The 72,089-nt window shown below is 34.2% G+C and overlaps 3 protein-coding genes across 3 annotated transcripts in view; 2 read left to right on the top strand and 1 right to left on the bottom strand.

Annotated features, from left to right (window-relative positions):
- Positions 1–650, top strand: part of LOC140443691 (importin subunit alpha-4-like) — a 25,277-nt gene extending 24,627 nt beyond the window's left edge. Inside the window, exon 7 of the mRNA XM_072535071.1 lies at positions 1–650. This exon is cut by the window's left edge and continues 4,318 nt beyond it. The gene's annotated coding sequence lies outside the window, so the exon portion shown is untranslated.
- A 6,827-nt stretch (positions 651–7,477) lies between these two features.
- On the bottom strand, positions 7,478–14,777 carry Caf1-55 (chromatin assembly factor 1 p55 subunit). The gene is made up of 2 exons (XM_072535070.1): positions 14,324–14,777; positions 7,478–8,521 (listed from the first exon to the last, which is right to left on the bottom strand). Exons 1-2 carry the CDS (start codon positions 14,664–14,666, stop codon positions 7,578–7,580), a joined length of 1,287 nt encoding a protein of 428 aa, XP_072391171.1. The 5' UTR covers positions 14,667–14,777; the 3' UTR covers positions 7,478–7,577.
- Positions 14,778–31,777: 17,000 nt separating this feature from the next.
- On the top strand, positions 31,778–62,627 carry Arr1 (arrestin 1). Its single transcript, XM_072535069.1, has 7 exons — positions 31,778–31,936; positions 37,658–37,930; positions 43,778–44,001; positions 44,054–44,211; positions 48,354–48,497; positions 51,962–52,091; positions 60,545–62,627. Exons 1-7 carry the CDS (start codon positions 31,828–31,830, stop codon positions 60,647–60,649), a joined length of 1,143 nt encoding a protein of 380 aa, XP_072391170.1. The 5' UTR covers positions 31,778–31,827; the 3' UTR covers positions 60,650–62,627.
- The last annotated feature ends 9,462 nt before the right edge of the window (positions 62,628–72,089 follow it).

Here is a 72,089-nt window from a genome sequence, read left to right as displayed (position 1 = left end):
ATTATGATGTAGAGTTTGAAGGAAATGCTGAAATGCAAAACAAACCATTTAAAATGACCGTACATAGTCAAAAGGATCTGAGCATGATAACTCGTAGATAATTTATTATTTTTTTAAGAAACGGAAATGTGATGTATTAAACCATATAATTTATTGAATAGAATTGTGATGCAATAAAAAGTCATGCGCAGATTTTGTTAGATTTTATCCTATTGTATTTATGATAATGATATTAACTTAATATTCTTTTGTTTCCACGGACAGTCTTCAGACTTGTTTATAAATATTATGATACACGATTTGTTTATTAATTGATGGTTTTACTTTTTAGAACAGTCTTGAAACATAATATTTAAGCCAGTCTATTAAAATTGAAGTGAATTTTTAGTAATTATAGTTATGTATTATTTTATTTAAAATTACGTTAAATAAACTATAAAGAAGTCTGAAGAATTCGTAATGTTGTAAGGTAAAATTTTTTAGGAGGTAAAAATTGACTGTTTGCCCGTTGTTTATATATTGTTTTTATTTATGAAAAAGGGACATACATTTTACAACTTTCGGACTTTATAATAGTATGCTCGGTTTGATTTTTTATTCTAATTTTGGAAATAAATCTGAAGAAATGTAAATAAACATTTTCCGTCTTGCTTTATATTTAATTCAGTGGAATTGACAAACACTTTCCTGTCCTTAATGTTTTACTAATTAGAAAATATCTTCAGTTGTACATTATTTATAGTAAACATTAAGAGAATCTAATGAGTTGTTTTTTAATAACCTCATGTTGTGTCACATCTACATCATGCTGAAGCGAAGTGGTACATATATTAATCTACGCCCAAATAAACTATGAATATATGGATGTTTAAAACGGTCTTTTCGGATGCAGAAAATAGGATAACTAAAAAAAAATTGAGCACAGTTAATTAAAAAAAAAGGTTTAGACAACAAACAATCTAAAATGATACTAATGGGATTTTAACGCCAAAATTGAAGACTGAAGATTTTGAAAACAAGATTGGAATCGGCACAAGAGGAGAAAAACTTCTGGAATTCCTGAAAGAAGAATACAGTATGTTATGAACACCTTTTACAAAAAAAAAACAAAAAAGTGGGCATAGATCGCACCTAAAGGAACTACCAAAAATGAAATGGACTATTTTCTCTCAAACAACAAAAGAATATTTGAAGACGTCGCAACAATAAACAACGTAACAACTGGTAGTGACCATTGCATATTTAAAGCGAAAATAAATACAAAAAGGATCTTTAAAAAAACGACGCGGATAGGCGTCTTCAAATGGACAGGAATAGCGAAAGGTCTTAACTGTTAAGTTCAAATCAGATCCTTCACATAATTAAGACCAAATTGATATGAACAAAAACCTCAAAGCCGGACTACAGGTCGCAAAGTAAACAAGAAATAAAGAAGACAAAATAAGCAACGAAACTAAACAACCAATGAAGGAAAGAAGACAACTACTAGCGGAAAACAAACGTCATACTCACGTATTCGTAGAACTTAGTCAAACAATTAGAAAAGACTTAAAATGGAACGAAAACTTAATAGAGCAAGTAATTGAAAACAACAGGTTTGAGGCTTAAAAAGACCAACACTGGGTGTTCAAATGCTGAAAAATGCATGACAATAAGAAAGGGCGCATTTTCAGAGTACAACTGCACGTAGATAATGCTCCAATCGAGCAAGTGAAAACATTCAAATACTTGGGAATGATGGTGAATGACCAATGGGATCCTCAACAAGAAATAAAATGCCGTACCGAACAAGCAAGACAAGCTTTTCTTAAATTTAAACCGCTACTTTGTAACCGCAATCTTTCCTTCAATCTCCGTTACAGAATGGTTAAGTGCTATGTATGGTCCATATTGTTATACGGCATGGAGATATGGACGTTGAAAATATCTTCCATTAACAAGTTGGAAGCCTTCGAAATGTGGACCTTGCGAAGAATGTTCCGCATACCATGGACAGATAGGGTGAGAAACGAGGAAGTCCTAAGAAGAGCAAATACTGAGAGAGAATTGCTCAGCTTGATCAAGGCACGAAAGATTGGATACCTGGGCCACATCCTGAGAGGGGAAAAATACGCAATCCCTCAACTAATTATCCAAGGAAAGATTGAGGGCAAGAGAGGAGTAGGTCGCAAACAAATGTCGTGGCTGCCAAATATAAAGAACTGGACAGGCGTAACTAACACTGGCGAACTTTTGCATGCCGCAAAAGACAGACGTCTGACCTTAAGATAATTCGCCAACGCACTATAGGTACACGGCACCATAAGAAGAAGGGTGTTCAAAAAATTATCAAAATTAAAGACACCAATAATAAGGAAAAGAAGGGCAGATATAAAATAGCAAAGATAGTGGAAGACTTGGAAAACTTGTACAGCTCACAAAGCCAGTCTAATGAATCCAAAAAAGTGAACGTCAAAAGAAAAATAAAAAAACGTGGGATCAGAGTTACTAACAAATATAGAGGGATTCGTAATAGAAAGTGCTAAAAGATAAAGCTCCAGGGCACGACGGTACAATTACCGAGCTATTAAAAACAAGCAAGACAGTAACAATCCCTATACTAACAGCTATCTAACAGATGTTTCCATAATAGCAAAATCCCTAAAGACTGTAACGACAGTCTAGTAATATACTCCAGTCGTCAGAGACGAAAATGCCACTCAAACTCTAAAGATTATACGAACAAGCTGAATTTTCCAATATTAGTTTTGGGACCTCAAAAAAGTTTACCACTTTTACCCCCGGGCTTTCCCCTAGAACCACCTCCTTAGGGGGGTAAAACGCAAAAAAATCGATTTACCAACAATCTGTACGCCGTAGAAAAAAATGTTTCAAATTAAAAATGTAGCTAAGATAATTTTAAACAAAAATGTTTATTAACACTTTGTGTAAAATGAACCATTCTCTCTCACCGACAAAACGCTTGAAGCTACCGTCAATTTTGAATGTCAGTCACGTGCACGAAATCAATGTTCAATAAAATTTGTATCAGCATTATCAAAATTGAAATTTCATGTCATATGTTTTAAAGATTGATATATAAAAATGGAAATTTTACTACGACTCATCAATGAAAGTGATCAATTTTATTGATCTTATGAGAATCATAAAAAATGCCAAAAATCGTGCCACGTTTATTTAACACTTTTATAAAAACTGAGTATTCGCGGCAAAATACAAAAACTGTATACGAAAGCTGCCCTCTTTACCTTTAAAACACATCTTGATTTTTGTCGATAGGACACTTGGAATTTTACCTATTGAACATTGATTTCGCGCATGTGACTGACATTCAGAATCGACGGTCGCTTTAAGCAATATTTGTGAGAGAACGGTTCATTTTACACAAAAAGTGCTAATTATCTCAGCTACATTTTTTATTTAAAACATATTCTACGCCGTACAGATTCTACTAGCGGGAAGCCCAGGGATAAAAGTGGTAAACTTTTTTACATATTTTTTGGGGTCTCAAAATTAATATTCTCAGAATATTAATATAGATAGAGAAGGCAAGTGAATACCAACTACCCGTATTTCTTGTCTTCGGAGATTATGAAAAAGCATTTCATAGTATCGAGATATGGGCCATAGAACAAGGTATTAATAATTGTAGAATAGATTCGAGATATAAGTAACTAACACATAATATATATATATATATATATATATATATATATATATATATATATATATATATATATATATATATATATATATATAAACGCAACTAGACGAAAATACAAATCCCATCCCCATTAAGAGAGGAGTTAGATAAGGCGACGTAATATTGCCAAAGCTTTTTAATTCTAGCCCTAGGAGACTTCTTCAAAACTACAAATTGGTCAACATGACATAAACATTAATGGTAACAATTTAAACCACCTATGATACGCTGACGTCATCGTGATTATAGCGAGTACATTCGAGGAACTCAACAGCTCCTAATACGTCGGCCTAAAAATGAATTTGACAAACAGACGACCCCAGACGTATAACTATAAATGGCAGTGAGATAGAACAAGTCCATGAATATATATACCTAGAAAAAATTCTGAAAGTTGACAAAGAACCAAAGTGTGGAAATCACTAGAAGAGCCAGACTGACATGCGCAGGTTTTGGAAAACTTAGTTGGATAGTTAAGAACCGCAAAATACCTAAATACAGTGCATCCTTCTTATCATGACATATGGATGTCAAATCTGTACACTAACCAAGGCAAATATGAATAAAATAGCCACAACAGAAATCCACGTGTTAAGGCGGACTCTACCTTCACGGCTTTTCCTGCTTGTCACAAAAGGCGACTAAATGGAGCAGCTGCTCGCTATCCATTACTTAACCTAACCTGTCCCTGTGTAATAACAAAAAATCACAACTATCCTATGACACGCACCCCTACCCATCATACACGTCCTGATATCCAAATCTGTACTCGAGGAGAAAACCTCCACTAATACAAAAACCACTGAGAACAAATGGGATATGCATAGGGCAGGCGCCTATACATAGAGGCAAAAGAAAAGAGCAAATGGGAAAACGAGGGCATGGGTGAAACAGTAGAGGAGAATGGCAGTGGAAAAGAAATGGGAGATGAATGGACGACCAATATTAACAGAAGAAAGGAAAGGAAATCGCATGGAGAGAAAGACATAGGAGCTTGTGGAAATAAGAATGAAAGTAAAATCAATAAACAGAGAAAATAATGTCAAAAATGAAGTGATGCATCGACGAGTTAGTGAACCTAACAAAGGCGGTGGCAAATACCAAGAATGAGATGAAACAGAGCCGCAAAGATACGGCAGATTTGGTGCGAAATGGAAAGATAGAGAGTTATCTTATTATTAAATGCAACAATAGGAATGCAAACAAATATAACTGTGGGAACAACTACGAGGTGCGTAGGGACACAGGTAGAAGTAAATGACTAAGAGGACCCCAGAATTACAAAGAAGGATGGAGGAATTACATAAGAAAATGGACACGGCAGAAAGTACCGAGGAAATAATTGGAAGTATTAGACCAAGAATGTGCAGAGGTGGTTTATGATAAGGTAACTATCTGCAAAAATGGAATTTTGAAGGCATCGGACGATGTGGCAATCTTGGTAACATAGTATGCTGCTGACGCAAGAGTGAAGGAGGAATTTAGTGCAAGGTACCCAAACCTCTCCCGATTATACGTAGAAGATGAAAATGGAGGAATTGGGACTATCTCCCAAATAACATAGTAGAGGAAAATGGAAGAGAGAGGATATCAAAAAAATTTATCCAAAAGCTGAAACAAAGGAGAGAAGAACCAATGGCTGTTAAATTTCTGGCAGCAGCCAGATAGGAATAGCAGCACTAGCAGTGGAGAAATCAAGAAAAGTGCTAGAGTGGGACAGAGTTAGAAGTACAGATTTACGACGTAGATGCAAGGTGGAGAACATCAAGGGCTGGGTAAGACATAGAAGAGTAGAAAGGAAAGATCATATAAGCCGAATGACAACAAATAGAGTAGTAAAGACGGCCAGAGACTGTTCTCCAGTAGGAAGACCACGAAAACGATGGAACGACAACTTACTGGAGGTACATTGAAAAACAGACAGTCATGCCTATATAAAAAGAAGACATTGTCTTGACATTGGAAAGATGTAATTAAGGCTTCACTGGAGAGAATGTGTCAGAGGTACTTGATGAATTTGGTCTCGGACTATCTGTCAGAGAGGAAAATTGTCGTAGAAAAAGGACTGGTGGTTGACTTGATGCCTACAATGCCGCAGGGATCGATCCTACGACCCACGCTGTGGAACCTGTCACGGGGTTGTGAACCAACAATATGGACAGGGTGTAACCCCTTTCGCATTTGCGGACGACCTCGCTAGGCTGTAGTGGCGTTGGACAGGGAGGATCTTATCTTCGTTGCACAGCGTATATGCGACCAAGTCGAGGAATGGATGAAATTGCATGGCCTAGAACTGGCTGCGGGTAAGACCGAGGTTATAGTTCTTAAGAGACGGGATAACATTCGAATGTGTAGGAAACAGAGTGGTTCCAAAGAAATGCGTGAGGTATTTAGGTGTGACTCTGAGTCAAAACGGAAGGTGGGGGAGCACATAAAGGCGATGACTCAAAGAGCTGCAGTGAGATGCGCTGCGTTGGGGAGAATCATGCCCAACATCGAAGGAGCCAAAACTGAGAGGAGGAGGGTCCTTCATTCTGTTGTGCAATCGATCGTCCTCTATCTGGGCTACTGCAGTTTTAAGAAAGGCGTACAGAAAGCAGCTCTTCCGAGCAGATTGGAAGAGTCTGTTGAGGGTGGCATGTGCATACAGAACAGTCTTTTCCGAGGCGCTGTGAATTGACCGGGTCTATTCCGATGCACGTGCTAGTGAAGGAAGAGTATAAGAGAGAAGAAATGAAGACATAGCAACAGAATATTTAAACGAAGAAAGGAAGAGGTCCATTATGGTGTGGCAAGAGGAATGAGACGAGATGAGATGGGTGGCGCAGTGGACGAAGTCGCCGATTCCTAATCTGAGAAAATGGATGGACTGCGGACATCGGTGTTTGGATTACTTCCTGATGCAGAGGACAAGGTTGTTTCAGGGCATACCTTTACAGGTTTGGAAAGGCGGAAAATGACAAATGCTTGTACTGTGGAATATCTGACACTGTCTCACACATTCTATTGATATGCGATAGATTGATAGCCTTCTTGAAAGAGAGCTAGGAAGTAGGGTGCAATCAGTCACGAAACTGGTGGAGGATATGAACTGCATGAAAAATAACTATAGATTAATAGAAATTCCCATGTCAAAAAATAACACGATAGAACTGAATATTATTAAGCAAATAGCAGTAAACAATGGCTACAACGAATACACAATAAAATTTTAAATCAAAAACTACATAAAAAAGCCCTGAAATTAGTATTTCTACAACCAGAGAAAAAACCCAGTACCTTCTGCTCGGTTACATATACAGCCAAGATATCAACAAAAATAGCCAAACACATAAAAAAGAAAGGAATAACACCAGCTTTTAGAACAAACAACAACTTAGCAAATATATTAAGAACAACAAGAACCAAAAGAAAAAGCAATTACACAGCAGTGTATATAAACTTAAATGTGGCGACTGTCTTACATCAGTCAAACTGGTAGAACTTTTATCAAACGTATAGCAGAACATAAAAGGGCTTTCAATAATAGAAAAACAGATTCTATGTATGCACTTCACCTTCTAGACCATAATCATCCTTTTAATGATGAATTTCAAATTCTTTATATTCAAAATAAAGGCCTTAAGCTACCTTTATTAGAATATATGGAAATCAACAAATTAAAAAATACAGACATAATTCTGAATGACCAACTTAAGTTCAGAGTCAGTTCTCCCCTCAACTTATTCAGATATAATTAGATTAAACAATAACACAAAAATTTAAAGTCACTGAGATATTTTATAGTTTATTAAAAATTTAAAGTCTAGCATACAAATTTTTTAGTACTATAAGTAAATAAACAATACACAGCTCCAGAACTGTGGTAATATTCTTAACTGGCTGTAGCCTCAATATCAGATGCTTGCTGTTCTGGTTCTTCATCATTATAAATATTCTCAGCCATTTGCCAGACTTGCATAATATTATCTTCAGATACAGAACATATAACCCATGGTTCGTTAGGATTCCAACTAAAATCAGATATTTTTGCAGTATGTCCTCCATGAATAAAGAGGAGCTCTGGTGGACCATCTTCAGAATCTTCAGGACTTTGTTCTTCTCCAATTTTACTTAAATCCCAAACATGAAGTCTTCGATCAGTTCCTGATGATGCCAAAATAGTTTCATTGTGAGGAGACCACTGTACTTGGAAAATTTCATCTTTATGAGATTCAAAACTATGTAATTTAAGTTTTAAGTTTCTTAAATCCCATAATGCTACAGTCTTATCAGCACTACCAGTTGCCAAAATGAATTCTGAATATGGATTAAAGCTTAAACAATTCACTTCAGCCGTGTGAGCATCAACGGTGTGAGATGGTTTGCTAGTATTATTACATCTAGTATCCCAAATCATCAATTTCTGATCATCAGCTACAGAACCAAATAGACTTTCATGTAGTAAATGCCATGCTACATCTTCCACAACAGCAGTATGACCAGTAAAAACAGTTTTGGCATCAATTATGCGATTTTCTTTAGGTGTAGCATTAATATCCCAAAGACATATGGTATGATCATCACTAGCTGATAACAAATAGCCATTTAGATTTGGATTCCATGATAAACCATAACCTTCTTTTTGATGACCTCTTAATCTAAGATCAGGGTGACATTCTCCACTTGGATCAGGCTTACTTGGGTGTTTTGTGTAATCAAAGACAAGCACATCACTTGATGGTGTTTTAGTGGCAATGACACATGGATTTTGAGGCATATATCGAGCTCTATTAACTTCCCCTTCATGGTTGATTTTTATTTCGATTTCAATTTTACCTACAAGAGAATTTGTAATTAGTTTTTATATTACTAGATTTAAAAAATCTGGATAGAATTTATGAAATACATTAGATATTCTATTTAGTTGCAACATCTATCTAGAAATCAATAGGCTATAAATGTAATTCTATAGTTTGATTTCAGACTCATTAATTAATTTTGTTATTTTAAATAATCTCATAACTCTTATAAGAAACTACGATTTCATTTAACAAAAGAAATGCAATGTATAGCAATTTCACTCACATTTTCATTTCACATCTAAAGAAAAAATAATAAATATTTCATCTCCAGTTCTAATTTATAAAGGTTAATTATTGTATTGACATATTTGTATGTTTTGTACCTATATATTGATAAAAATAAATTTGAAATGAATAGTTTCTATAAAATGGATGGTGCATTTTAGATTCATTTAAATAATTTATAAACTAAGAATAAATTGTAGCTGATATTAATCATAAATAAATTGAACTTTGAAGTATTTTCAGAACACGAAAATATTTACGAACATTTGTTTAGTGCGCCAGTTATTAGGTTTTTGTACACACTTCCTAGATTTCAGGTTTATTCAATTGTCAATGCTGCTAAAACATCTTACAATTACGCAGTTATGCGAGCAGCATGAGGAACGAAATAATGATTCACGCAATTCCAAAAAATTTCTTCAACAATTATTGAATGAAGTCCCCATCAGTCATGGATAAAATTTAATCAATGTGAATTCCATTTTAACTACTAGATTTGCAAACATGATCACATGAATCATTTACGAACTTCCTGAAAAAGTAGCAAATTTCTTTTGTGATATGTACTATTTGGATAATACTCCAACTTTCTGCAATTTCAAGTGGCTAGTCTAATTTAAATATTTCTTGTAAATGTATCAACACTAAATGTTCAAATAGTTTAAATTCTATTAATTTTTATTTCCATCACACCCTGTATTTTGTATAACTAACACTGAACATAGTTACCTGCAATAAATTTCTTTAACACAACAAAACCGGCAATAAAAACAAATACTACAAACCATTAAAGCAGAAGTTATATGAGTCACTACATCAATAAAAATTAGGGGAGTATAACATAAAGATATAACACTGTGCCTTAAATCGTAAAATATAGAGTAAATACAACAGATATCTGATTTGAATTAATGACCATCAAATATAGACAAAAGTACTGTTACGATAAATTATGTTTTCATATTTAACCTGTAAACATGTTATTATTGCCTAATTTTTTATTAAAAAAAGTGTGTCTGTACCCTTGTATAGGTCGGTTACATTTATTTGAGAAAAATGCGATAAGCAGCACTATGAACAGTGAAGAACAGGATAGTACTGACCTAAATGAATTATAATATGGTATATTCTATAAGAAATTGGTTCTATAAATTTGTATTGTTATAAACAAAGCTTAATTTTATGTATTGATGATTTTGTGTAAGTTTAAATTACTTTAATCATATTTCTACAATACATTTTCTATAAAATGTTCAAACAATAATTGGTTTGTATACAAAAACTAATTAATAATTGCGCGAACGGTAGGCACTTAAAGATAAAAAATATATATTTAAATAATTTATAAAATCTTGAAGTAAAAATTAAAAGTTTATCTAGTCAACACTTACTTACATTATTATTTTCTCTTAAGAACTGATTTTCAAAGATATATATATATATATATATATATATATATATATATATATATATATATATATATATATATATATATATATATATATATTGCAACAATAAGTGAAGTTTTCATAATAAGGCCACGTTTTTCTTAAAAAATTGAAGCAGTAGTTTGGTGTTGAACATATGTCAATAATCCCTACATCTGATTATGTAAGAAAATATTCCGGATAAGCTCAGTATTGAGAGAAAGTTGTCTTGGTATTACACTTCGTCACTTTCTTCCTCTGAATCACTGTTCTCCACATTGATAATAATTTTATTTAAAACACGAATGTTTTTAAGATATTCTTTTTCGATATTTTTTACGTGCTCTATTGCATTCTGTCAGTTATCCTCAGAGATATTTTTAAATTCAGAATCTATTAGTTTCACGACAGTGTTGTAACATTTTGGACTTACATTTTTTTGTCTCACATTAAATTTCAGTTGAGACCATAACAACTCTATTGGATTTAAAACGCAGTAATATGGTGGCAGTCTTAAAGTTGTATGTCCATTTTTACTTGCTGCATCATCAATAATATATTCCTTTATAAATAATTTTGTATTAAGTACCTCTACTAATTATTGGTCTTTAGTGTACCAATCTTCAAAATATAAATCTTGTGATAATAAAAAATCTTGCAATTCATCCTTTCTAGAGTATTTATTCGGAATTTTTTTAGGTTGTCTAGAATGATATGATGCATTATCTAAAACAATAACACTATTTTCTGTTAAATTTGGTAATAAGTTATTTTTGAAGCACGATTCGAAAAGTTCACCTGTAATATCTTGATGATAGTCCAAACAACTGTCTTTAATGTCTTTTGCACTTAATAGTAAGCCATTGGTTACCCAACCGTCTTCCCCTCCATAATGTAAAATGCATATTTGTTTGCCCCTGGAAGCTGGTACATTAACTTTGCACTTTACATTGTCATTACTCCAACCTTTTCCAATAGTTTCGTTAGTGTCAAACCACGTTTCATCTAAGTAATAAATTTTTCTTCTGCTATTTCTGTACTCGGTTATCTTTTCCAAATATTCATTATGCCATTTTATTAAACGGGCACTTTCCATTATAGTATGTCATTTATTGATTGTTTTATATTTAAAACATTTAATAGTAAAAATTTTCTTAAAGTTGATTTACAACAATTAATAATATTTTTAGATTATAATTCAGCTAAAATTTGGTTAAGTGTGGGTATAATGTTACCTGCAAACATATTATAAATGGTTTCTGAAATGGGAACTATAAGATGTTGCTCAATAAATCGATGTCGTCCAAAGTCGATCCTTTTTTGTCTATTTGTAATGCCCTCCTTTATAATTCAATATACAGTAGCACATGAAACTTTTGTTAAAAGCGCAGTTTTTAAAACACTCGCGTGCCATTCCAATTCTTCACATAATCCATTAAACACATTTAACACAATTTCTTTAGCATCTTTCGATAAACGTTTTTTTTTCTGGCTTTTTAATACTTCCTCTACTTGGTCCAGCTGTGGCTGGGCTGTGACAAGAACCCGACAATCGAGTAAGAGGAGTCATAAACTCATAAACCTTTATTGATAGGTATAAAAAGGGGCTTACATCGGCAAATTTTAGCAGTAGCGTAAATAAAAATATTATTTTGATTAATTAGACCTAACAGTTATAATTATTTAAATATAATATATTTATAATTGTAGCTAATGAAATTATATTTAACAGTAATTATTTTTGCCTTTTTCTGAATACTATCCTGTAACAAGGCAAAATATTAAAGAGGAACTATTAAAACAGATGTCATTTGATTTAAGCACATGGATATATTTTGTTCGGTATCACTAGTACACAAATTGGTCTATCTCTTTAAATTTCTCAATTATCTGTAACCGGCCTATAATACCGTTTGTTATATTGTTTAATAGATTTCTGGAAACCTCTATGTTTCCTTCTTCATGGAAAGAAAGTTATGTTGTTTCTATATTTAAAAACAGTCAGAAAGACAACATTGAAAATTATTGTATATAAAAGCATTTGTATACAATCTGCAATCCCTAAGCTCTTTCATTGTCTTACAGCAAAGCAACTTTCTTGGTTATGTAATGGCTTAATATCTCAATCACAACATGATTTTCATAGCAACAAATGCAATGCAACAAACTTGGTTTGCTATCAATCTGATATAGTATCTCAAATGGAAGACAGTAAACAGGTAGATGCAATATACACAGATTTTTCCAAAGCATTTGATTGTGTAGATCACCAAATACTTTTGGACAAATTTAATTAATGTAGGCTTTCATGTCAGGTTTGTTGAATGGATTAAAAACTCTACATCTGGTAGAAGTCAAAGAGTCAAGATAGGTTGTCATCTGTCTGACAGTATCTCAGTAACATCTGAAGTTTCTCAAGAAAGACATACTTCTCCACTTCTTTTTAAAAGCTTCATTAACAACATCACTTCCTGTTTCCTAAATAGCAAATGTTTAATGTTGGCAGATGACTTAAAATTTTGTAAAAGTTATAGATAGCTTAAAAGATCAAGCCTTGTTGCAAGATGGTTTAAGGTCGATTCAAACACATCAGTCCCGTCACAGTCCCGGCGCCGAACCGGTCCCGTCTGGCCACACAACTATTCGTTCATCTATTCGCACACACCCGAAATGCATCAGTCTTCGGCGACCAATCTGTTGAAAAGATGGAAAGTTTCTCCGATGAAGAATTAGCAAATATTATTATTATTTTCTGCCAAATATTATTTTTAAAATCAATGTCCATGTATTTTACATGCGACAAATCATATAAAACAATACATTTTCTCACACATTCTATTAATTGTTCGTCAATAATTTTATTTTGTTCACTTGTACCGCCCGTCATGTTCCCGACAAAACCAAAAAATTCGTCGCTGAGATTATAAAATCGACCGGGCGATAGACGTGTCAAAACCTGACTGCTGTAAAACTGTTCGTCAACTGATGAATGTGAATGCCGGCGACATATTTCTAATAAAGAATATTTTGTATAACGGATTGTTCGGGTCCGCGCCGGGACTGTGACTGATGTGTTTGAATCAACCTTTAGACAGACTACAAAATTGGTACAATCAGAACAAACTCGACTTAAATTTAAAAAAATGTTATTTTATAAGCTTTTCTCGTAAAGTCTATACAATTGAAACAAGCTATACTATTAATAATCAGCCACTGAATTATGTTTCTTCTATTCAGGATTTGGGTGTAATTTTTGATGAGAAGCTTACTTTCTGTGATCTGTGACCACATAAACTCTATTTCAATAAAGGCATCTAAACTTATTGGTTTTGTTACTAGTAATTGCAAGTATTTTTCCATTAATACAACAAGATTAGTGTATTGTTGCTTAGCTTGAACTATTTTGGAATATTGTTAAGTGATTTCGTCACCCTATTTTATGTAAAACCTTATGTAGCTGTTCCTGATGAAGTTTTGTTCTGTCCATGGCCACCTGAACAACATCAGTTGTAAATGAGAATTACTTAGGATAATTTTAATGGGTCTTGGTCTAGCACCAGATTTACCAACCTTCAGAATTTTTTTGATCTCATTAGATGCTAAAATTAAAGAGAAGTTAGGCTTCTAGAAACAAAGAATTTTTCAGAAGTATGCAGACCTAAATTAATTGAATAGTAATTTGGCAAATATATAGTTTGATCATACATAGGTGAATATTATTGTTTTGAAGCTATTTTCTTGTGGCATTTTAATATTGTTTATTATAGTTAATGGGAATTGACCACAATTTCAGTTTAAAATGTTTATTTTGACGTTTCAATTTCCAGTTCAGAATTTTTTCCCACAATACTGTTTCAAGTAAATAAAAATGTATGTAATCCTTGATGCATTAATTTATAATTAACAGGATATAAGACATAACCAAACAAATCACCCGAATAAAACCAGTCAGAGACGAGGTTGACATGATTATCTTGCAAAATTTGAGTAAAAGAATAAAGTAAAGTAAATGTTTATATTTTATAAGAGACTATGGTTTATCATTCTTTCAAAATCACCAAATCATCTCACTCCAAATATTGTAAATACGAGTGGTAGAAAAGTATTACTGTTCAAATACGTACCAGAAACTGATCCAAAGCCACCGAATTCTCCCTTTTCATTATCATAATGGGAAGCGTCGAATTGTGCATCTTCATTCGGTAATTGAACACTGGCTATTAAAAGATGATTTTGTTCATCGGATGTATGTGTTCCCAAAATAAGTCTGTGAATAGAATGGTCCTTTCCTTCTGGTCTAGTAACGTCTGGTAACCACTGGGCTGTCAAAGAGGGCCACTCTAAAGCATGGGTCATCACTAGATCGTATAGAAAGGGTGTATTTTTTTTCCATATTTTATATTCTTCATTAATTACTCTTTCTTCAACTGCATCATCAAACGTTTCGGCATCCCCTTTATCCCCCATTTTCAGGCTACTATTACGTTTTATACTTCTTAAAAAAGTTTTATAAATTAAAAAAGTTTGCAAACGCTACAATGAAAGGCAAACAACGAGTTATGTCAAATAAGCCGGTTATTACGATGTTGGTAGCACTGATCGCCAACAACAGAGATCATACGTGTTCGTTGACTCTTCGGAGGTCTTCGTACCGTTTTGCAAGAAAGTTTTAACGTAAAAACTGTCACATTTAACAGATGTCAAATCAGTCATTTTGCTAACCATTTGTTTCAGATTTCAACCAATCAAAAGCTTACGTTTTCAGCGCCAAATAATAATAAAACCACTTTCATAGTAAAATTTTTGGTTTAAATGTTGGTTGTACTTAGATATTGATTTTTGAGAAAATTTATATACGGGGGGTACTTGAGAAATTATTTGGAGATTTCTATTTATAAACTGTATATGTACTTAGTTTTACATCATTTTTATTTTATTTATTTATTTATCATTTTACATTTTACGTACCATTTTATTTTAGATATGTCTTACTCATTTTTGTAATAGTAAGCTAAATATGGATGTAATGCAGTGCTCTTAATAAGTGACGGATTATAAGAACATCCCAGGAATTCTATTTCAGATTTTATCTTTAGGATATATTACGGTTAAGTCTTATATTAACGAAAATTACATGCAGTAGTATGATGGAGTGATTTAAATTAATTGTTAACCATTTTTATTAATATACATTAACATTATTAATGTTTAGGTGAAGAGTGTCACAATTATTAATAGTACGTACAATGTTGAGGAATTTTTAATAAATTATGAAATTCACTTAGAATCGTGCTTTCCATTATTATCATAGGTAGTGTTATAAATATATTCTTAATACATATATAATATATTGTACTAATTATTAAACATATTTTCATTTTAAATGTTGATTGTTATTTTTGTGTACACTAAAAAGGTCAACTCTAAAGATAGGTTTGGCAAATACGCTTTTTATAGTACCTACAGAATCCCACTGCAGGATCACTACGTTCATAACGTAGTTCATCAAACTAATATTTTTACATGCATTTAAATTAGTAGAATGCATTGATAATGGATTGCCAGTCAAAAAGTGGCCGTAAGTATTTTTAATTTAATTTATAGTAATTATTGTTCTGAAGCTATTCACCAAGTAACACAACAAAAAATGGTTAATTTATTAATATTTTGTATTTTAAGAACGATTTCCGAAGTAGAAATTGAAACGTCAATATACTTATTTTAAACTAAAATTGTGGCCTTAATTGTATTTCCAATTAAAGTATAGTTAAAGTAATTAGTTTTTGACAAATATTTTATGTTATTCATTTATTTTTTAAATAAAATACGCTGCTCATAACGTATATGCATCTTTTTTTTTTATATCAAATTAAAGCTAATTTTTTTAATAAGAATGCTATACCTAAGTATGCCTGAGAAAAAATGGTCGAAAATTAGGGTAGCCAGCAAAAAAAAACGCAAAGTATCAAAGATAAAGTAAAACAGAGTTAGGGCGCAACGACACTGGTTTTACACGTGGTAATATGTTTTTATTATATATATATATATATATATATATATATATATATATATATATATATATATATATATATATATATATATATATACATATCATATCAGGAAAAATATTAGCTGTAATTTGATAAAAAATATGCAAATAACACATGAGGAGCGTATTTTATTTAAAAAATAAATGAACGAAATAAATATTTTGTCAAAAGTTAATTACTATTAATTGAATTAAAATTACCAACCTATTATTAACGTGTTCTCCTAATTTTAAATTTATGTAAAAATGTGAGTTTGATTAACTACGCAATGAACGTAGTGATCCTGCAGTGGGATCTTAGGTTATTAGCTTTTAGGTTTTAACAACAGGCAGTTGCCATATCATTTTAGAAATCTTCTTATTCTTAAGGTACCCTTTGAGGTACAATGGGTACCCCATTGCTGAAGGTTGGGTATAACTACAGCAAATACTACTGTTCTTAGTATAAAATCTGTGTCCTCTTCTTCCTTCCACTTTCCCTTCCATTATCAGTCGTAGGAAGTTGTATTTTTCTCCTCTGTAAATATGTCCTAGATAACTCTTTTTCTGGTTTTTACAATATTTAGGAGTTCTCTCTCAGTCCCTATTCTTCTCAGCATCTCGTTGTTGGTCACGTGCTCTGTCCAAGAGATCTTCAGCATCCTTCGAAAAACCCACATCTCAAAGGCTTTTACACGTCTCATACTTGTGATTCCGAGAGTCCATGTTTCCACTCCATATAGCAATATGGCAACGATAAGGTAGAGTTTATTAGGAATTTTTTAATTCTTTGAAAAGCGGACCTAGCATACTCTATACGAACATGTATTTCAACTTCGTAGTCAAGATCGTTTGTTATCCAGCAACCAAGATACTGGAATTTTTGTACGGGTTCTATCTGTTTGTTGTAGATACGAATATTAATGTCGGCATTTGGTGCACGTGTAACGGCCATTTCTTTTATTTTATTTATGTTTATATTCAGCCCCAAGCTATCTCCCTCTCTGGTTATGGCATTCAAAAGTCGTTGCAAACCCTCAGCACTGTCCGCAATAATGACGTGTCGTCTGCGTACCTTAAGTTGTTTACATATTCTCCGTTGATTTTTATTCCTTCTTCAATATTTTCGAGGGCATTTTGGAAGATATTTTCGAAATATATATTAAACAATAGTGGAGAAAGTTCGCAGCCCTGGCGAACTCCTCTTTTTAATGACATTTCTGCTGTCATACGATTGCCTATTTTAATCGACGCCATTTGATCCCAATATAGGTATTTAATAAGGGCCACCGTGTTATGGTCTATACCGTATTGTGTTAGGGTTTCTATGAGTTCTGTGTGTTTTACTCGATCAAACACTTTTTCGTAGTCGACAAAACAGAGAAACACGTCTTTTCGTTGATCTCGGCATTTTTGTAGTAATATCTGTAGACCAAATAATGCCTCCCTCGTACCAAGCCTCATACAAAATCCAAATTGATTGTCGCGCAGATTTCTTTCGAATTCTCTGTATATACGTTGATGTACAATTTTGAGTAAAATTTTCAGAAAATGGCTCATCAGGCTAATTAATCTGAACTGTGAGCATCTATTTGCTTTATTTTTCTTGGGTATAGGTATAAATGCCGATCTAAGCCAGTCTTCTGAGAAGTTTCCAGTGGTATATATTTTGTTAAATAGTAGTGTTAAGAGCTGAACATTTTCTTCATTGATAAGTTTTATCATCTCTACATAATATATCTCATCTGGGCCTGCGGTCTTTCGTGGCTTTGCCGTATTGATTGTTTTTGTAACTTCCGATGTTAATATATCAAGTATTGTGTCTTGTACTATATTCATTTGTGGTTCTGTTCTCTCGTCATCAAACAGATCTTCGATGTATTTTTCCTATATATTTCCTACATTTTCTGGGCTAGATACTATTTGGTTGTTATCATCTACTAGAGTTGTTGTAGTGAATTTTTTCTTCATAATTGTAACTTCCTTAATCTTTTTACATCATTACAATAGTTACTTTTACAATCGTTACATCAACATTGTAACGATTTATTTTACTAACTTTTATATATTATTAAAATGTTCTAACAATTTATTTAATATTTATTTACACTTTTATTTTATTTTATACTTTATTTATATACAGTTTAACACTAATTTATTTTTCACTAACAACACAATATGTATTAATTTTTTATACAACAATTTATGTTAGACTTAACAGTATAAGTTTATTATCAAGACTAAACAATAAAATACTGCATTGTCTCGGTGTTCGTTCTTGTGGGTTGGCTTTCTTTGTTTTATGTTTTTGTGTCCTGTTATAGGGTTTTCACCTCTTCAGGACGTGGTTTGTTTTTGTTTGGTTGACTTTCTGGCTGTGTGGTTCCACTGGTGGTAGATTTCGTGACTTGTCAGGGGAGAAGCGTCCTGGACAATCAGAGGTGAAAGGGTTGTTGAGTTAACGGTCCTTTCCAGAATTTTTGTTTGCTAAAAAATATATTTATGAATATGTGAATTTATATGTATACAATTTGATAAATAATAAATGTATTGAATCGCGATTCGCATGAGGGCAGCTGTGGCTGTATCCTCTGCAATAGACAGGTATCATTGTGCAATTGGATTGGAAAACCACAGAAAAGCGATCCCTCCCTGTCTAGGCAAGCTCGAAGTGAGCATTTACTGGTTAATGCAACGGTAGTAGAAGGGAGTTGCCTCCAGGGTGTCAATGTATTCATCAGGGAGCTCGTTGCTGGCAAGGGCCAGTAATATTGTGGGTAGGAAAGGGATTTTGGGTTTAGGTTTTCTTCTGAATATATTGCCGATGGATGAGCAGGTAGTTTTCAGTATGTTTTGGGCTCTGAAGTTTTGGCCTCGGATGGTTTTGATTGTGTAACCCCTGCTCAGAGAGGAGAGCCTTTCATTGATGGGCTGGATATTCGACAGGTGATGAATAAGGGCGGAGGGGTAGTCGCGTCGTTTGTTGTTCACAGCAGTTTTTGTGTGAGGTGGCCGCGCAAAGTCATATCGATGTTGGATCTATACTCGATGATCGGCCTAATAAATGTTTTGTATGTATTGTAGTGAATTTATTAATTATAATTTATTCTATTTTATTTATTAATTCTTTACTAATTTATTATATTGTTCTTATTTTAATTTATTAAAACACACGGTAATTTATATCAGTTTATTAAACTACTGTACAATTTATTTGACCTAAGGCACAGGCCTAATTCCGGAAGGTTCGAATAGAACCAGTTTTTTTTTATTACTTGGAATTTCTGCCAGCTGGTCGAAGGGTCTCGTACAATCTAAAACATATTAGTGAATAAACACATGTTTACAGGTTTTTAATATGACTCATATTTTTACGTAACAGTATGTATGAGTGTACGAGGCTGTGTCCTACCAAACTTTCTACAAAGAACATTGAGTACACCGACTCTGCTTCTAACCTTGTTGCAGGCTATGTCCAGATCAGTCCTCCAGTTTAGACATTACTTACATGACAATTTCTTTTGTAATGGGGTGAAATATTCTCCCCCTTACAAGAGGAAATTGTCATGTAAGAAAATAAGACTGATCCAGCGATACCAAAGTATTCAACTGGATCGAATCTCCAAAAAACAATAAAATCTAAATCGTCTGTATATACATATATACATTTTAGCTCCGTTGTTCTGGAATACCATCAAAGTTTACCGCCTAAACCAGAGACAACGGTCTTTCCATGACGTCACAGTGTTGTTCAAAGGGACTACTCGTTGGCTGGGGCCGTCTACCTGGAATTGACCGCGGGTCATAGATGAGTCAAGAAACGCCACGGCTTGACGTATGTGTTGACGCAACACATGCAACTGGACCCTCTTTTACAAATTCCAGTGACAAGGGACAGTTTTCTCTCAGCTTCAGTAACTATGTGGATTGCAGGAGACTAGTACCTGGACTTCGGTGTCTTTAACCCTTAACGGGCAAAAAAAAATTGATAAATTTTTATACACAGTTGCAAAAAAAAGTATGTATCTTGTGGGATACCTTGCCCATAGTACACATTAAAAATGCTTATAGGGATGATTTTGTTCAGAGGGGTAGGCGAGGGATATTCTATACAGAGAGTTGATAATTGGAAACTAATAATTATGTTAAAAAAATAAAAAAAGCATTTATCCTGAGCCCAGGTTAGATTATTTTTTATAAAAAACCATATAATCGAATGTAGAGGATTCCATGTAAGTAAAAAAGTCGTAAACTATTCCAGAAACTCTTGCTCTTTTTTCTTCTTTAATTTCCCGAAACAAATTATTGTACCGTTAGGTCTAGGAGACAGTTGAGTAACAATATTAAGCTATAACCTAAACGTAATAAACCTTAACAGCAACTACAGAAGTATATACACCTTGAACTTAATTATTGTTCTTGTCTTAGGCTCACTCACTATCAGGTAAGCCTGAACAGTTGAGCCTGTTAGGTATGAGGAGCAGTTACTTTGCAGTAGTGGATTCTCCAGAAAATTTTTTGCTCTTTCTCTCCTTATTTTTTGTGGACTGAGGAATGGTTGCAGAGGAGAAATAAATTTACCCTTATCAATCAAATTGTTAAAAAGAATATTTAGGTTTTGCATATCATCATTGTCACTTACAGACGATGAATTTTAGACCGATGATCTTGGATTATCTTGGTCCTTTATGAAATCAAAATAAGTTTCAAAGGGAATGTTTATGTACATTATCTGCTAATGCGCCAGATTTCATTGAGCAATCAATTTTCCTCTGCTCCTTTTGAACATTGTATCTCAACCGGTTGATTTTTTTAACCAAGGTCTAATTTGCATCAGGCTCTATGTCCTTCAATCTATTTATCAATTTTCTGTATACAGCATTTATCTTGTCTCGATTGTTATAGTCGTTATCTTCTACTTTCCACAAGCAAGGTTCACTTTCATAAATTTCAATGAAATTACAATGAAGAACTTCATTACTTTGATGCGACATTTGTGACGTCCTCTCGTGGGAGTCACTATCCGGGTAGCTTTTAGACAGTCAGAGACAGAGTTCAAAATAAAAATAAAACTTTATTGCCTTCCTTAAATTAAATTGACAAAAATCTTATATACATATTTACAATTTAGTTTAGTCTTCTCAGTACCTGGCCTATTTATTCAAATTAAGCTTGACCTTGTCATATGGAACTGGTCTTATCGGCAAACGATATAACGTTGTATCGATTTAATAACAGCGGACGATAGGTATAAAGAAAGGAAAGGAACTCAACACGTCCCTTAAGTGATTCGGGTTAATAGGACACTCCTCGACAGTCTCAACACGACTGTTTCAGAGTACGGGTAGTGAAAAGCTCAACACGCTTTTCGGGTAAAGACGGTAAAAGAAAAGGAAACAACTTGTGAACTCAACACGTCCGCAAGCCGGGGTAGGGAAGAGAGAACCTTCAGTCAACACCTGTCGATTCTGTCTCTGTGAGGAAATGTTGCCGTTTATATAGCGGAGCTTTGCCCTTTCTACTGTCGATACACTCCTACTTCATGGGTTGGTTCGCGCGCACGCTGGTTTAACGGTGATAGCTTGGACTCATCGTTACACCCCCTCTTCCTGGGGAAAAAAAAATTTTGGAACAAAATTTTTTTTTTATTTTTATTCCTTGCCAGGTACTTGGTTACCCTAAAAAAAAATTTACAATACATCGAAATAAAAAATGTCCGCCCTAAAAAAAAAATATAAATATCGTCTTCTTAAACAAAAAATCGTCTTCCTCTCTCTTTAAAAAAAAAACGTCTTCCTTCGTGGGGCTTCAATTATTGGTTTTTATCCTCAGCACCTGGTTCGGGAGTCTCAGTCTGTATTTTTTTCCTTTATGCTGCGGCGGAACTAGTGAGAGCAGCGGGATTGACACTGGAATTGACTGGACTTTCTGAATTTTTGTGATGCCCATGGTTGGTTCATCGAAAAGGTTCTTGAATTTGGAAATAGCCTTTATCAGGGGCTCGCAGCCTTTGCCCGGGGTGTTAGGTTTTGGTGTGTTCCCTAATGGTGATATTACTTCTGGAACGGTGTATGGTGGCGGCGTAACTGTGCCGTCCATTTCTATGTCACTGTAATATATTTCTAATGTGTCTGACATTGTATTTGAAGGTAACTGTAAACTGTATTAAAATATACTGTCACTACTTGGTGTTGACTGTAAGTGCTTGGACTGATTAAGGAGTAGGGAAATCGGTAAATGCGGGTTTTAGGTCTTTGATATGAGCTGTTATTGTACGGTTTTTATCGTCGTGTTTTAATTTGAATATTACATTAGAACACACTTTTGTTATAGTATATGGGCCTGAAAATTTCGGTGCTAATTTGGCGTTAAAATTTTTGGCGGCATTTGAGAGTTGGTATTCCCTTTTCATGACTTTGTCGTTTATTGTGGGTTTCCACTCTCTTCGTCGTAAGTTGTAGTAATGGCTTTGAGTTGTAAAAGCTTTTGCCAGGTTTGTACGTACTAGTTCGAATGTTTCTCGTAGTTTATGCCATTTTATGTTTTGATCGGTATGTTGTGTGTCGTTTGGGGTGTTTACGACTTTACTTGGAATTTCTAGTTCGTGTCCAAAGTTCAGGAAGGCTGGGGAGAAACCCGTTGAATCGTGTTTAGCTGTATTATATGCGAATAGTAGTTCTGGAAGGCTCGTGTCCCATTTCTTATGGTTATTATCGCAGAACTGAGCTATCATTGTTTTGATTACTCTGTTTGTTCTTTCTACTGGATTATTCTGGGGAGAATATGGCGGAATGTTTCTTTTAGAAATCTGGAATTCGTCTAGCAACTTTCGTACTTCCCTGTTATCGTATGTTCTTGCGTTGTCTGATATTAGTTCTTTGGGTGATCCGAATCTCATAATGAAAAGGTGTTCTGGAATGTCTCATTTTGAAAAGGTGTCCTGGAATGTCATTATATATTTGTTTCCTTTGCTGGATGTTGGAAGGGGTCCTATGATGTCGGTTGAAACGGTGTGCCATGGATGTGGCGGAATTTGTGTAGATTGCATGCGGCCTGGAGTTAAGCTTTGTTGCGGCTTAAATTGCTGACAGTTCTTGCAGTTCCTGACGAACTTTGCGGCGTCTTTAAACATCCCTGGCCAGTAGTATTTTCTAGCTAGGCGGGTTATTGTTTTGGCTATTCCTAGATGTCCTGCGGTCGATTGCTCGTGGTTTTCTGCCAGGAGTTGTTGTCTCTTGTGGTTTGGGATGCATAGTTTCCAGGGGTTGGATACCTCTGTCTCTTTTAAATCGTATTTGTCCCAGAAGTGTCGATAGAGAAGTCCATCTTTGATAGAGTAGTCTGGAAATAGTTGCGGATTTGTCTGGATTTTATTTAAAGCTTTATTGTACCATTCGTCGGGTTCTACATCTTCTACGTTTATTATGCAAACCAGATCTACTGGTTCTCTAGAGAGCGCGTCGGCCAGGACGTTCTGGGAGCCCTTTCTGTAAATGACATCGAAGTCAAATTGTTGCAGCAGCATTGCCCATCTAGCTATTCTACCTGTAGGGTTTTCCATTGTTTGTAAGTATCGTAGACTTTGATGATCTGTGATAATTGAAAATGGGTATCCTTCGATGTAGGGTTTCATCTTTTCTATACCGAAGATGATCGCTAGTAGTTCTTTTTCTGTAACGCTGTAATTTTTTTCGGCATTTGTTAGGGTTCGACTTGCGTAAGCGATGACTTGTTCCTGTCCTTCGTCGTTTGTTTGTACTAAAGCTACTCCTAAACCGTAGTTCGAAGCGTCAGATTGTAAAAAAAATCTTTTCTGGAAGTCCGGGCAGATCAGTATTGGAGCTTGTGTCAGTAGTAATTTTATTTTGTTAAATGCTTCCTCTTGGTCTCTGTCCCAAGTCCAATGTTGTTTTTTCTTTAGTAGCTTTGTTAAAGGGGCTGCAGTTCGTGAAAAATCTTTTATAAATCTCCTATACCATGAGATGATGCCCAAAAATCGGCGTAGTTGTTTAACGGTTTTTGGTGCGGGATATTCGACTATAGCTTTTGTCTTGTTGTCGTCCACTTTTATTCCCGTTTTGTTTACTACATGGCCTAAATAATTTATCTCTTCTTTGCAGAATTTACATTTGTCTATATTAATTCGTAGTTTGGCCTGCTGTAGTCTGTGAAGTACTTCTTTTAAGTTTTCCATATGTTCCTCGAACGTTTTCCCCAGTACTATTATGTCGTCTAAATAGGCGAATGCATGTGGTTCCATTTCTGGGCCGATTACTGTATCCAGTAAACGTTGAAAAGTAGCGGAGGCGGCGTGTAATCCGAATGGAAGTACTTTGAACTGGAATAGTCCTTTTCCTGGTGCTATGAAAGCGGTCAAGGGTTTGCTTGCTTCGGAAAGTGGTACTTGCCAATATCCATTTTTTAGATCTAACGTGGTAAAATATTTTGCAGATTTTAACTTTTCTAGGATATGATTGATGTACGGTAATGGGTAGGCATCTTTTTCTGAGATGTCGTTGATTTTCCTAAAATCGATGCAAAATCTGTATCCGTTGTTATCCTTCTTTTTTACTAGGACGATGGGGGAACTGTACGGGCTATTGGATTTTTCTATCACGTTCTCTTCTAGCATCTTATCTATCTCATCGTTTATGATCTTCTGCATTGCCGGGTTTCGGGGCCTGTATCTTTGTTTGATCGGTGTATTATGTTTGAGTTTTATTGTATGTTCGGTTAGATGTGTTGTTCCTTTAATTTGTTTAAATTTCTCCAATTCTGTTAGTAACAATTCCTGTAATTGTTTTTTTTCGGTATTGTTTAGTGTAGTACTGATGTCGAGCTGCTCTCGTATTGGACTGTTCGTGAATTCCGGTATGTATGACGGAATATCTTCGGTCTGGTCGTCGGCCGCGGTATCGGTCGATAGTTCGGTATATCTTCGGTCTGGTTGTCGACCGCGGTATCGGTCGGTAGTCGGTATATTTTCGGTCTGGTCTTCGACCGCGGTATCGGTCGGTAGTCGGTAGGTCGTTTTGTTATATCTTTTGCTTCTCTGTTGGAGCGGATATCTTGCGGTTGGTGTTTCGTTGACCCTGGAATTGGTCGGTATTCGGTTATTGTCTGCATTGTACGATCTGGATCCGTGTTCTGTCCTGGTTGGGTATTGTTCTCTCCTTCTTACGCGATTTCTATTTAAGATGTTTGATAAATCAAGGCCCCATCTTGTTATTTCATGCATTCCCAGTACTACTTCTGAAACTAGGTTTGGTAAAAAATGTAGCTTGGCTTTTCTCCAAACGTTGTCTATGGAACATTTAGCTGTAAAACAGATTTCTATGTTGTTGGTTTTTCCATCTGCCAGCGTGATCTTTAAAGCTTTTCTGTCGCTTTTTGTTCCACATTGTTCCAATATTTTTTTACCTTTTTGTCCTATAAACGAATTTTGGGCTCCTGTGTCTATTAGTGCTCTTAACTTTTTACCGTTGCTGAACGTTATCGTTGTGTGGGGTCGTTGATCTGTATAGTGTGCGTAGCTGGAGGTTGTTAGGGAGGACTCTAAATGCTGACTGGGTTGCCTCCTTCTTGTCCAGTCCTGTTGGAGTTTTCCGGTCGGCTTCTACATTGGCAGTTATTGGAAGTTGTTCCTCGGGTTCCGCAATGGCTGCAGAAGAGTACAGCGATAGCTCTGCAGTTTCTTCTGTTGTGGCCTCTGCGGCCGCATCTCCAACAACAAGTCTGTCTGTCGAAATTCTGTATTTTGTTATTATGACTATTTGCCTGTGTCCAGTCACACCGTGTATTGTTTCTGTTGTATATTTCTTTTTGGACCATATCATATTCTTCCGCTAGTCTGATGATGTCCTGTGTTGACGATACGTCTTGCCTCTTTATATACAACTTGTATTTCGGGTTCATATTGGTGTATATCCTGTTTAGTTCTTCTTGGTGATTGAATTCACCATGTCTTCTGATCATTGTTTGAATATCAATGATGTAGTCTTTTACACCTTCGTTGTTTCGTTGGAGTCGGTTCCGGATTTGAGCTTCCAGAGATTGTGTGAGAACGGAGGAAACGAAGAAATTGCGGAAATCTTGTTCGAAGTCTTTTAATTCGTTCCAATATTTATTATTGTTTCTGTACCATAGTAATGCTTTCCCGTTTAATGTTCCTGGTAGAGCTTGTAAAACGTGGGTGTCTTGTAGGCCGTAAGCTGTCTGGAGTTCTTTCAACCGTTCTATGAATTCTATCGGGTCTCTTGAACCGTCAAAGTGTAACCCCCATTTGCGTACTATTTCCATCTTTCTTTGTCTGTCTTCCATCTGGTTTTCTTCTATTTCCTCTGCCTTGATGATCGCAACTAATCTCGCTCTTAGCTCGCTGAAATTCCCTTCCGTCGGCTGTTCTCTGTTTGTTAATTCGGCTATAAGTTCGTCTTTCTTTAATAGGTACACCCAACTAACCTTCGACGTTTCCGGAGCGTCTGTCATTTTTGAACTGTGAATGTGTGTGTCTGTGAAACTGTGTCTTTGATTAAAATTTGAAACGTAGTACTGTCTCATGAAAATAAAATTCGGAATTCGGTCGGTATTATTGTTTAAAACGTATTTTTCTGCTCGGGCGCCATTTGTGACGTCCTCTCGTGGGAGTCACTATCCGGGTAGCTTTTAGACAGTCAGAGACAGAGTTCAAAATAAAAATAAAACTTTATTGCCTTCCTTAAATTAAATTGACAAAAATCTTATATACATATTTACAATTTAGTTTAGTCTTCTCAGTACCTGGCCTATTTATTCAAATTAAGCTTGACCTTGTCATATGGAACTGGTCTTATCGGCAAACGAGTGTGTATCTGAAATTTTAGGGTAACGTTGTATCGATTTAATAACAGCGGACGATAGGTATAAAGAAAGGAAAGGAACTCAACACGTCCCTTAAGTGATTCGGGTTAATAGGACACTCCTCGACAGTCTCAACACGACTGTTTCAGAGTACGGGTAGTGAAAAGCTCAACACGCTTTTCGGGTAAAGACGGTAAAAGAAAAGGAAACAACTTGTGAACTCAACACGTCCGCAAGCCGGGGTAGGGAAGAGAGAACCTTCAGTCAACACCTGTCGATTCTGTCTCTGTGAGGAAATGTTGCCGTTTATATAGCGGAGCTTTGCCCTTTCTACTGTCGATACACTCCTACTTCATGGGTTGGTTCGCGCGCACGCTGGTTTAACGGTGATGGCTTGGACTCATCGTTACACATTTTAATATGTATCTAAACTGTTAAAAGCTAAGACTTGTTCAGGTACACCTGATAGAAGAGCTACACACATCAAGTCTACTCGTCCACCAGGCAGAACTGATCGAATTTTCATCAGTTGTCAGATACCCTGAGAGACTAGTTATTCCCGTCAGGGCATACACACTATCAGGTACACTTGAAAGGCTTAACTGTTCAGGCGTAAGTGTAGGTGTACCTGATAGTAAGTGGCCGACCTTACTCGTCTGACGACTAATTGTCAAACTCAAGCTGCATTACCACGATAGCAGAGAACTAACGAACACAGAGAAGCGACACAACGGTCCAAAAGCGTGTACCATTTTTGTATACGCATGCCCGATTCTGGTTGTTTAACTGTCAAAAGCACGTGATTATTCTTTAATTCTGGTTGTTTTCGATAGTCCTTAGGCGTCTATGGTAATTACTCGACACAACAAGTGCATTTGACCATTTATATAATTTATTTATAGTTAAAAGTTTATAGTTTATAGTTATAGTTAAAATAGTTATAGTTAAATATATAAGTTTATAGTTTATAGTTAAAAGTTTAATTTATATTTAAAATGTCTGGATATATTTGTGCGATTCGCGGATGTTCATCTGTGACAGGAAAAGGAATAAGTTTATTTAGATTTCCTAAGAATAATAACAGGTAATTACTATTGCTTTGTAATTATTATTAGTTATTACATAATAGTATTGGTTTGACTTTCGAACAGTAAGCCGACGCCGACGTGTCTGTCCGAGCTATAAAAAATAAACTTTGGTCTGCCAAGGGATAGTTCAAAATGAAAACATTAAATTTGGTTTCAGTGCTATTTCTTTTATTGAAAGACGCAAGTCTCCGAAGGCTCAGGTCAAAAAATCAACAGATGGTGGCCGGGTGTCAGCGCGCTCGAAGACAACAATACGAATATAGTATTTTTAGGAAATAAAAATATATATAAAGGGTTTTATACACGAGAATATTTGATTTAACAGCATAGGCGCAAAATTTCGGGCCAATGCTCTTTAAATGCATTCATTTTTTTTCGAATCCTAAAAAAACTAATAAGTATTTTTGAAAAATTTCAACGCAGAATGAAAGACTACATTATTACTGAGGGCCGAAAGTCCCTGAAAACTTCTATAATCTTTATTATAATAAGTTACAGGGGTGAAAAAAAGAGAAAATTTAGTGTGATTTTTAATTTTAAATATCTCATTCAAACAAACTTTTTGTTTATTCTAAGGGACTTTCGACCCACGGTAATAATGTAATCTTTCATTATGCGTTTAAATTTTTCAAAAATATTTGTTAGTTGTCTCAGGATTCGAAAAAAATGATTGCATTTAAAAAGCATTGGCCCGAAATTTTGCGCCTACGCTCTTAAACGAAACAAAGAAATTACTAAAATGCTCAAACTAAAAATTGTTGGAAACATAATTAGACCGATAATTGGGAAAATCTTACAATTACAACAGAACAAGACTTCAAAATTGTAAAAACATGGTTGCAAATAAACAAACTTACATTAAATTATGAAAAAACTAAATACTCATCTACTTTTTGCTATATACAAAAGTTGTCTGCCAATTTTTAATTCGTTAAATATAAATAACAAAGATCAAATATATGGATCGGAGTACATAAAATATTTAGGAGTTTTAAATGGGAATTACAAATAAAAAATATTAAAACTTTATTTGTTGTATATCTCAATATTCAGTGACATTTTTGTGACTTAGGAGAAAACTGTAAATTTATTAAGATTAGATATTGACAAATGTTAAATATTTCATTACTTACAATATACTTATAATATACTAATACTCTTATAGTTGTAAGTAATAAAGTATTATTTATAAATACAGTAAAAAAGTAACGCGCCACAAGACATACCTCTGGGGTGGTGTGGAGACTGTCTTAAAATTTGTTTTAAAAAACTTTCATTGTGTAACTCTTTAAGGACGGGTCACGTCAAAAGACGTTTTAGCGTAACTTCCGCGACAGCCGCGGGTGGTATCAGTAAATTACCTTTTGTAAATCAAAAATAATTACACCATTAAGAATGTCAACAAAAGCCGGCCCTGCAGGTAACTATTTTTTCAGTGCAATATTTCATATTTATTGAAAGTCAACATAAATGCTCAATTTTATTGTGTGATATGCCCACTGACTATTAATTTTCTGGTTGTTAGCTGTCATTGGCGGCTTGGCCACGTAACTTCAAAGGAGTGTCGCCTCTCTGTGTTCGTTACTTCTCTGACGATAGTATTATGTCGTGAAAAAAAAAAGTCTTTTAATTTATATAACACTGCAGTTAGAAATGAAAAAATTCCTACATTTATAGAGCCAGTATGTTAGTTACTGTTAGCAATCGTAAAAAACCATTTCTATCGAAATATAAAAAATAACGAAATATTTTTTAAATTATTTTGGCATACAATAACTTGGTATATCTTGGCATAACTGAAAATAACAATAATACATTTAATCTTAACAGTAAAAATTTGATTAGGGCCCTAAACACCTACACATATTCCGCGCTTAGCTACTCATTTGATATTGTTAAGTGGACAAAAAGGGATATAGAAAATCTTCAGCGAAAAGAACGAAGACACCTCACAAATGCACAAAAACACCATCCTGGAAGTGCAGTAGAAAGAACGACATTACCGCGGTATTTAGGACGACGGGGACTTATGGTTATAAGTGAGCAATTAGAAAAACAGATTACTAATTTAAAAACTTATTTTTAGGTACAGGCTGAGACATCTACTCTACATTGCGCAATCTGCGCAGTAGATGATACAACAGCAATCAAACTGAGGGACAATGAATTCAGTCAAGACTATGTCGACAATATAGCGTCGAACTATCGGTTGACATCAGCAAAGATGTTCCCTGACACAGAAGGCTCATTACTTGCCATTCAGGATCGGGTTACACAAAAAAAATACCTCAAATATATCGTCAAAGACCTTCAGGTCCACAACGACAAATGCCGATATGGATGTCAAATCCAAGAAACTATCCAACATCGGTGACTGCCAGGCGTTTGCTGCAACTGAATATAAGGAACGACATGACTCAGTAGGGAAGATCCTTCACCACAAGATAGCTTTTAAACTGGGACTTCTCCAAACAAACCATCTCCCATATTATCAATACTTGAGAATGGCAACTACAAGCTATACTGTGATCGCACTGTGAGCACTGACCAAACAGTAGCACATAATAGACCAGATCTCGTACTAGTTAATAAACTAACGAGACAAACAACACTAATTAATGTCGCGATACCTACCTAATAACAATAATAATCTGCATGGTAAATACAATAAAAAAATCGCCAAGTAAAGAGATCTGGAAATTCAAATACAAAGACAATGGAGAATTGTCCAGCATTATTGTTTAGCATTTTCTGCCGTATTTTGTTAGTTCAGCAGATATGTTTTCTGAACCAGGTGATTTGATATTTTTAAACAATTTTCACATATCTTCTACCTCTTTTGATGTTATTCGTATAGAGGAGGACAGGATATTTATATTATGGATTCTGCTATTATCTTTGAAGTCTGGTCTGTCTTCATTTAAAAGTCTTTTGAAGTATTTATCCCATTTATCAGGTGTAATTGACGATCTTATATTTATTTTCTTACCGTAGTGATTTTAATACTCTCTAACTTTCTCTGCTTCTACCTCCATGGGAATTTATCATGTTATATTTTTGTTGCTAGGCTTCATTTTTCTTACGGCATATCATTCTTCGCACTTTAGCGTGCGTCTTCTTGTATATCAGTTTTTCAGCGTCGTCCATTATATTCAAAAATTTTTGGTATTTCTATCTTTTACTTTTATTTCTCGTTCTATTTCTTCGTAGCACCAATACACGAGTCTTCTCTGGTTCTGAATTTTGTGTCCAATGACTTTTGCTGCTGCCCCCTCTAGACATATTTTTATATGGTTGCAATGTTCTTTGCTATTAGTCTTTTAAAAACAAAAATAAAGTTTTTAAATTTAAAAAAATTAAGTTTTTAAATTTTAAAACGAAAAATAAAGTCAAGTAATAACAGATAACTAGGTCATATAAATATAGATGTAGAAAAAATAATATCCTCATATTGTGGCTATATACTCAACTTTAGTTGGCATTTAAAATTTTTCTACGAAAATGAAAACCAATCTTATTAACTTCTAACACTAATCCACTGCCTACTTGCTCCCCTTAATTACATTAGGAATCCTTAAAAATCATGTATAAAAAGGTACTTTGTGAGAATTATCGAACGAAAATCTATTTCACAGTTCAGACACTGTAGAAAAGATATCGCTTATTTGTCAAGATGGTTTTTAATTTTAGAGTGTTTAAAAAGCAATCCCCAAATGGGAAACTTACTATGTACTTGGGGAAGAGGGATTTTGTGGATCATATTTCGGGTGTTGAGCCAATAGGTGAGTGTTGAAAATTGTAATTTTATAGCAACATCCACAGCACAGTCCCACAATAACATCCAGATGTTATATCGCGGTGTATTTGCACATCTAATATCCACTGCAAAGATTTATAAGGCATTTAATAACGGCGTTCTGTCTGTGGAACTATCTATTCTGTATTGTTTTTTACCAATCTATTTTTTGAAAATTCTTACAATATGCTTGTTATATTCTCTTCTTCTTCCAATGGCGCTACAGTTCAAATTGAGACTTGGTCTTCTATAGTTTCTTTTGGACGAGAAGCACGTCACGTGCTGCTCGTCTACAAGTTCTGACGGCGATAAAATTTTGTTCATCTGTAGATATTTCATTTCCCTATATTTTCCGTAGCTTCCCTTTTAGTCTTTTAATCTAAATTTGATTGTTTAGGGCTCTCTTGATAATCTGTTGTCATATATTCTCACTGCGTGAGCAGCCTATGGCAGTGTCTGGAGCCTAGCGAATTACGAGAAATTTCTTTCTTAAAACAGTTAAAAAAGTTCATGGCTGTATTCGGAACCCCATATTCCATTTTTGTTATTCGCTTCAAAAATTTTTCTTTTGAAAACTTTGTATTTTTTATTACCCATGTCTCGCATATATATCGTATTATTGGTCTAATGATAGTTTAGTAGATCTTAATCCTTGTTTTTCAGTGGAAAGTTTGGGAGTGGAATATATGTTAGTGAAAAATAGGTTTGTGCTGAAATTCATTATTGTCTTTTAAATTTCTGCTTTTTTGTTCCTATCGGATTTAATCCTACTCCTAGATATGTACGATTTCAATACTTTTTTATGTTCATTTCTAGTCTAATCTCCTTGACATACCTTTTCAGTTGTGTGTATATTTCCACCGACTTCGCATAAGCAATTATGTTCGCACTGCAGAACATAATTGCTTATTAGGAAATCAGTTCTTTTTAGACACATAAATATGGATCATGCGGTACAGTAGCAAAATAAGACAGAGAAAAACAAAGAAATATACAAGGAAGTCCAGAACAAAGCTAAAAGGATTTCATGGCAAACTCATCAGCAATCATGGGAAAAGTTTATTAGTTAAATAATTGAAAATAATTTACATGCAAGACAAACTTTCGCTTTTGTTCGTGGAAGTCTGTTTGCTTCTTGTACATTCTCCTTTTTTTTGAGAGAACGTTTTTCGAAGTGGAAATTGAAACGTCAATAAACTTACTTTAACCTTCAATTGTGACTTATTCCCATTAAAATAGTAATTACTTTAAAACGCCACAAGAAAATAGCTGAAGAACAATATTATTGACTCTTAGCTATAAAAGATATGATTGGCTGTTTTAGATCCTCTGCTACAGAGTTTGCAACTTAGGTTTCCATGCATATGCCAGCAAGTGTCTCCATATATCTCCATGAGTATGCAAGTGTCCAGGAAAAAACTACAGTCTGGGCCTATTGAATTCTATCTCTGACTGTACTATTAAAATTCTCTTGTGCTAAGATGGCCAGGTTATGCGCATGGCTCAGGATATGATACCTATCGTTACTGAGTCTAGCTATCAGCCCATCCATGACCAAATTCCAAAAAAGAGGAGATAAGACTCCCCTTGCGAACAGCCCCTCTCCACTTGAGCTAACCCTGTATCCCTCAGTAAGGTTGCGTATATCACCCGACTCCTCAACATGCGGTCTATCTATCTATAGCTTGTCTCATCTATTCTTTTTAGACGAATTGCTCTTGGGATTACTTCATAGGAGATGTTGTAAAATGTTCCTTTCATATTGAGAAAGGTACTCAACATCACCTTTCAGTTTTTCAGAAAGTACTTCACCTCTGTAGATAGTGCAGTTAGTGCAGTGCCGTTTCCGTAGGGAGTTGTGTTCGGTACGCTACCAGATGCATCGGATTTTCAACCAATTCACCATGTTAATGTGGTTATCGAGACGTTTTTCTAGAGTCTTCAGTGCGAATGATATCAGATTTCTCGGCCTCCGGAACATAGCTTCTTCTTGTCCGGTTTTACCAGGCTTGAGTATCAAAGGCACCCGTATGAGCTTTCATGCTTTTGGTATGTACCCCAATCCTAAGCTAGCCTGTAGTATCATACATATTTTTTTGCCCATAAGGTTATTTACTTTCTGTAGAAGTATTGAATAAATCCAGTCCGGATCCGGTGTTCCATAGTTTATTTCCAAATTTGATTTTGTCCTGGTTTAGCATTTCTTTTACCACATACCAGAATTTGTGCCACATGTGACGCTACTTTTATGATTTTTATAAACGATGGATTGATTTATCACTGTTATTTGATGTGAAAAGTTCCTTCCAAAATGAGTATAGGCTCAAAAAGGCTGCTCCATTAATTATCACTATTAAATGATGGTTTACTGACTTCAAACGCAATCGTACCGACACCAATGATGATGAGAGCTTTTGTAGCAGCTTTTCCAAAAACATCGAAAAAAAACGCTAAAAATTATTATTAAAAACCACAAATTGAAGTTTCAAGAGATAGTTGACATTCTAAAGTTACCAAAAGATAGCGTTTCCACTATTATTCCCAAATAGGTGCCGCGTTTTCTCATAGCAGAGCAAAAATAACAACAAATTGATGAGTCTCAGCGCTATTTGGATATGTTTAATTAGAATAAGTCAAAGTTTTTGTGTCAACATATTACAATGATTACACATGAATTCACCATTTTACTCCGGAATCAAATGGGCCATTATCTGAGTGGACAGGTCCCGGAGAAAGCCGTCACGTCAACCAAAGACACAACAAACCGCTGGAAAGGTTTTGGCCTCTGTATTTTGGGACCCGCAAGGAATTATTTCATTGACTATTTAAAAAATATTGAGAAACAATCAATAGCGACTACTACATTAGATTATTGAAGCATTTAAAGACCGAAATTTCGAATAGAAAGCCTCATTTGTTAAAGAAAAATTATTGTTTTACTAAGACCATGACAAAGTCGATGAAATCGATGTCAAAAATGCACGAATTGAGCTTTGAATTACTTCCACACCCACCGTATAGTATCCAGATCTTGTCCCCAGTGACTATCATCGTTTTTCAGATCTCAAAAAGCTGCTCCGTGGCAAGAGATATCACTCCGATAAGGAAGTAATCGCCGAAAATGAAGCCTATTTTGAAGGCAAAGATAATCCGTTCTACAAGGGCGGCATCGAAAAATTAGAAAACATTTGTTTTATTGGTTAGTCCTGGAACTTATTGACCGATGTAATAAAAATAAAATGTTTAGATAAACCCATTATCCAGAAAAAAATATACACTTTCAAATTATTATTCGTCTAAGAAAGACGACAAACATAATGTTCACGTTCACGTTAGATTAAGTTTGATCCGGGTCTTAAAAAATCCAAGTCGTAATAATTCCGAGGACCGGGTCTTTTGAATCAGTATAAATCATAGAAGATTTGTAGATGAACAGGAGTCCATAATAATATTATCCGCTGATAAGGGAAACGCAACTGTAATTATGGATAGCAATCAGTATCAGGAGAACATTCACAAAACTAAAAAAAGGACCCAACCAAATCACAGGAAAACAAAATTTATAAAATACTGTACAAATTTAAGGAATATCTGAGAGACTACCAAATAAGAACACTAATACCACACTACAGCAGGACACCACATCTATATGGAGTCTCAAAAACTCACAAAGAAAATATACCCCTCAGACCAATTTGCAGCGGCATGGGTTCTACTTGCAGTTCCTCCTCAAAGTTCCTGCAAAATAAGAAAAGAGGAACAATGTAGCTTCACTCATCCGCAAACTATGGACCTGGATACCGTTATTAATGATGCCATACTTCTGAAGATGAAAACAATCTCAGCAGGGATAAAAAAGGTCTACCGCTGAGCATAAAAAACACAATGAATTAAATATCTCGATCCAAAAGAGGCTCAACAACGTACTATATAGCTCATTCGAAGGGCACAAATATAGTATGTAATAAACGATATTTCAGGTAATAGTGTGGAAAGAACTAGGATACCAACCATTCAAATATAAAATCTCTTATTAAGTGCAAGTTTTACTTCAAAATTAAGTTCAATGAAATCGTTTTCCTTATAAATTTTTGTACGGCAATCTAGAAAGTGGAATTTCCCAAACTACAAAAAAAAAATCAATTTTAAAAATAAACAATTTAATATTTTCTGCAGTCACACTTTCACAAAATATTAAAATGGTTCAATTGTCAGATAAAAAATGAGTAGCTGGACATTCGAAGACCGAAGATGGAAAGAACAGCCATTTGTTTTGATTAGAAGGTTCTATACAAGATCTAATTTCTGTGGATCAAGAACAGAATCAAGAGGTTTACTAATCAGTTTTTGTCGGCGGTTGTTTGGATTTTTGTCACACTTGTCCTTGACCCAGTTTATCGATGTCGTGATAATGATTATTAGGTATTGTGTGACGGTAGTCCCCTCGAATCCGCTAGCGATGTAGCTTCGGGAGAGATACCCAGAATTACAGAGAATGTCAGGATTTGAAAAAGAAGTGTCTAGGTGAATATTTATGCAATTTTGCACTACAATTTCGAGCTGAAGCGGCTCAATCTAATACGTGCAGATAGTCAAGGGGCCTTAAGGGCTATTAGAAGTACCAAGGTGGACTCTAGACTAGTATGTGAATACCCAAAGGAACTAGACTGATTGGCAAAATTTTACAGTATCACACTGGTATGAGTTTCAGGCCACCGGGAAATCTACGACAATGGAAGAGTTGATGAACTTGCCAGAATAAAATCAGCTACAAAATATTTCGTTACAGAGTCAGCGGTAGTAGTGCAAAAAAGCACCATACGCGTCTGGAAAAAACCTTGATCAAGTACATTACAAAATGTATATTGTACGAACATGGTGAATTTGTGTGAGATGGTAGCCGGAACATTTGATGTGTAAATTTTGAATAGAGAGGAGACAGAAATGAGGAGTTTTTGAAGAACTTTGAATTTGTTACTTTCTCCATCGAAGATTATTTGGAATAGCCTGTCACTTAGCATTTTCTTTAGGCGAATTGAATAATCGTCAAGTACTAATTGGTATATTTTTACATAAAATACCCTCTTTTCATACCGTGCCTTAGGTGAATGTTGTCTATGAAATCTGCTGCAGTTTTAAGTTGTTTTTTGACTATTCTCAATAAATATTGCTAGAACTGCGAGCTAGAACTTGATCGCAGAAGCTTCTTATCGGCATGAATCAAGCTTGCTCTGGAGGGATATTTAGGTTTGTAAACTAAGCAAGTCTCATATAGATTATTCGCTTAAACACTTTGTAGCAGAAGCTTAAAAGAACAATCGATCTATATCTTCTCAGATAATGAAGGGTCTTTTCACAGTTTAGATATTGTGTTAATTTTGCTTTATTGGGATGAATTGGACAACTTTTGCTTAATCATTATTTGGATGCAAAATTCAAGAAGCCACTTACGAGCTTTTGGTATAATGTATTTTATAAAGTTCGGATAAATTTGGTAGTTCTTCAAACTCCACGAGCTTAATAATTGGCAGCTTTGTAAATTGTCGAAGAATTTCTAAGTAAATAATTAAGTTTTCGTAAAATATTAAAAGTTTGCCCAAAATAAAGGTTCTTATTGTGATACTACTCATGATAATAAAGATAAAAAATCAAATTTATAAGAAAACTTTCAAAATTTGCAATATTATTTTCTTTTAAATTTTTTTAGATGGAGTGGTGGTGGTAGATAACGAATATAAGGACAGAAAAATCTTTGGTCAAGTAATTTGCAGCTTTAGATATGGTCGAGAAGCTGACGAAGTCATGGGTTTAAACTTTCAAAAGGATCTTTATCTTGCATCAGAACAAATTTATCCACCTCCTGAAAAATCGCTGAACACAAAAATGCAGGACCGTCTGTTGAACAAATTGGGAGAAAATTGTTATCCATTTACTTTTACTTTACCGCCTAGCGCACCTGCTTCTGTAACATTACAACCAGGTAAAAACATAAAAGGTGATATTTGTTAGAAAATACCACTGCAGTATCTAATATATATTTATTCTAATTAGTATTTCAAATGCACTCTCCATCATTCGAATTACCGGACTATTTAATATTGTTTAATATTTTTATGTTTTGAGTACTTTTGTTTATTTAGTTTTTTCGCTTTTTAAAACTCACACATCAGAGTTGCATGATTTTTTGATTAAGAAGCAAACATTCAAACACTATTATTTTTTTGTTAGAAGTTAAAGATACATATGTAATCTATTATTAAAAAAATGGCTTGACGACTTTTGACTCTTTGATGATAGAAATTTACTAAAAAGTAGGTTGTTTTGTTCAATAAGGCACAGATAACCTACAATAAATAATATTGTTATAAGTTTAGTCCATATTGTCGTACCTACACAATAAGTACTTACGCATAGTTCCAGATATAAACCTTATGGATCAAACAACGACAAACATTTAAATCAATTGATGGGAATATCCAAATCATCTCTCTACCACCAAACTACACACGTTTATTGCAGCCGATGGATCAAAATGTTATTCAAAAAAAGTCCTTGTATAAAAATACATTGCTCATCCATATTATTTCTCAGGAAAAAGCTCTGGCTTACAACGAATGCTGTATCCCAAGAAACAGAAAATATTATTCTGAAGATAATATATCTATTGCGATACAAATCTTATTTTAGGATTATTTTAAACAAAGTTAATTATGGAATTTGTTAAATTTGACATATGTTAAAGCTATAAAAAAACTTGTAAAATTGTAACACATTGGCCCCACGTTGGACGCCAATTCAAAAACGAGAGTAGTAATGTAACTTTAGGTAAACGAAAAAAATAGAGAAAATATGACGACCAATATTTGAATTTCGGATTTACCTGCATTACTAAAGGAGATGTAGAACTTCCTCATATGTTGTTTGTGAAAGTATCTATGCTTATAAATTAAAACGGCATTTGAAACCAACGTACAGTCATTTACAAGGTAAGCGGACAGACATTTTTGTAACAAAATTGAGAGAACTGAAACATCAGTCCATGATTTTGGTTTCAAGAGCATCAGTTCCTACCAAAGCATTGCTCACAAAGTGTTACGTACGGTACATACAAGAACCAAATATATGTGCGGTTTTGTTATTTTGCAGAAAAATCTGTGAGGGTTGTAAAGCTACTTACTTTGAAATTTTAAATTCGTATATGTATGACCGTATATAATATTAACTGCGCAAACTCTGTGGGTGTGTGTACGGATGGTACCCGAGCGATATCTAGACAGTATGAAGGATTACAACCTCTCATCAAAACCTAGATTGCAAGTGTAAAATAGATATGTTGTGTCATAAATAGTGAGGCCTTAGCAGCAAATAACATTACACCTGAATTAAATTTTGTGATGGATAACATTATTAAAGTGGTGAAATAGATTAAAACATGACTCGTGAAATCAAGACTTTACTGTAAGCTTTGTAAAGAATTGGGTGCCGAGCATACTTCTTTAATTTTAATATTGCAACTCTTGTTGGTTCTCCTAAGGTAATATACTCGCATTTGTATACGAATTAAGAAACGACTGTATCTACATCTGCATCTACAGACAGAATTACATAATCGTACGCAAAAATTTATTAGTTCAGAGTTTATAATAAAATTGGCAATCTCTGGGACGTATTTAACAAATTAAAAATGATCTTAATAAGATTTTGCAGGGAAATAATACGCATATCCTGCAATTGACAGCTAAAAATATTTTGTTTCAGAAGAAGGCTCTTGTGGAAGAGAAAATTTGAAGATAAAGTAATTGACTGTTTCCACATCTTACAAGGTATTCTACAAGATTTTATCGACAGAAATTCTCGATAATTGTTTAAAAATAATGTTTACACAGCCCTTGCTATCATTAAGCAAACACTTTGAAAAATATTTTCCGATACTGGAGCAATATGATTCGGTTAGGAACCTTTCCAGTTTCTCACATCATCGACACTTTCAACAGATGAAGAAGAACAAGTAATAGCATTGTCCTGTGATTCCAGACTACAGCTTCAAGACGACAAGGACAAACTGTTTGAATTTTGGAGCTCAGTTTCACACGAATATCGTACCGTCGACACTGCAGGATTAAAGATTTTATTATCATTTGCCACTTCGTACTTGTGCGAAACAGGCTTTTCTGCAGTTGTAGTAATAATAAACAAGTACAGGTCAAAAGTAGATGTAGAAAAAGAAATAAGAGTGGTAATTTCCAAACTGAAGCCCGAGTTTCAGCACATATGCTCACATAAAAGCAATCACATCCTTCTCATTAGTTAGATATAATCATATATATATATATATATATATATATATATATATATATATATATATATATATATATATGTCAACTTTACGTCAACCAATCCCATGTAGAAAGAGTGACGTAATACAACTACCATCGGATGGAAGTCTTTTTCAACAGTCATAACCTCTCTCTTGATACAAAAGTAAGAATGCTGCGATGCTACGTCTTTTCTGTCCTTTTTTATGCTGTTGAATCGTGGACCTTGAACGAAGATATTTGCAGAAAACTGGAACCATTTGAGATGTGGCTATATCGGAGAATACTTAAGATCCCGTGGACTGACCGAGTCACAAATGAGTAGGTCCTCACAAGAATGAATAAGAACCGAGAGGTATTAACCACAATCAAATCTCGAATTTACAATTCTTCTGACATATTATGCGAAATAAATCCAGATATGCTCCCCTTCAAGCCATTCTGCAAGGAAAAATATTTGGAAAACGAGGTCCAGGAAGAAGAAGAACATCTTGGTTAAAGAACCTCAGAATCTGGTTCAATACAACATCTGTGCAGCTTTTCCGCGCTGGTGCAGATAAGATAAAGATTGCCATGATGATCGCCAACATTCGTAACGGATAGGCACATCAAGAAGAAGAATATATATATACAGTCCTCTCTCTCTATAACGATATGCAAGGGACCGGGAATTTTCATCGTTATAAGGAGAGATCGTTATATAAAGAGAGACAAAATTCGGTACTGTAATAATAATAATACTGTACTAAATAACCTATTTTAATTTAAAAAAAAATATTAAAATGAATATTAATGAATTAACATTGTATTTCACATAGATTTATTAACGAATAATATAAGCATATAAGTATAAAAAATGACTGTACAATTAAAACATGTGTACTGTACAATAAAAAAATAATATGCTACTGTAAAATATGTTTAGCCTACGTTACCAAAAAAATCTGTCACCTTGGTCTGTCTTCTTTTCCCTTTCCACAGAACTGACCTGACCTTGTCCCGAAGACGCATCGAATCTTTCACAGCACTCATATCGTCTTCCTGGTGGATGAAGAATCGATGCAGTACTTTTGCCGCATCCAATGCCTGCTGAGGGGTCGGAGCTGGTTCTGGCTCTGCTTTCACTTCCGAGTCACTGCTTTCTTCTTCTTCTTCTACACGAACTGCTTGCAGGATGTCCTCGTCAGAAAGTCCAGATGTTGTAGCTACATTTTCATCAACTTCTTCAAAATCTATTAGCTCTTCCGGTCCGTAGGTGATAGTAAGTTCAAACTGTCTGCCCCAAACATCTAATGGCAGGTCATCTTCATCATCAGTCAATCCTTGATCTTCCAGCCATCCTGCGTGTTTGAAGGAATGTTTTATTGTATTGCTCGTCACCTCGTCCCAGGATTTACTAATCATTAGGATGGCGTCAAGAATGTTTAGTTTAAGATCTCCATTATTTTCAACCAATTCCATCAAAAGTCTTCTCCTGTAATGGCTTTTCAAACTCTTGATGACACTTTGGTCCATGGGCTGAAGGACACTAGTTGTGTTTGCTGGTAGAAAACAGAGTTCGATGTTTTGAAGGTCGCGCAATACAGGATGAGCAGGACAATTGTCTACAAACAAAAGAATTTTTTTCCCTTTAAGCTCGATATCCCATTTTCTTATCGCTTCTTTAAAAATTTCCGAGGTCATACCCGCAGTCTTGTTTGCTTTATAGGTCACCGGTAGATTGTTTATGTTTTTAAAGCAACGCGGGTTTTTCGACTTCCCTATCACTAACAATTTTCGCTTCGCCGAACCTGTCATGTTGCAGTCACTAAAACTGTAATGCGTTCCTTAGAGAGCTTTCCACCAACGCACTTTTCCAATTTAAATTTTAAAGTTAATTTTTGGTGTCATTTTAAAAAACAATCCAGTCTCATCCGCATTTAAAATTTCGTCTGACGCATATTGTGCCTTCATTCCAGGCCACACGTTTTCTAGCCAATCATCCGTTGCGTTTTTCTTAACATCGCGAACCTCTCCGCTGATTTGCCCGTAGTTGATCTTGTGCCGCAGCTTCCACTTGCTTAACCAACCCTCAGATGCCTTGAAATTCTTAATTCCAAGTTCAGTTGCAAAAAACTCAGCTTTTGTCCTGACCACAGGCCCAGAAAGTGGAATATGGTTCATACGCTGCTGCTGGAACCACTGAAGCATAACGCGATCTAAATCTTCGTACTGAGGTTTCCGCAACTTCTTCCTACTACCGCCCTCGATCTCCGCTTTAAGCCACTTTTTCTGTCCTTCCATATCGTAGCCACAGTTGACTGAGACAGCCCCGTCCGGCGAACGACATCCGATTGCTTTTCACCTTTCTCTATTGCTCGAGTTATCGATAACTTTTCCTCCACCGAGAGCGCTTTACGCTTTTTTGAAAACATGTTGGCTGTTGACACACTAAGACACAACTCAAACTGGAAATGAAAAGTCGTCAATAGATGACAACATCTGTGTGATAACAGTTAGGTACGCCGCCTGAACAATAAACGTGAGTCACTTAATTCTCTGATAAGAAAGAGTAGAATAGGTGGCCGCATTCCTTAAGCGCAAAACAAAACAAGCGCTGGACAATGACCTTGCCACTCGTGACTCAGGTAGTCTGAACTTTAAACACAATAACACATTTGTCATCAACAATTGAACGCTAAAAAGTTATCGCTATAAAGAGAGAACGATATCGGTATAGAGAAAGAATTAATACATTGTTCTTATGACGAACCAACCAACGTTTACTATTTTCATCGTTATAGAGGAATTATCGTTATATAGAGAATCGTTATAGAGAGAGACTACTGTATATATATATATATATATATATATATATATATATCTTTTTATTTGTATGCTTATATTTTTATTTTGTTTGAGCATCATAAAAAGGGCAAAGTCTCAAGGGTATTACAGTACAAGTAATAGTACAAGATCCCACTGCAGGATCACTACGTTCATAACGTAGTTAGGGGAATATATTGATAATGGGTTGCCAGTTACCAGTAATTAATTTTTGAACAAAATTTTTTTTCGTTTTCGTTCGCGTTTTTAACAGCTGGCAACCTTAATTTACGACAATTTTTCTCAAGCGTCTTTATATTATCATATTAAAAAAAAATTAGCTTTAATTTGAAATAAAAACATGCATATACGTCATGAGCAGCGTAAAATGAACAAAATAAACTTTTTGCTCAAAAATTAATTAGGTACTATTAATCGAATTAAAAATATTTGCGGCCACTTTTTAACTGCGAGTTTGATTAATTGCGTTATGAAAGTAGTGATCCTGCAGTGGGATCTCAGACTATAAGTTTGGGAAGCCCTGATCTGTTGGTTAGTTTTATGGTAAAAGCAAAATGCGTAATATGATGTAAATTTTCATCAATATGGGGCAAATATACTTTTATCTGATGCCAACGCATGTATGCATTGGTATATATTTTTTAATTTTTAATAACAAACAAGGTAACTGAACAAAACTATTAAAGGTACTGAAGATGAAGGGCAACCATGTGGAGTGCATTATTATGTCAAGATTTATGTTGGTGAAAATGAAACGGATAGAACTCACAAAAGAGGCACAGTTACCATGGCTATCAGAAAAATTCAGTATGCCCCATCAAAACAAGGCAGGCAACCATGTACTGTAGTACGAAAAGATTTTATGATGAGTCCTGGAGAACTTGAACTGGAAGTTACATTGGACAAACAGGTATATAAGTTAATGGTAGTATTTAGCGAACATTGATACGTTTAATTTGTAGTTGTATCACCATGGTGATAAGATTGCTGTAAATATATGTATTCGAAATAACAGCAACAAGGTGGTTAAGAAGATAAAAGCTATGGTTCAGCAGGGAGTTGATGTTGTGTTATTCCAGAATGGACAATATAGAACATCCGTAGCAAGTATTGAAACACAGTAAGTATTTTATTAATTATTAGAGTAACTTTTAATACTTAAAAAAGGCAAAGAATACACATTGCTCTAGAAATCGTAAACAAAGTAGTATCTAAGGTATATCTGTAGATACTGTTTCTTTAGATTTATAGTAAACCTACTCTATGAATGGAAAAAAACTTATTTAGATGATAAATCATCATCAAAATTTCATGTATTAAAACGTACTTGAAACAAAGAACATAAGGAACCGTGAAAAACCATTAATAATGATACATTGTATCATTATAGGTCTTGCTCTGATATTATTGCTTCCTAACCTTTCGTTTACTACTGAGGCAAACATTATCAAAGGCGAGGCGGCAATGGTTGGAGTTGTCTTCCTCAATGAGATCGATTGAGGTTAGCATTATTCTCGTTCATTTTTGCCTATCAGAATCAAAATATTCTATCTAGCGGAATATTAGAAATAAATAATTCCAAAGCACGGCTTATATACGAGGAAAAAAATATATCAGTACAATAGATCGGCGGTGAAAGCCATCTTTTTCATACAGTTTTACTTTTATGACAATGAAATAAAATAAAAATTAATTCCAAAACTACTGATAAAAAAATAATTCCAAAAAATTAGAAACTATAAACCAAATAAAATTCTTACCAAATTTAATTTTCAAACAAACCACCACCTTATGGCAAACAGGTACCAAATGATTTACACAACACCTTTCTCATGGCATTTTGACTAAGTTCGACTATATTTTATCTTAGTTGTTTCAAGTTAGTCGCTCTAATTCATATATACACATCGGTTTAGAACGTCTTTCGACGTTGTCCGATACCTAAACACCATCTCTTCCTATCTTCGCAGTCGTTTGTTGTTAAATTTCTTTCGCTCATGGACTTGTTTACGCCGTGTTGCCATTCTAATCTGGGTCTTCCTCTTTTCCGTCGACCTATCGGTTGCCATTCTATTACTTTTTTGGGGAGTCTTGATGCTGGCATCCGTTGAACATGCCCATACCACCTTAATTGTTTCTTCTCTATATCTTGAGTTATATTTCCTTCTATTCCCATACGTTGTTTTATTACATCATTTCTGATTCGGTCTCGTCTGGAAATACCTAAAGATCTTCTCATTGCATCCATCTCTACAGCTTCTATTCGCTTTTTGTTCTTTTCACTAATTCTCCATGTTTCAGCGCCATAAAGAAGAGTAGTTTTAATCATGGTCTCATATATATTAAATTTCCTTCCTTTCGTTATCTCTTTACTCCACAGTATACCATTGAGACGTCCTAAGACTTTCTTTGCTTGAGTGATTCGTTTTTCTATTTCCCGTGTATCAGTTCCTGTATTGTCAAAGGCAACACCCAAGTAGTCATAGCTCTGACAGCAGGAAATATGTTGTCCGTTTTCGAGGTCTATGTTATCTGACTCGTTTCCAATACAAAGATATTTGGTTTTTGTTGTATTGACATTAATTCCCCAGTCGTTATATTCTTCTATCAGTTTTCTTAGCATGTACTGCATGTCTTCCCTATCGGTCGCTAGCACTACCTGGTCATCAGCAAACTGGAGTGTATATATACATTCATTGCTAAGCTCTATACTGATCCTATGTACCTTTCTTTTCCATCTTTCCAATGCCGCTGCAACATATATCTTGAATAAGGTTGGTGAGATACAGCATCCCTGTCGCAAGCCTTTTGTAACCAGAAATTCTTCCGTTAGATATTTTCCTGTTTTTATCTGTGCCTTTGAGTCTCTATATAGTTCTTGTACAGCATTTATCAATGTGTGGTTGATGTTAGATCTTTTCAACGTTGTCCACAGTTTTGTTAAGGGGATGTTGTCATATGCTTTTTGCAGGTCTACAAAAGTAATATGAGTTTCTAGATTCTTAGCCGATCTTTTTTCTATTATTCGTTTAAGACAAAATACGTTATCGGTGCACGATCTTCCTGCACGGAACCCGCTTTGTTCTTCCTCTTCATTGTGCTTATATTCTTCCTCGATCATATTTCTCAAAATTCGTCCATACAGTCTGCTCAGGGTGCTGGTTACCGATATGCCTCTATAATTATTACAATTTCTTTTGTCCCCCTTTTTGTGTATTGAGGACATGTATGCCGTTCTCCATTGTTCTGGTACTGGGTGTCCATTTAGAGACTGATTGATCACATAAGTTAATATTTCAAATAGTTTATGAGTTCCATTCTTAAGCATTTCAGCATAGATTCCCTCAGGTCCAGCCTATACAAATTGTTCTTTAGTATTTCACAAAAATACAAATCTAGGGGAATTAAGTCTGATGACCGACGGGTCCATTTTATTGTACCTTGTGTACTAACCACACGTTTAGGAAAAATTAAATCCAAATAGTCTCTGACTGCCTGTGAATTATGTGAAGGACATCCGTCTTGTTGAACTCAAATTTCGTTTAAATTGATTTGAAGATGTTGAAGTGCAGGAATTATTTGATTTCGTAGTAATTCTTAGATTTACTGCGGTTTAGATTTCATTCGATAAAAATAGGGCCAATAATATGATCTTTTAAAATGCCAATCCAAACATTTAACTTTTGTGGATACTGCGTACGCACAGATACACTCATGCTTATTTTCCTGATACCAATAACGTATAATGGATCGATTATTTTTCCTGTTAACTAAAGAGGACTCGTCTGTAAACAAAATATTTTTCAAAAAAATATATTTTTCACTGGATTTGTTCATCATAATTTCACAGAATTCCATCCATTTAAAATTATCATCAGGAAATATTTCTTGAGCGGTCTGCAGTTCATAATAATGGTAGTTATTTCTTTTAAAAATATTCCCGTTTTTTTCATTCAAGTCTACTTCATCGGCAATTTGTCTACTTGAACACGGCGTCGCTTCAGTCAATGCATAGACCTGGGTTTCTCTAATTTGTCGTTCTTGACTAATTTTCTTTTGAAGAGATTGAACTGATGGGCAGCAGTTTTTACATCTGCCATTAGTACAGCCAAACTTTTCAAATTTATGAATTATTGCCAATACAGTTTTTTCTACGGGTATTAGCTTATTTTGAACAGCTGTAATAAATAAATTAATAATTTCTTTTACAGAGTGACCACAAAGTATCATTTTATTATTTTTTGTACTCTTTCTGCAGTGGTGTAAACAGTCGGCATATTGAATTTTTATTGTCACACCTAGTAGCTACTTCTCAAATAAATGAGAGATCTTATTTTAAACGAACTTTGTAGTACTAACTATAATTTTTTCCGTATCTGTTTAAAATTTAGTTAAACGAAACATAACTAATAAAAACAAACCAAAAGCTAACACAATGTTGTAGCATCATAAAAGAGTGGGGCAAAACATACTCTTTGTCGATGATCAAACATTTTGAAAGTGGGCTACAAAGATTTAGCCACAAACTATTTCTAGTGTGTAAGAATTTTAATACGAAAATATCGACAAAAAATTAAGTTATGGCATTTGTAGGGAAATACTCCATAAGAACAAGAGACATTGCTCACAAAATTGTCAGGTTTCAGTGTATGTGTGGAATAGTTCACAGAACTTTAAAAACGAGGCAAGAAACGATACAATGTTAAAATTTTACAGACAATGGCTACATCTACTCAGTTAGACAGATGTAAAAACTGGGTCATGACGCAAAAAAGTAATCTCTTGAATTCAAACTAGTCATGAGATTTCTCAAGACAAGAACTGAATATCTGCTTGATCAATTAGAGAATAAAAAATAAAAAACCAAATGGAAATAATATATAAACATAATATATGTTTAAATTGATAATTAAGATGATAATTTTCAAATCGCTAAGGGCGACTTTCTTTTCAAAATCAAGATATTTGTCATTTGCTTTGAACTTTGATTGTAAATCAACCAAAATGTTCTTAAAAAGACCGTGAAAGTACGCAAAAACAACGCCAAAAAGTTATTACAGCTAGTGGAGAACATACTACCTTTAATCAAAAAATGAATCAGCTGTTGCACACATTTTTTCACTTTTGTCACTAAAACTTCCCATTTTTACAAAAATTTTAGTAGAGATTTTTGGCATAAAACAGAAGCAGTAATCTATTTTCAAATAAAAAATTGCTTTTTATTTATTCTTTAAAATTAATTTTGTTCATCTTATTTTTTAGAGAAGGGTGTCCCATTCAACCTGGTTCTAGCTTGCAGAAAGTGGTGTATCTTCTTCCCTTACTATCTTCAAATAAAGATCGAAGGGGTATTGCTTTAGATGGCCAACTCAAAAAACAAGACAGTAATTTGGCTTCGACAACTTTGTAAGTAATTTAAGTTAGAACAAATTGATATAAAAATTTGGGACAAGACAAGTTTAATTAGATCTTGAAAATATGAAAATTCAGAAAGCCTTAAAAGGAAGAGGCACATTTGTTTGAGGAATTTATGAAACAAGATTTAGGGATAAAACAATAGGCTTTATTGGCTAAATAATAATATTTTTTAATTTCTGTTCCTTCTATTCCCGCTGTGTTTAATTCTATCCTAGATATGTGAAATTCTTCACTGCTTCATCATCACTCTTTATTCTAATTTGACTAATTTTTAAACTGTTGTTATCTGTAAATAATCTCTTTATAACTTTCTTTCTATCCTTGTCTGATGTTGGATACTTTCTTTGATTATTAAGGTAGTACCACCATGCGCTGTACAATCTGGATATTCGATATGATTGTAGCATATAAGTAATTTTATTTATGCAGCGTGTTTCATTTACAATCATGATATCTAAATGAGTGTTTTTTGTATAAAATACTATAAATGAAATAGCACGATGCATTATTCGTTAAAATTAAAAAGTTTCTTTGTTGTTCGGATATAAGGTTAGGACTACGCCTAAGAATGTTTCGGTGTTACGTATTCACTACTCTACTTTATGGCTTGGAAGCATAGACATTAAAACAAGTGCATCTGAATAAGTTGGCCGAGTTTGAATTTTGGTGTTACAGAAGAATCTTACGAATATCTATCTATCTACGAAGAACTATCTCAAAGATCTTTTGTCACTGTACAAGAAAATGGTGCACCTTGACGACGAACTGGATCGATATCTAGCAGAAGAACGAGAAGACAGAAATGTGGACATCTTATCTTGGTGGAAAGATAGCCAGAATAAATTTTATACCATGGCTCGTTTGGGCAGTTACTTTCTATCAATTTCAGCTACGTCTGTCCCAGCAGAAAGGCTTTTCTCCAGAACCGGCTTTACCATGAGGAAATATACCATAATATAAATATCGAAAACTCCAGGAATTATTTTCAAGAAATAAACTTCTTCAAACCGATTCGTCCCGATTCGTACGAAACATCAGAGATTGGACCCACACAAAAGGAAATGAATTAATTCATCAAGCCCAGAATAGAGAGAAATTTGCCATATTGATCGCCAACCTCAACAGAGAAGGCACTTAGGAAGAAACCGATTCGTAATTCATGTTTGAATCAAATGATGTTAGTAGTAAGAAAATCCCTTGCAAACTGCAGCAAATATGTCATCCAAAGGTTCTCGTCAAGGTTTTCTCAGATGCAACTGTAAAAGCATCAGAACTTTCACAAGTGTTCCTGATGAGGGTTGATATAACTCGAATCAAGTGTAGAACGATGATGGAATTCGAACTGAAATTAAATGCAATCTTTTGCTTTCATTTTAACGTGTTTTCTCTGTGTAAAGGGTGAAAAATATAGTGTTTTCAAAGGTGAACTGTAGATGCATATCGGAATAATAAAAAATTATTCCTAATATTGTTCAATAGCCTCTGTGTAAAAGATTTTGAATTTGCGGTTCACCTAATTCGCTATCGAAGAGAGGTCTCCCGAATTCTTGTTGCTTCGTATAGATGTCGCTGCTAGCGTACCAGGCTGTTATTTTAATTAAAACGGCCAAATACTAGAATTGAATTGTTGCGTGAATGATCCTATATAGTACAGTATCTGAAACAGTTTAAACGGGAGAAACTCAAATCAAATAGAAATTTTTACAAAATACATTGTACAGGAAAAGATGCTACTTATAGAAACTAAAGAAATTATTAAATTGATCTAATAATATAATTTTGATGTGTAATTCTTAAGACATAACACAAATATTGTTACTGGTGGGATGCGCACATATACAGATATGCGAACACGAATAATAAAAATGGAACAGATAACAATGGCTGGGTGCTGTAGCTTCCACTACTGTGGGCACTGCCAGGAACGGTTTGGTAGGTCCAAGGGATCATACCGCTTTAATCTCTTCACTTGTTGGTTGTGGAGAAGATTGTATACCAGGATGTTAGGATGCATGCGCAACCTGTTTTGATATTGTTCAGCAATTCTTTTGCACTCTTCAGAGACTGTTAGTACCTGAAGATCTCTATGTAAGGCGTCTTTCTGGATATACCAAGGGGCATTAGCGATTGTTCTCAGAGTTTTAGATTGAAATCTTTGAAATCTTTAGATTGAAACCAAACGGGTTTTATTATAACTTTGTATATCAGCAGCTTGTTGTCGATCGATAGGTGTGAGTTTTTTCCCAGCATCCAGTAAAGTTTTCTGTATAAAATTCCTAGTTGTAGTCTTTTCGTCCATATATGTTTGGCCCATGTTAATATTTTGTCCAGATGAATGCCTAGATATTTTACGTCATTTTTTGGAGTAAAGGATACCCATCGAGGTTAACTTGTGGACATACACCTCTTCTTAGAGTAAATGTAATGTGTGTGGACTTTGAGGGATTTACTCTAATTCTCCCCAGTTTAAACCATTCATTAGTTTTGTTTAGATGTAGTTGCAGTATCTCTGATGCTATTACTGGATTACTATGAGATGTTAGGAAAGTAGTATCATCTACAAATGTTGTAAGCGTAAGGTTATTGCTTGTTAGTAAGTCAGCCGTATATAACAGGTACAAGATCGGTCCGAGCACACTACCCTAAGGTACACCAGATTTGAGGGGGTTTCACTATAACTTACTAGATATCTTCTTTCTGTAAGGTATGATTTAAGCAGTTTGAAGTAAGTGTAAGGCAGGTTTTTCTTTAACTTCATACAGAACAGAAGTCCAGTGTGCCACACCTTGTCAAAAGCTTGAGAGGCATCTAAAAAGGCTGCAGTACAATATTTCTTGTTTTCGAGACTAACTCTTATTGTTGTGTATAATCTGTGAACTTGTTCTATTGTAGCGTGTTGGTTACGAAATCCGAATTGATGGTCAGGTATAAGACCCTTTTAGCAGACTTAACATAGCATTGAAGATCATTGTAATTATTCTGAAGCAATCATGGGTTAGTTTTTGAAGGACCTTACCTGTAATGAGATCGTATCCTGGCGCCTTATTGGATTTTATCTCATTTTTTATTATTTGTTTTACTTCTTTAATGTTAAATTGGGATTATTGGGTTAAATAAGAAAGAATAATATTTTAATATTTCTTTCTGATTTAACTCTAACGTTCCAGATTAAGTGTATTTTTCTTTTTAGGTATTAAACAAATTAGTCTATAATTCTGTTTATTGCGCATTTCTTCCTTAGACATATTTGCCTTTTATATTATGTATTTAATTCAATTCCTGCTTGATTATTATTTCCATTTTATAGATTGTAAAACTTCTTTGTTAGTTAAGTTTTAAAAAAAATAACAAATTCATCTGATTTAGATGGATATTGTTGGAAAAAATCAGGAAATAGTTTAAAAATTTTATCATTGTGTATAACATATTACAAATAATTATGTATTTTGTAGGTTAGCATCACCTGATCAGCGAGATGCATTCGGTATTATCGTATCTTATGCAGTAAAAATAAAATTATACCTAGGTGCACTCGGTGGAGAACTTGCTGCTGAATTACCATTTGTTTTGATGCATCCTAAAGTAAGTATATTGATTTACATTTTAAATTCTACTTACAGTTTTCCTAATTACATTATTATAGGATACAGGAATTCACGTATTTCTTGAACACATTCCTTTTCCTTTCCACGTCTTTTCCTTTTTATTCCGATATACTTACTCTGTACGAGTACTAGAAACAAATTCGCTAAGAATTTTGCTTAGTTGAGGAGATATGTTGTGGAATGCAATTTTTAGATTCCCCATGTCTCTAATAACATCTTTATCAACGTCTGTTTTGCCTTGCAATTCTTAGAAGGCACAGATTAAAGCGAAATTCTGAATTTGGTTTCGAAAATTAGTTTACGGATTTTATTATCAGATGTCGCTATTTGCGTCCATACGAAGCCATGTTAGAGTTGCTTCCTAAGACAGAAAAAAATTATTTTCACGTTCAGAGCGACTGCGAAAGCCGTTCTGATGAGGCCTATTAGGCCGAAATACGTATAAGCGGATGCTCAGGCGCCCTGTACGTGAAATCAAATCTTAACTGTCTTTTCCTTTTTTTTTCCTCTCCATATTATTACCTTTCGCATAATGACCTTTCTAGAGCCTTGGCATCTCGCACTATCCTCTTCCAGTCCTCTCGTTAGCCTATGTGTATAAGATTGGACAGGATGCTTGTACATAGGATCAGGAATAGCTTCACCCCCTGGATAGTTTGCTTCTTCGATAGCTCTTGGACTGTAGATTTATTTCTTCTATAAGGTTACTTGAAGGTAACTGCAGGACCAATCGTCTAATTGGCTTACCTTCATGGGTTCCTAAGTATTGTTTGTTTAATAAAACTCACCACATCCCAAAGACCATATATTGGCACTACCCGGACTACAATACGTTCAAAGTTAGTTACTAGTACATGATTTATTTATTTATTTACAACTCTCAACGTTCCGCTGCTAAATTTATGTCTTTCATTTTGAAGTCATCCTCCACGCGTTGATATGTATTTCAACGCTAATATCTAAATATTCTCGTATTTTATAGTAGGTCAATCGTGGACAAACATTATATTATTACAAAAAAGTATACCACTAAAGACACGAGGCCCTTTACAAATATCTACTTAATTTATTATGTATTATTATTTAAAATAAAATATATTTTGATATTAAACACCATGAAATCGCAAACTAAACTAGAACTTTATCAGTAAAGTTCACTTTGATTGTAAATTTTACTTTATTTGTTTTTATTATCTTTTATAAACATGCAATTTCACAAAGGGAGTAAGCGTATGAGGCCTGCAAGCCTGCAACGTCCATATATTCATTCGACTTTTTCTTGAATATATTTGGGCACATATGAAATACCATAAAGCTTCCATCTAGAGGTTTTATTTCCCTTTTGAGTGCTTTCTTAGGGTCTGTTTACCAGTTTTTGTGAAAAAATGTGGTATATTTCAGCTTCAGAACAACTAATGCAGCAATATCCTCCTTCCAATAATCCTCCCAGTGGAGGACATACCTACTTCAGGGATGTGCCCCTACCTCATTCTCTCTCAACTTCTGTACAGAAGAGAAATCATATCCTAATTTCATTCTTACTCAATACCTACTATATCTTACCAATTTTCCAAACCAACTCACCAACCCTCCTGGTAAGCGTGGCGTTTAAATGCCAAAACCTACTCAACATGAACAGACATTCAAGAAAAATGACCTCAGTCCTCGAAGCTCGCTTATTTCCAACCAAGGTATTAAGGATTCAAGGGAAGCGGGCAGACAGTGCGGAAAATCCCCGTGCTATAGGAGACTACCAAAAACGACGAACATTCCATGTAAATATATAGAATGTAAGAATCCTATCGACACATGAGAAAATGACGGAAGTGGAAGAAGAACTTAAACAGGTCAAATGGGATATTATAGGAATTAGCGAATTAAAACAAGAGGTGAAGCTCAAGTCAAATTAAAATTAAGCAACATCTTATATACTAAAACGCTAAGCCCTTTTCTTGTCCACCACTTTACTCAAAAACCATATTAGATAATTAAAATATTTTTTCGGAATATTATTAGTATTACGTATTTGTTACGTATATGTATTACGAGATTGTCAAGATATACTTTTGGTACAAAAATTCACTTCCGGTTTTGAGATGACCGGAAGTTAAAGTTTACTTTAAGTTTTAGACCCCACAATGTATATATGGATCGAAAGGTCTCGTCGAGACGAATCTAAATATGTACTTCCGGTTGCGATCCGACACCGGAAGTGACCCGAAACGCGCATAAAACGTCAAGATAGAGCAAATCTGACACCGGATTCGTGATCAGCATGCAAAATTAACTGCTAAATGATATCCATGTCGACATTTGATGAACTAAAAATTGCATTCCGGTTTTGAGGTCGACTTCCATAATCACTTTTTTTTACTTGCATTATTATTGATGAATGTTATGTATATTCTTGCTTATATTGTTTGTATTGATCTCTTAATTTTTCTCGCAAAATAAAAATTTCATTTAAAAAACTCGATGTCGAGTTGGTCCGCTAGTATTCCACTATAAAGGGAAGACAAAATCGACAATAGGGGAAATAGGTCTGTTAATGCACAAAAAATTACAAAAACACATACAGAGTAACAGAGTATTAATTGCATTTCCGCAAGAGTTATGTATATAATTCTAAGACTCGACTACAACCTGAAAATAATCCAGGTACACGTTCTCACTAACAATTACGAAGATGAACTTGTTGTAGCAAGGACCACTGTTTCTTGCATTGATCGATTACGAGAAGGCTTTCGATTCTCTGAGTTTGAAACAGTAGGTACTAGAAGCACTAAAACAAACCCGAATAGATTACAGGTACACGTCACTACTCAGAAGCATATATAAGAACTCTACATTAAATCAATGGCTACACAATAACACAGAAGGGACAAGTCTTAAGACAAGGAGACAATACTTCACCAAAATTGTTCACGGCAGCTCTAAGTTAATATTTAAGATCACTAAATGGCAAAATATGGACATCAATATAGATGAAGAAAAATTAAATCATGAGGTTTGCGAATGTCATTGTATTAATTGCAAACAACTTATAAGACACTATTTCTATGATACATTCGCTTAAAATTCTGTCTGAAAGTGCAAGATTAAAGACAAATAGGTAAAAAAAAGAAAGAAAAAGACTTACTCAAAATATATTTATTCTACCACTAACCACTAGTTTCGCATATTATAATTTGCTATACATCTTCAGGTCAACGGTACATGGTAAACTAAATGCTGAAAATATAATAACCCGTATTAGGGTACCGTTTGGTACAGAATATACAGCAATTTTACCAATATTATATGTGTATGATTATTAAATATGACTTTAAAATTGAATAAATAAACAAAGTAAAACTTAAGCGAAAAAACAATCTAGTAAAATTGAAATTAAATGAATAAATAACTAATAAATATTACTTACCTGCCGATACAAGGATTATTATTTAATGTTTGAGAAAGCATAGTTAAAAACTATTATGGTAAACTGGTGACGGATGATCATTGGTTTTAGTGTAACTATTAACTAATAAAGGGAAAGTTTTTGAGGGGAAAAGACATTAACAACTAAACTAGGAATGTAATTATAAATTAAATAGATTGTAAGTAAATCTTATTCTTATTTTTTTTACCTATTTGAAATGGACTCACACAGGCAACATATTCAAGAATTTAAGACAAACTTTGAGAAAACTAAACTTATTGCAAATCTCGTACTGGGCGAAAATATAACTATAGACAATAATACCATTCAACAAACAGATTCTTACAAATATCTGGGACAGGAGATCAAAATAAAAAAGTTAATCAAACACATGAAACACAAAAACGAATAGGCCTGACATGGGTAGGTCTTGACAAACTAAGCCATATTCCAAGAAGTTCAGTTCCCATGTGTCTCACGCTAAAAGTGTATAGCCACAACAAGCCATGGAATGTGCAATGCTGGGCGTGATCCTTCGGAACTATATAACAAGCCAACAAATCAAGCAAAGATCAGGCGTTCAAGATGTCAACGAAAGAATCACAACGCTAAAGTAGAACTGGGCAGGGCACAACAAGTACGACACCGATATCGAAAAACAGCCCCATTGTTTGATGTTAGTCATTCATCGATTATTCGAATATGTATGTATGTACAGCGTTAACAGGCCTTTTAGGCCCATTGCTGGATGTATAATTTCCATCGTTTTCTGTTAGCTCTGTCAGCTTCCAATCTCTGATTCCCATCTCTCTGACATCTTCCATCACTACATCTCTCTATTTCTTTCTTGGTCTTCCTCTCTTTTTTTTTGCCCTCAGGTACTCTCCAAGCAATATTCCTGACTAGTCTATTACCTCGCATTCTTTCTAGATGACCGAGTCATTCTAGTCTACGTTTTTTCACCACTTTTGTTATTGTAGGGTTAGCATACAAATGGTACACTTCTGTATTAGTTCGTCTTCTCCATTCTCCCTCTACTACTTTTCCACCAAACATTCTGCGAAGTATCTTTCTTTCCCATGCTTCCAATGTGTTCTGTATGGTTTTGTTCATAGTCCATGTCTCGGCAGAATATAGCATTGTGGGTCTATTTATAGTTTTATATACTCTTATTTTTGTATTACGAGATATATCTTTGGCCTTAATTATTTTGCTCATGGCTCCAGCACACCTGTTGCTCTTGGTCAGTCTCAGGTTGATTTCAGTTTCTTCCTTACATGTCTGATCAATAAGAGTACCTAAGTACATATATTCATCCACCTTCTCGAATTCTACAACTGATCCATCCTCCACCTCCAATTTAAAGGATCCCCTGGTGTTTATTCCTTTTTTGCTCGAGATCTCCATGTACTTCGATTTATTAATATTAACTTTTAGTTCCATTTTAGAGCTTTCCCGAATCAGTCCTTTTGCTATATTTGATAGTTCTTTTCCATTGTAGACAACGGGTCTCCTTGGCGAACACCTTTTTTTACTTCGAATTCTTCTGAGACTGTACCATTGCATCTCACAGCACAAATGGTTTGTCTAATTGTCATTTTTACCAATCTTATTATTTTTTCTGGCACTTGGAATTCTTTTAGCGTTTCTATTAATTTGTTTCTGTCTATTGTATCGTAGGCGTCTTTGTAATCAATGAAAAGTACTTGTGCTGAAATGATGTGTTCATAGCAATTGATCAGGATTTGTTTTAGCATAAAAATTTGATCGGTTGTTGATCTTTCTTTCCGAAATCCTCCCTGGTATTCTCCTAGATTCTTCTCTCTATATATTTCTAATCGTTTTTTAATTAGTATGGCGAGTACTCTATATATTACCTCTAATAAGGATATTCCTCTATAGTTTGCAAATTCAGTTCTATCTCCCTTTTTGTGTATAGGAATCATAATCGACTTATTCCATTCTTAAGGCATTTCTTCGGCATCCCATACTTCTAGTATTAGCTCACCAAGTTGGTTTATTAAGGCCTCTCCTCCATATTTTATGTTCTCTGTCACAATGCCGCTCTCGCCGGGGCTTTTTTGATTTTTCATATCTTTTATTATTTCTTCAATTTCTTCTCTTGTGGGCTTTGGCTTTTCTTCTATTACTATTTGAGGTTTAGGAACATTATAATTTTCTTCAGTAGCCACTCCGTCATTTAGTATCTCTTCGAAATATTCTTTCCACCTTTCACATATTTGGTCTTCGTCCACTATCAGGTTTCCTTGCTTATCTTTTACATTCATCGTTCTTCCCTGGTACCCAGTTTTAATGTATTTTACCTCTTTGTAAAAATTTTTCTTGTAATGTTCTTCAAATTTTATCATCCATATACTTTCGTTTCCGCTCCCTTAGGATTCTCTTTACTTTTTTTCGTTGTACGGCATACCTTTCTAGCTCGTCTTGTTTTTGTGATCGTAAACTTTTTAATCTCAAATCTGATCTTTTTTTAACTCTGTTCTACATTCGTCATCGAAACAGTGGTTTTTTCTAAATCTTTTTGTTCTTGGTATGTTCTTCGACGTTGCTTCCTTTATAGTTTTTGTCATTTTCAAGAACTTTTGTTGTATGTTACTCACAATAGTACTATCTTGTTTGCCATAGGTTTCTTGTATATCCTTTTGATAAGCCTGCGCTACCTCAAATTTTCGCAGTTTTTCAAAATTAAATTTACGTTGCACTTTCTTTTTCCGTTTATGCTTTTTAATTATTGCTTCTCTCATATTAATTCTAACCAAAAAATGATCTGAGTCTACGTCAGCCCCCCTGCACGTTTTCACATTTGTTATTAAATTGGTTAACTTCTCTTGTATTAAGATGTGGCCTATTTGATTAGTTTCAATTGATCCCGGAATTTTCCACGTTCCTTTATATTTTTTTTTCTCCTAAAATGCGTGCTCATTATTTTCATCCTGTTTTCAATTGGGAATGTAATCAATCTTTATCCATTATTATTTGTATGCAAATGTTTACTTTCACCCCCTGTTATGTTTTTATATATATCTTCTCTTCCGACCTTTGCGTTGGCGTCGCCTATAATAATTTTAATATCTTGTCTGGGCATTTCTTTCGACAATGATTCTAATTTTGCATAAAATTCATCTTTCTTTCTTCTTATTTTTCTTCTGTTGTGGCATGTATATTTATCAGCGATATCATGTTCTCTTTTCCTTTAATTCTAATTGCACATATTCTGTCAGATTTTACTACGAATCGTTTTACCTGCCCCACGTCTTCATGTACCAGAAAACCCGCTCCAAAATTCCTATTATCGCCTCCACTTGTATAAAACGTGTATGGACTAATCTTTTCGATGTTGTTTCCAGTTAAATGTGTTTTCTGTATTCCTATGATGTGTATTTAATATTTTTTAAGTTCTTCTATCTCTCCCTCCTCATATACTCCTCGTACATTCCATGTCGCAATATTTAGGTACATATTCTTATTTTTTATTTTGCTATTTATGCTCAAACTCATTTTCCTGTTCATCGCTAGGGTCCGTTGGCATAATGGGCCATCTTTTTCTTTTTCCACTATTATATGCCGTTTTTTGGGTCCATATTTCTAGAATTTTCTCGTTTGAAAGTACCATTTCCGGTCCATACCCATTTTATGCCATCCACAGTTAGTTTTTTGTACCCTATCTTCATATTTTTTCCTTCAGCTCTTAATTTACGATTTCCTGTCTCATGTGTCTTTCTTTTTCGGTCAGGTCATCGTTGATGAAGATCTGTTTTCCAGTAAGAAATCTGAGTTTGCTTTTTTCTTTCATTACCTTAATTTTTTCGCCATAATCCTTCATTTGTACCAGACATATATTGTTTTTTAGCTTCATTGCAGATTCTATTTCGACATCCTCTTTTAGGTACTTTTGTATAAAATCTTTTATGTTATTTTTTAAGAGTGTTTCATCTGTTGCGTGTATTGATAGACCCATAATTACTATGTTATTTATTTTCATCTGTTTTTTAATTCTCTCTCTACTTTGTTTTCAACCTGGGTTAATTTGTTTTTTGTTTCTTCCAATTTTTGAGTTATCTTTATATTTTTTTTAAGTGCCATCATCTCTTCTCTATATTCCTTATTTTCATTCCTGATTTCTTTCAGTTCCCCCCTCATCTTCTTGAACATGCTCATAACTTCGTCCACCTCCTCTGAATCTTCTTCCTTTGGTTTTCTTTTGCTTGGGGATCTGGCAGTTTTTTTGCTCTGCAGGCAAGGTGAAGTTGACCCTCTATCTTTTCTCTTGTTGCCTTCTGACGCGTTATCATCACTCTCCGTGTACATCATATCTGTTTCTAAGGACCGCGAAACGAACTAGATTCGATTCAACATTAGCAAGAATCGCATTAGAAGAAAAATAAATTTACTTTTATCTGCCAATCTCTTATTCTAATATTAAAACAAAATAATTGATAGAAGAATGTATTTTTGTGAAAAAATCATGGCAATGTGAGATGAAAATGTGACCCAATTAGAAGATTATTATTTTGTTTTCTGGTGAGTCCACCTTTACACTCCTCGTGCAAGCTAATAGTCATAATTGCCGCTATTTTTGTAGGGAAAATCCTCACTGGATGAGAGAAGAACATACACAATATCCTGAATAGGTTAATTTATGGGCAGGAATTGTTGGAGATCATATCATAGGTACCTTTTTCATTGATGGTAATTTAATTGGCGATCATTATTTAGCACTTCTCCAAAATATTGTCATAACAACTTTGAAAAACTTATATCCTGATCCAACAAACCCTCAAGTTTACTTTACAACCCATTTATTAATTATCGAATTTATTCCATTTGGCTGTTCCACTCTGTATGTTACTAACACGTGAAAATGTATCAAAAGGAACCGGTAATAATTTGCGGAAATTTAAATATCATTTACCTTTTACATTTTATAACAATAAAGCCGATTGTGGATTAATTATTTAATTAACTAATTAATCTTTCTTTTATTTTAGCCCAGTGCTAAGGGAAAGGTTATCCATGCAGACAGTCAAGCGGACGTTGAAACTTTTAAACATGACACCATTGATCAGGATGCAGATGATGATAAATGTGATTAAGCAGTAATCCAATCTCTTTCGTTAATAACTAATTAAAAAATAAGTTGTTTAAGAGCATACCATTTGTCGAAAATATAAAAAGTTCAACATAATACTAAAACACTGTAATCTACTGGAATGGACGAATAATATATAATTAATGTGTATCTAATAACGAATTGTTTGTTTTGCGAAGTACAATAAAAATGGGGTTGTAGATATTGTTTGCCATAGCAGTTAAAGATTGTAAAATACACTAAATGGTGATTCTTTCATTTAAATTTATATAGGTATTGTTTATTTTTAAATTGATATTCGAAATAGGATATTTTATACCTAAATGTATGAGTTATGTTAGAAAATCAGAAAGTCATGTAAACGGTAATTTTCTGGAGCACATCAGAAAACAACAAAAGTTCATGAAACAATTAGATAATATTTAATATTCCTCTGTTTACCTGCTTAGAGAACAATGTAAAACTTTTGGGATGAAATGTACACTTTAACTACAAAAGAAGATTATGATTCTGATCTTTCGGGTTAATATTCATCATAGAATGTATGTAGCCGACAAATTATTGCAAAAAACCTTATCTTAAGCTTATTACCAAGTCATTTGTATTTGAGTGGTGTCGTTAAGTTTTGAGAGGTATAGACCAAAACAAATGACTATTTATTTATGGCTATATTATTATCTGCTACCTACTTTTGTTAGTAATCCCATCAAATAGAAACGACTTCATAATATGACATGCAGATAATAAATTCTACAATAATTTGGAGGCGACTGTAATGCTCAGCTTTAATTTAATATTTAAAATATTTTGTTCAGTCATATTATATTTTAAAAAAATCTGTGCAAAATTATTTTAATACTATTTTTACTACTAAAATACTATTTTCCTGACGCTTGTCTTGTATCTATATACTCATATTATAGATTAATGTCAAAAAAGAGTGAATGTATTCATTTCTGTGATTGATGTTTTTCGACAATAAGTGATTCCAATATATTAAATGGGATGCTAAGAAGAATATATTCGAATATTACTAAAATTAAAAAGACTACACGAAAATCTAATGTACCCATTGTTTGTATCTTATAAAATATTTTGTTTAACACTTTCATTTTTAACTCTTCACTCATCTCTGTAATACATGTATCTATATATTCAGAGTTAAAAAAAAATTCATAACACGGCCTGATCCTCTTATCCTTGATAGAATATTCGTTGAAGGACATATCGTGAAATACCTCAACTGTAGAGAGAGTAGGTGGCAAGTCGTGCCTACCGCCTTTTTAGGTATATATCAAGAGGTCACTCAGGCGAGTTGTTCACATTTTTTTAAACAGTTTTTTTAAACCAATTTTTATCAATCAATTCTTTAGGTCCAGACAATTTTTTTATATTTTCTGGATCATTCTGAACAAAAAAGGTCTGTTGTAAGTAAGAAAAAAAGCAAAATGACGATTTTCAACGCTTAAAAACACAAGTTAAACAATGGTAATGGTCTTGCGAAAAAGGCTGTCAATATCTCAAAACAAATTTTAAGGAAAAGTGTAGAAATAAACGCCGATTTTCGCGAATCTGTAATAGAATATAACAATATAGGAATAATCGCGCTGCAAGCCTCTCCGGCCCAGATTCCCCAAAGCAGAACTTTACGAACTCAACTACACATAACTATAAGTAACTAATTGTAGTAAGCAGTTATAACCTCAGATACAAAACGCAACATATGAATTGTTACGCAAACAAGGGAAGAGTGCCCGTCATGTCATAAGCTCTTCATTAAGGATTACAAAATAATGTTTCAAAATGAAATAACCCTAAAATACTTATCGGGAAATGATAGAACAACGTTTGAACTTGAATAGAGGTCCTTGGTTAATTCAAAAATAATGTTTTTTGCTTGTGTTTTTGAGCATTGAAAATGGGATTTTTTTCGTTTTTCTTTGTTTTAAAATATCTATACCTCGAAAATGATAAGTTTACAGGAGACCTATTTTGTTCAGAATGACCCAAAATATTAAAAAAAAAATTGTCCAGGCCGAAAAAATTTATTGTTACTATTTGTTTCAAAAAAATTGTTTAAAAAAATTTTGGCAACTTTTCACCAGGGCGACGTCTTCAACCATATTTTGGGATATCTCATGAAAGTGATTATGAAAAAAAATCTCATGGGAATATTTTTTCGAATGAACCCGAGATTTTCGCATTGTCTATTAAAAATAAGACTCAATAGTGTATTATGATTCAGAAAAACATCTTTGAATACCATTTTTATCATTTTATTTCTGGTTCTATACTTCATTTTAATCGTTTCTTTTAACAACATATCATTAATGTATCTGAGATTTTTCAAATTGTCTATTGATTTTGATTCTCTTTCCTTTCGTTATCGTGTTTTGACTATACCTGTCAATTTCCAGTTAAATTTGTTTATAGTAGAAATAATAATAAAAATATAATTTTTATCAAATAGAATCTTATTTGGTAAAAAAATGTGAATACCATTAAAAATGTAATTACTTTAAGAACTAAAACTTTATGTAAGATAATTTATACATAACAAGCTGTACCTAAATACAATAAAGATATAGGAATACTCTCAACATGTTTTACTTCATTTACCCATTATCACTATTTATATTTTTTTATCTAATTAAAAATGTTTGTTACAACTTTGTAAATCTATTTTTTAAAAAAATTTCTACATTAAAATATAATATTTAAAGAAGTTTTCTGAAATGTTTCAAATTTCCAAATTGAATGATCAAAAAGTTATAGAAGTTATAGAAAATTCTAGCAATGTGTATCTAGCGCGCCATCATGTTTATTCATAGAACCTTTAATATGCGCAAAGAAAATGATTTGCCTGCTAATAGCAATAATATTGTCATGCTTGCCTCTAAAAACTATAACTAGATCGGGAGCAGGGAGCATAGCCTAGTGCAGGAAATCATCCTTGTCTTTTTGGGCATCGTTAAAAGATCGAAAATGTGACATGTCCGGTTTTGCATCTACACGCCTCATATATATATATATATATATATATATATATATATATATATATATATATATATATATATATATATATATATATATATATATATATTATATAATGTTCTCACGGTGGAGAATTGTAGTGTTAGTATAGTCAATGAGATGACCATTGGAATGGACATGTTTGGCTAATGCACAACGGTCAGGGTGAAGTCGAGAATCACTTTTGTGATTCGTGAAAAACCACTAAAATCGTGTTGCAGTTTTTCCGCCCTGCACATCTTCGGCATCAAGTAGCTCTACCTTTAGCTATTGCCAGTACTTCGAAATCCTGCGATAGACTTCAGAGCCCCAAACCTTCCTTATTTCAAATTGTGACTGACAAAGTTTCACCTGTAACAAACGAGGCTAAAAAGAAAATTATTCCAAGAAAGAGACGAAGTGAAAAGAGTGAGATTTTGACTGGATAAAATGCAACCAGCAAGAAAAAACCAAACCAAACACCTTGACCAAAGAAAAAAACAAAAGAAGAGTCTTGATGCGAATAGACAACTTTTCACGTCAACGATACCAAGTAGTGGAAGTTTAGAAATGAACACTAAAGAAGAAGAAACTACCGAGTGTCTCATCTGTGGAGAAACTACAAATGAAGATGGTACAGTGTACTACATGCAAGGTGTGGGCGCACGTGGCGTGCACGGATCAAAAAAATCTACTTTTTATAACTGTGAAAACTGCGCAACCTGAATATTTGTAAGCAAATAAAATTCAAAAATATTTATATTACTCACAAAATATTTAAAAAAATGTATTTAATTATGATTCCTTGCAATTAACGTATTGGGCAAGTGTTTCTGTAGCATAACAAAAAATAGGCTTTTTTTATTTGTTAATTTGATATGTTTAACTACGGAAATTTGCAAATATTAATTTTTGTGTGAACAATAAACGTTTACTTTTTAAAATATTGCATTTTTATTTATGTGTTTCCAAAAAAAAAATATTTTCAAAAAGCTTTGGGTGTTCGGTACTGGCCAAGTCTCCCCTAAAGGCAGCTTTACATCTAGGCTATGCAAGTATCATGCTATGCAAGTCCGTCTTGCATGGCACATCTCTTGCCTAGCTTGACCTTTTTGCATCAGAGATATTTCTGTGCAATTTTAGATCCCACTTTCATTGTTGCCAACATAGAAAATATTTATCAATTTGAGGTTATTTTATTTTAAATAAATATAATTAAGTACTAAAATAAATAATATAATAAATAAATATACACTATTTATGGTTATTAAAAGGGTGAAGGATGTCAACCAAAGAAAAGAAAACATTGTTATTGTTGAATATTGCTGTTGTAGCAACAATTATGAAAAATAATAAAAAAAGAAAACCTAGAAAATGCTGGGTCAAACATTGGTTGAATGCAGGACTGGGAAATTTGAAGTTACCCCAAGAGTTCTTGGATGCTAGAGACTTTCAAAGTTTTAAAAACTTTCTTCGAATGAACGAGTCCACTTTCCTTAAGCTCCTGGAAAAAATTAATCCCTTAATTCAGAAAAGAGATACCAATTTTCGCCAGTGCATTCCATCAAGGACAAAATTAATTATAACTTTAAGGTATCTGGCAACTGGTGAAACGTTTCGATCTCTAATGTACAATTTTAGAGTATCAGAATCAGCTATATCTCAATTTATTCCCATTGTGTGTAGGGCAATTTATGATATACGCTAAAGATAGAGATAAGGTTATGTTTTATTCTGTAATCTATTATAAATTGTTATGTTGGCAACATGAATTTTAACGATAAATTGCAAGAAAATATGCGCAGTTCCATGATCTGTCTTGCATGCCTCTTGCCTAGCATGAAAATAGCATAATGTAAAACTGTCTTAACGCAATTCGGGGGGAAGTGGGTCTTGTAAAACGTTACGATGCGTTAGGTGGGGTTCGAACAACGCGTTATATAACTCTATTTTTTTTACTTAAATAAAAAAACTACGGAATTAAAAAGTTGGCAATCCTTTTCGTTTGTTTTACGGGGAATCACTCGATTGTATTGTACAGTATTGTTATTTTGTTCCTTTTGTTTATGATTTTCGGGGAATTCTTCGACTGTATTGTACGTCATTTTTATTTTGTTTTCGTTGTCAGTAATATAATAGAAACACGTTGTTGTAGTCAGTATTGTTAAATGGAATTCATACTATAATTTCATCAAAAATTGAAAACAAAAACGTGAAAATTGACAACTAAATTGGAACATCGTGCAAGTTTTGACCACTTCTTGTAAGGTTGTCCGTTGATCTGCCCCTTCCACTGAAATGATTTTAAGCAGGTGCCTTATGATTTTTTTTGTACATCACTACAATGTGATCTAAAAGGACAAAATATGTACAACCAGTAGGATCTATTTCACATCAAACAATAGTGCATCCTACGGATAGAGGAGTAGTAACTCCAATTGAATTGTTTTTACATACCTACCTCTTTTTTTCATTCTTATTAACAAAAGATTTAGGAACTCCATCAGAAACAGATACCGGATCTGATCACAACCCTTTAGTCGCGGATATAAGTCAGGCTAAAAGAAATAGAGAAAAAACAGCAAAAAAATTGTACTATTTCAGATGTCAACAGAAGTAAAACAGAAAATGATGTAAACAATTACATAAAAGAAATGATAAATGAAAATGTTGAGAAAACATACAAATTATTTCGTGAACATATGACCAAGAATAGAAGAACATAGTATAACTAATAAATTTAATACCTAGATGTCGGAAGAAATACTAGACCCTATGGAACAGAGAAGGTAATACAAGAACAATGCAGACGAATAGAGAAGAAAACAAAAAATACGAGCGGATAAAGAAAAGTCGTTTTCTAGAAGATTTTCTAGTAGATTTTCAGAAATAGAAAAATTAGCAAAGAAGCATGACACGTTCAATTTGCAACACTAGAAAGTTCGTGAAATTGCTGGCCTGTGTAATAAGAAAAAACGCTAATACTCTAGTATATAATGCAGGAAAAGTTATCATTGATGAACAAGAAATATTTAAAACATGGAGTAACTGTATAAACTGTTAAAAAATTTAAGAAACAACAGAAAAAGAGATATTATCCAGTCCATATCACCGCAAACTTGGGAAGAATACTTTAAAGATTTACTAACAGAGACAAGAGAGTCCTTCAAACAGATAGAGAACTATGGTTTACAAGGCGTCAGGCTGATAGGATCACCAATCAGAATAAATGAGAGAGAAGTCGAAACCGTATGCAGACATCTAAAAAATGGCAAATCACCTGGCCCTGGAAATGTAGCTCCGGAACTCATTAAACATGGACCCAAAATACTAATTCAACGACTACGACAACTTTTCCAGGAATGCATAAATAAACATGAAATACCTGAGGAATGGAAAGAATCGCATATGAGCACCATCCATAAAAAGGGGGATAAATCGAAACCTAAAAACTATAGAGGAATTGCAGTTACTAGTAGTATTAGCAGAATATATGGGAAAATAATAAAAAATCGAATAGAAGAAGAATACCAAGATATGGAAGCCGAAGAACAGGCTGGTTTTCGTGCAGGTCGATCTACAATAGACCATGTCTTCTCTATTACTCAGATAATTGAAAAGAAAGTTGCTCGTGGCCAAGAAGTCCATCTGACGTTCGTAGACCTTAGGAAAGCATATGATAGTATCCCGCTTGATAAATTATGAGAGGCACTGGGGAAAACAAATATAAATATAGAATTGATTGAAGCAGTAAAAACGTTGTACTACCAACAAACAACAAGAATTAAAACAGGAAATCTGATAACACCGGGATTCAAAGTGACTAAAGGACTAAGACAAGGATGCTGTATATCCCCAACATTATTCAAAATATACCTCGAAGCAGCACTCAACAAATGGAAGAAAAAATGTACGAATATGGGCATACCACTAATATACTTAACTTTGTACACTCTGTGCTTTGCCGATGACCAGGTCATCATCGCACAGGACTCTGAAGACCTTAGTTACATGATGCGAAAACTATTAGAAGAGTTTACAGAGTGGGGTTTGGAAGTAAATATGGAAAAAACTGAGTACATGAGTATCGGAGGAGATCAACATAACCTTCTTGTAGAGGAAAATCAAGAGATCAAACTATGTGATGACTACAAATACCTAGGAGTAAAGATTACTCAGGACGGAAAATTAGATGCAGCCATTAAGGAACGAAATACACAGGGAAGGAAAGGCATAGCCTTACTGAACAGCGTACTGTGGGATAAAAACATCTCTAAAGAAAATAAAAGAAGAATATACAACACCATAATAAAAAGTATCACAACATATGGATGCGAAGTGTGGCCCCTAAAAGACAGAACAGAGAAAATGCTTAGAGCAACAGAAATGGACTTCTGGCGCCGCTTGGCGGGAATCTCCAGACGCGACAGAATAACAAACGAGAGAGTCCGAGAAATCATGGGGGTTACACATAATATTGTTGATGACATCAAAACATTCAAAACTACACAACTCAGATGGTACGGACACGTAAGGAGAATGCCGGAGAATAGAATACCAAGACAAATTCTTGAATGGCAACCAAGAGGTAGGCGAAGACCAGGAAGGCCTAGAAGAAGTTGATAAAGAAATCAGAGAAAGAGCTAGAGGACGATCTATGGAACGATAGAATGAGAATGAGATGGAGATTGGAAATCGGAAGACGTCGAAGAACGTTGTAAACCGACATTATATATAGTAACTGTATAACTGAATTGTTCCAAGATGACAGGTCAAACATAGAGGGCAAGACAGGGTACGGAACTGCCACTAGATCAAAACTAGCAGAAGCGGGTGGCCTTAAGTCAATACAGTAGGGTCAGTGGAGTTGATATTAGATCAATTCTCTGATGGAACTCGAACTCTCTTGTGTGGCGGCTGCTGCTTTATACGGTCGTCGGTCCTCCATCTGATCTAGCGCGCATCGGTGGAAGAGGAACTTGTGGTGGGAGTGTGTGTGTGCGGAGCGCTGACGGGACCGAAGCGATGCATATCGTTACATATGAAAGATTCGTCTGCACACCGTTAGCAACTTTTAGGAATAAAGCAGACCCTAACCTGTTGCTATACTTTTGGACTATTACCTAAGATAAAACTCATCTTGAATATTTTTGAGAGGTGAAGCAGTATGATATTCATTTACATAACATTAAAAATTTTGACACTTTACAAAAAATTTTGACATGTCCGAATCGACGTTAACTTTATGTTCGGCGTGTCCGCCAAATTCTGATCAACTAGTTTGATAAACTCATATCTTGAACTGCATCGATATTTACGAGGATGAATATAAAAACTGGCCTTCCCGATATTCCAATTTTCACAATTTAGGTCGACATCCAGTTTTTCAAATTTCATTAAGCAACTTTTGTTTGAATGTTCGACGTGAACCTTTCTATTAAAACGTCTAATCATGTAATGGCAGTTATGACGACCTTAACCACTGGATGTTTCAATGTCGGTATAATCAAGAAGCCATACAATTTTTATTTCAAGTCATCTTCCAACAAAAAATCATACTGCCGCAGAACGTTGCTTCTATTCTTTATTTAGGTAGTCGAAATTAAACTATTAGATCGATTTTATGGAAATTTTTCAAACGTACCAAACGGAAAATCTAAACTGCCTTTTTCAGTGTTGTGTGAATCCGAAATGGTAGGACGTTAGTTGTAGTATTTCCCATTGTCGTTTCTTTTATGTCATTTACCTTTAACCATTCCCTGTATTGTTTATGTAAAAAAAGTCGCTATGCAGGGCACCTTAGCGTGTGTTACTGCTCAATCCTCTTTGTATAGTCACCCAACAGTGTTTTCAATGGGAAGGTTAGGAAATTGAGTTAATGAACGAACGGTTAGGAAATTGTCACAAATGAATTTAAAGAAAGTGTAAGAGTTAATTTTTTTACTTATTTAACCAATTGTCTGACTAAATAGGTCTTGAACCTAAGAGAAAGACATGAAGCTAAGAAAAAAAAAACAACTTCTAATCAAATAGGTTATTCTTCCTTTCCATGGTAACGAAATATTTTCTTTATCCACGGAACCGATCTGTGCTGTCTAGCTATCTGTACATCCTCATACAGTTATTTAACTGCACTTATTTCTTTCCGTATAAAGATTTTAGTCGCGCTGTTCCATCTTTTTGGTATTTTTTCTTCAAAAAAACATTTATTAAAAAGTTTTTTTGACATTTGACATATGTTTCGCTCTTCCTTTTAACATTTCAAGTAGGATGAGCGTTATTTTTTGTATTCTGTGGTGTTTCTTTTATTTTCCTTTCAATATGAGTCTGTGACCTTGTAACACATCTAAGGATTTGACATTCAATTTTCATTTTTTGTCTAGTTTTGCAGATCCTATTTGTATGTCCGTATTTAAAAGTTCTTTGGTGATAGTTTTATTTAGTTCATATAGACTTAATCTGCTAATCTTAGCCCATATACTGGTTTTAATTTATTTTGATACTCTTACGTGCTTCTTCAGCTTTTTTATGTCTAATTTTTCCATGGAGGTCATATACAGCTCTCAATCTTTTCGTAATTATTATATTTTTACCCTTATCACTTTGTGTTCACTACGGATATAGATTGAGTTTATTACTGTACCGTAAGTAATATTTATATAATTGTGGAGTATCCTCAATGAGATATCTGATAAAAATGACACGACATGGGAAACAATTATTTTAGAACAATTTTGAAAATAAAAAAAAAAAAAATTCGATATTAATGTTCATAAGTTATATTGAGAAATATCCACATACAGTTTGATGTACAATTCTTTTAGATTTTTAAGGACAGATTCATGTCACAAAGCGTCCATAAGCTTAAATTTTACTATCTTACTAATAATGTCACTAGAATATGGCTAAAAATCATCGACACTACTTTCTTCACTGTTTTCTTAATTAGGTTAAAAAGTTTGTCAATGTATTTCCTTATACACTCTATTTGACCAGTCTTATATGACCACAAGCAATTATCAAAAACTGGGAGCGTTAAGTGTTTACTTGACAAACCATATAAAATAATGTAGGGAAACTACGAGTATCTGGAATAACTACAAGGTTTCATTAAATACGAGTCGATTCAACAAAACTTATTTTTACAAAATAAAAATAAATCTTGTTACAAAATAAAAAAAAATGTTAACTTCCACTCTCTTAATATTTCCAAAAAATAGTATCCCACGATTTACTCCAATATGTAGTGTGTGCTTTGTGGACCATATTAAAGCAATTAACTGACAATTGAAGTAAATTGTGAGAAATTTCGATAACGGTAGAATTCAGCAGATATTTAACCAAACTGGTGAATAATTTGTATAAACAATACTTGTATGCCCACACAGGATTGCGAGAAATTGGAAAACGAAACGAAGAAGTAACATGCAAAAAGAAACATCTTGGATGTTACTGCTTTAAACAGTTCAATGGAGCCACATCCAAACGACAAACTCAAATTATTCAACCGCGAGATATGTCTCCCTCGGTTTCTCTGTGTCTCTATCTTTCCATGTATTAGCACTTAAAGCAGATTATAACGTTTATTTTTGATAACATGTCCCAAACATTCTAACTTTCTAATTTTTGTGGTATTTAGTACTTCCCTCTCTTTTCCGATTTTCCTTAACACCTCGACATTTCTGACACGATCCAACCAACTTATTCTTAACATTCTTTTGTAATCCCATAATTCAAATACTTCCAGTTTGTCTGTAATACATTTTTTTTATAGTCCATGCTTACATACCATAATATAAAACAGAAAAAACATAGGCTATTAATAGTCTTATCTTTAAGGGCACTATGAGGTCTCCACCACAGAGAAATTTCTTCATTTTATTGAATGCACTTCTTGATTGTCCCATTCTTGATCTAACTTCTCATTTTCAGTCAATACTTTCGTCAATTATAGTTTCTAGATATTTATTTTTGGACTTTTTTTATTTTCACACCCTGTATTCTTAGACTCACTTGGTTGTTGTCAGTTTGTGATTACTATAAATTGTGTCTTTTTTATATTTAGGGATAATCCATTATCTTCGCTGACTTGTACTACTCTATCGAACATTTGTTGCAGATCGTATAGACTTTCAGCTATTAGGACTGTATCATCTGTACACCGTATGTTGTTAATAGACCGTCCATTTACTTTTATGCCCGCTATTAATTCCTCCATCACTTCCTTAATTATTTCTTCTGAATACAAGTTGAACAGGATATGCGACAGCACACATCCTTTTCCTTCCTTTAGTACAGCTTTCTGATTCTAATAGAAGTTGCTAATAACTCGGATTTCCTGCATGTCCAAGTTTTTCTTTTCGAGTAATTGGATAAGTCTGCTGTGTCTAATTTAATCAAAAGCTTTGTTGTAATCTAATAAACATAGGTAT

This window comes from Diabrotica undecimpunctata, chromosome 6 (assembly GCF_040954645.1).
Source record: "Diabrotica undecimpunctata isolate CICGRU chromosome 6, icDiaUnde3, whole genome shotgun sequence".
Taxonomy (NCBI): domain Eukaryota; kingdom Metazoa; phylum Arthropoda; class Insecta; order Coleoptera; family Chrysomelidae; genus Diabrotica; species Diabrotica undecimpunctata.
The sequence above is the reverse complement of the archived record's forward strand: the minus strand, read 5'-3'. Positions and strand labels throughout refer to the sequence as shown.

Coding starts and splice junctions, on each gene's coding strand:
- Caf1-55 (XM_072535070.1), bottom strand. CDS start 14,666: ATGGGGGATAAAGGGGATGCCGAAACGTTTGATGATGCAGTTGAAGAA. Junction 8,522..14,323: donor TGGCTTTGGATCAGTTTCTG/GTACGTATTTGA, acceptor ATTCTCTTGTAG/GTAAAATTGAAATCGAAATA.
- Arr1 (XM_072535069.1), top strand. CDS start 31,828: ATGGTTTTTAATTTTAGAGTGTTTAAAAAGCAATCCCCAAATGGGAAA. Junction 44,212..48,353: donor GTAGCAAGTATTGAAACACA/GTAAGTATTTTA, acceptor CTTATTTTTTAG/AGAAGGGTGTCCCATTCAAC. Junction 52,092..60,544: donor TTGTTTTGATGCATCCTAAA/GTAAGTATATTG, acceptor CTTTTATTTTAG/CCCAGTGCTAAGGGAAAGGT.